This window comes from Solanum dulcamara, chromosome 10, assembly GCF_947179165.1.
Source record: "Solanum dulcamara chromosome 10, daSolDulc1.2, whole genome shotgun sequence".
NCBI classification, from domain to species: Eukaryota; Viridiplantae; Streptophyta; class Magnoliopsida; order Solanales; family Solanaceae; genus Solanum; species Solanum dulcamara.
In genome coordinates, this window is record NC_077246.1 from 5,128,682 (window position 1) to 5,200,770 (window position 72,089).

The 72,089-nt window shown below is 31.3% G+C and overlaps 4 protein-coding genes across 4 annotated transcripts; 2 read left to right on the forward strand and 2 right to left on the reverse strand.

The window, feature by feature from the left end:
- Positions 1-9,758: 9,758 nt before the first annotated feature.
- On the reverse strand, positions 9,759-19,384 carry LOC129870289 (transmembrane E3 ubiquitin-protein ligase FLY2-like). The gene is made up of 15 exons (XM_055945016.1): positions 18,701-19,384; positions 17,605-17,677; positions 17,198-17,325; positions 16,072-16,187; positions 15,498-15,558; positions 14,474-14,540; positions 14,316-14,393; positions 13,358-13,515; positions 13,211-13,270; positions 13,039-13,132; positions 12,370-12,537; positions 11,301-11,629; positions 11,066-11,182; positions 10,780-10,946; positions 9,759-10,128 (listed from the first exon to the last, which is right to left on the reverse strand). The coding sequence occupies exons 1-14, from the start codon at positions 18,857-18,859 to the stop codon at positions 10,845-10,847; spliced, it is 1,710 nt and encodes a 569-aa protein (XP_055800991.1). The 5' UTR covers positions 18,860-19,384; the 3' UTR covers positions 9,759-10,128; positions 10,780-10,844.
- Positions 19,385-21,835: 2,451 nt separating this feature from the next.
- On the forward strand, positions 21,836-23,152 carry LOC129871016 (early nodulin-like protein 1). Its single transcript, XM_055945877.1, has 2 exons — positions 21,836-22,019; positions 22,767-23,152. The coding sequence occupies exons 1-2, from the start codon at positions 21,836-21,838 to the stop codon at positions 23,150-23,152; spliced, it is 570 nt and encodes a 189-aa protein (XP_055801852.1).
- Positions 23,153-31,219: 8,067 nt separating this feature from the next.
- On the forward strand, positions 31,220-38,174 carry LOC129870595 (wax ester synthase/diacylglycerol acyltransferase 4-like). The gene is made up of 5 exons (XM_055945416.1): positions 31,220-31,506; positions 32,157-32,777; positions 35,878-36,234; positions 37,074-37,211; positions 37,874-38,174. The coding sequence occupies exons 1-5, from the start codon at positions 31,294-31,296 to the stop codon at positions 38,036-38,038; spliced, it is 1,494 nt and encodes a 497-aa protein (XP_055801391.1). The 5' UTR covers positions 31,220-31,293; the 3' UTR covers positions 38,039-38,174.
- A 1,346-nt stretch (positions 38,175-39,520) lies between these two features.
- On the reverse strand, positions 39,521-43,486 carry LOC129871373 (transcription factor bHLH162-like). Its single transcript, XM_055946274.1, has 3 exons — positions 43,256-43,486; positions 41,137-41,499; positions 39,521-39,757 (listed from the first exon to the last, which is right to left on the reverse strand). Exons 1-3 carry the CDS (start codon positions 43,385-43,387, stop codon positions 39,593-39,595), a joined length of 660 nt encoding a protein of 219 aa, XP_055802249.1. The 5' UTR covers positions 43,388-43,486; the 3' UTR covers positions 39,521-39,592.
- Positions 43,487-72,089: the final 28,603 nt, after the last annotated feature.

Below are 72,089 nucleotides of genomic sequence, written 5' to 3' on the forward strand. Positions count from 1 at the left end.
AGGTTCTAGAGGGAAACCACCATGTGCTAGATGTGGAAGGCTCTATTTGGGAGAGTGTCGTGTGGGCACCAATGCTTGCTACGGATGTGGAAAGATAGGTCACTTCCAGAATGAGTGTCCTTCAAAAAGGCAGGGAGATGGAAGTAGTAGAGCTCAGTTTTCTTCTGCAGCTCCACAGAATAGAGGTAATCATAGAGGTGCAGCTTCAAGTGCAGGTGGGGGAACCAACCGTCTGTATGCTATGGGTAGTCGCCAAGACCAAGAAAACGCACCCGATGTTGTTACTGGTATGCTTCGAGTCCTTTCTTTTGATGTGTATGCATTACTTGATCCGGGTGCTACATTATCTTTTGTGACTCCTTACTTGGCTAGTAAATTTGAGATCCTTCCTGAGTGTCTTCTTGAGCCTTTCAGTGTGTCTACTCCTGTTGGTGATTCTATTTTAGCTGAGAGGGTCTATAGAAATTGTACTGTGTCAATCTATCATAGGGATATCATGGCTGACTTAGTTGAGTTGGACATGGTTGATTTTGATGTGATTCTTGGTATGGACTGGCTTTATTCTTGTTATGCTTCGGTTGATTGTAGGACCCGAATTGTCAAGTTTCAATTTCCAAACGAGCCTATCTTAGAGTGGAAGGGGAATTTTGTAGTGCCTAGGGGTAAATTTATTTCCTACCTTAAGGCCAGAAAATTAATCTCTAAGGGATGTATATATCATATAGTTCGAGTCAAAAATATTAATGATCAGACTCCATCTCTTGAGTCAGTTCCCATTGTGAATGAGTTTCCTGAAGTCTTTCTTGAGGATCTACCCGGAATTCCTCCTGATAGAGAGATAAACTTTGGTATTGATATCCTTCCTGATACACAACCTATCTCCATTCCTCCTTATAGGATGGCTCCTGCTGAGTTCAAAGAGTTGAAAGAACAACTGAAAGACCTCCTAGATAAGGGGTTTATTAGGCCAAGTGTCTCACCCTGGGGCGCTCCTGTCCTATTCGTGCGAAAGAAAGATGGGTCCCTTAGAATGTGCATTGATTACCGACAACTAAACAAGGTCACCATTAAAAACAAGTACCCTCTCCCCAGAATAGATGATTTATTTGACCAACTTCAGGGTGCCACATGTTTCTCTAAGATAGACCTCAGATCAGGCTATCACCAGTTGAAAGTGAGAGAATGTGACATCCCGAAGACGGCTTTTCGAACCCGCTATGGTCATTTTGAGTTTCTTGTTATGTCCTTTGGATTGACAAATGCTCCAGCAGCTTTTATGGACCTCATGAACCGAGTATTCAAGCCATACCTAGATACGTTTGTAATTGTCTTCATCGATGATATTTTGGTCTACTCTAGAAGTAAGAGTGAGCATGCTAATCACCTTAGGATTGTCCTTCAAACTCTTAAGGAGAAGGAGTTGTATGCTAAGTTTTCAAAGTGTGAGTTTTGGCTTGAGTCTGTAGCATTCCTAGGTCATATTATATCTAGGGATGGAATCCAAGTTGATACTCAAAAGATTGAGGCAGTTAAGAACTGGCCCCGACCCACCTCTCCAACCGACATAAGGAGTTTCTTAGGTTTGGCTGGTTACTACAGGAGGTTTGTTGAGGGATTTTCATCCATATCCTCACCATTGACTAAGCTGACTCAGAAGAAGGCTAAGTTTCAATGGTCTGATGCTTGTGAGAAAAGTTTTCAAGAGTTGAAAGCTAGATTGACTACTACTCCAGTACTATCCCTACCCGAAGGAATGGATGGTTTTGTAATCTATTGTGATGCTTCAAGAGTTGGGTTGGGATGTGTATTGATGCAGAAAGGTAAGGTCATTGCCTATGCCTCCAGGCAGCTTAAGACTCATGAGAGGAACTACCCCACTCATGACCTTGAGTTGGCAGCTGTGGTATTTGCTCTTAAGATTTGGCGTCACTATCTTTATGGTGTACATGTGGATGTGTTCACAGACCATAAGAGCTTGCAGTATGTATTCAGCCAGAAGGAGCTGAATTTGAGGCAAAGGAGATGGCTAGAGTTGCTCAAGGATTATGACATGAGCATTCTCTACCACCCAGGTAAAGCAAATGTAGTTGTTGATGCTCTTAGCAGGTTATCTATGGGAAGTACAACTCATGTGGAAGAGGAAAAGAAGGAGTTGGCAAAGGAAGTGCATAGACTTGCGCGTTTGGGAGTTCAACTTATTGACTCTAGTGAGGGTGGTACAATAGTACGAAATGGAGCCGAATCATCTCTAGTTGCAGAGGTGAAAGAAAAGCAAGATCAGGACCCTATTCTTCTTCAACTGAAAGATGAGGTTCACAAGCAAAAGGTAATGGCTTTTACCAAAGGGGGAGATGGAGTGTTGAGATATCAAGAAAGATTATGTGTTCCAAGTGTTGATGGTATTAGGGAGAGAATCATGAAAGAAGCCCATAATTCTAAGTATTCCATCCATCCAGGTTCAACAAAGATGTATCATGACTTGAGAGAAGTATACTGGTGGAGTGGAATGAAGAGAGATATAGCAGAGTTTGTGTCCAAGTGCCCAAATTGCCAACAAGTTAAAGTTGAGCACCAAAGGCCTTGTGGAGTGGCTCAGAATATAGAGATACCGGAATGGAAGTGGGAAATGATCAATATGGACTTCATTACCGGTTTACCACGAACCCGCAAACAACATGACTCTATTTGGGTGATTGTGGATAGGATGACCAAATCGGCCCATTTCTTGCTGGTTAAGACTACGAACACTACAGAGGATTATGCCAAACTGTATCTTAGAGAGATTGTTAGACTGCATGGAGTTCCTTTGTCTATCATCTCTGATAGGGGAGCTCAATTTACTGCTCAGTTTTGGAAGTCATTTCAGAAGGGCTTGGGTTCAAGAGTGAACCTTAGTACTGCTTTTCATCCGCAAACAGATGGCCAGGCAGAGCGTACGATACAGACTTTGGAGGATATGTTAAGAGCCTGTGTCATTGACTTCAAAGGTAATTGGGATGATCATTTACCTCTTATTGAGTTTGCATACAATAATAGTTTTCATTCGAGTATTCAAATGGCTCCTTATGAAGCTCTGTATGGGAGGAGATGTAGATCACCAATTGGTTGGTTTGAAGTTGGTGAAGCTGAGTTGATTGGACCAGACTTGGTTCACCAAGCTATGGAGAAGGTGAAAACTATACAAGAGAGGTTGAGGACTGCTCAAAGTCGCCAAAAATCCTACACTGATGTTAGAAGAAGAGATTTAGAGTTCGAAGTGTACGATTGGGTATACTTGAAAGTTTCACCCATGAAGGGTGTGATGAGATTTGGAAAGAAAGGGAAGCTTAGTCCCCGCTACATTGGTCCTTATCAGATTATGAGGAGGGTAGGTAACGTAGCCTATGAATTGGAGTTGCCTCCAGAATTAGCTGCTATTCATCCCGTGTTTCACATCTCTATGCTTAAGAAGTGTTTGGGAGATCCTTCACTTGTTGTCCCAGCTGAGAGCATTGGGGTGAAAGAGAGTTTGAGTTATGAAGAGATTCCAGTTCAAATTCTTGATCGTCAGGTTCGCAAATTAAGAACTAAGGAAGTGGCATCTGTCAAAGTCCTATGGCGAAATCAATTTGTTGAAGAGGCTTCATGGGAAGCTGAATAAGATATGAAGGCTAACTATCCTCATCTATTTATGCCTTCTGATGACGATATTCAAGGTAATATTCCTTACTTCTACCTTTGAGTTGATGTTTATTCTTGAGTTTGAGTCATTAACCATTTGAGTATCGGAGTTGATGTATTGATGATATTCATTCTTTATGTCTCCTATTTTCATCTTCATTCGAGGACGAATGATCCCAAGGGGGAGATATTGTAACAACCCCTAAAATGTTGTATGTCGTTATTTCAATTCTCGACAAAAATAATACAACCTCTGTATTTTGGGCATAACTTTTCATAGGTTGGTCCAAATTAGGTGATTCAAATTTCTGGGTAATCACAACATCCTTACCTACAACTTTCATGAAGAACATAACTTCAAATTCGGAGTATAAGTAGGTCAAATAAATTAATCTTTGCAAGATATAGTGCTGTGACGAAATTGAGTGTTGATAGAAGAAAATTCATATCTCACTGTAGGTTGCTCCAAATTGGTTGATTCTTAAACGATATGAAACTAGACTTCCATATCTACGATTCTTATGAACAAAACAAATCATAATAAGGAATTTATCTTATTCAAACGTAGCTTCGAAAATGAGTATTCTGTTAAAAAGAACTCATCTTACCTACCATGGAAACATCTAGATGCATTTGACATCATGCATGACATAAATTGTCCTCCATTTAACATCATCCATGACATCAATATATTCCATTAAATTTTCAGATTTTTCTTTATAATTATTTTATTTATTGTTAGGTCCCTCTTTCCCACCTATAAATACCCACCTTATTTCCTCATTTTATTCATCAAGCTTTCCTAAGCATTTCTTCTCTCTATATACTTCTTCTCAAATATAGTTTTAGTTTTAGTAGTATAAAAATACTACTCCGGTTATTCTTATACTCCGGGTAGTACACAAAACGCTCCGGCGAGAAGAAAAGGCTAGGGATCCAAGAGTATTCCAATTCGGAGTAAACCTTCGGATTTAAGGTATGTAAGGCTTTCATAGCATTGGATTGAGTTCGTCCATGCGCCCAATATTTAAATTTATTATAATTGAGTTATAGTTGAGTTTTATTCAAATCTTGAATTCTAGATGAATTAATTCTTCTTCTATTGAGTTTGATATATTTATGCATTAATATTATTATTATTGTTATCTCTCATATTATTGAAATTATTGTTCATGGCTACTTTCCCATGAATTCTAATTGATTTGATGTTCATGAATATTTTTACATATGTTTTGAGTAAAGATGTTGGCTTTTTATTATTTTTATTGATAAAAAGAGAGTTATATGAATTAATACTATATATGTATTTTATTGAGTTATGAAAGAGTAAAAGAGTTGAATTTGAATGAATTTGAGAAAAATGATATTTTGAGCAAGATGTTTTGATGAGATGTAAATGATGTTTTTGGAAGTATAATGATTGATGAACATGAAATGAGATGAGTTTGATGATTTAAATTAAAGTCCAATGAGACTAGATGATGAGTTTAATATGAGCACATATTTTGGGAGTAGTATTGAGCACCGAGTTGGGTAAGAGTTTAATTGACTCAAACCCCAGAACTACGTAGCCAGCGTAGGATGGAGGCTATGCCTCTTAAGTCCCAAAAAGAGGACTTTGATGAATGGATCCAAGATGGTGATGTCCTTTACCCTGGCAAGGTATTGGATGGATGTGGCAACGACATCGCTTCGTTGTATCATCGCTAGCTCATAAGTGATGGTTGTCGGTTAGAGAAACTCCCAACTGAGTAAGCATTGCTTATTACTATTATTTTTATTATTATATTTTAAACTTGCATTACATATTCATGTTGAGATGATGTTGAGTTCTGAGCTGAGTTTTATTGAGAGGAGTATCTTGATATCTATCCTTACCTTCCTGCCATTTTACATACTCGTACATTCCACGTACTGACGTCATTCGACCTGCATCGTTTTATGATGCAGATACAGGTGTTAGAGATCCTCAACAGGCGCATCGTTGAAGATCATTTCTTTTCAGCTATTTGGTGAGTCCTTCTTGTATTCGAAGGAACTCCTTATCCTTTTATTATTGTTGAGTGTGATGTTTCTTTTGAGGTAGCCATGGACATGTCATTGGCACCATCTAAGAGTATTAGAGGCTTCATAGACAGAGTCTGATGATGTAATCGGAGTAGTTCTCCTTAGAAACTACTTCTTCTAATAATTATCTATTTTTCCTTTGATTATGACAAGCCCACATTAGTATTCTTAAGTCTTCCGCTCATGAATAAATAAGAAATGAGACCAAGTGGTTCTCTCAGAAGTCAGAAATGGTTTCTGAGTGCCGGCCACGCCTAGGGTACCCTCTCGGGGCGTGACATTTATGTCATCTAAAGATTCTTAGTCTTCTGTGTCTTTTATGTTATTACTTTCATCAAGTTCTTTAACATCTTCTATTCTATATGCTAGGTTGTCATTTCTTTTTTAGCATATTCTAAAATGTTCTATAGCTTCAACAATATCCATTTTTCCTCTTTGGCAACCTTTACATTTGAATCTACTATATTTATTTTCTTTGTATAATTCTTTTGCTATTTCTATAGCATTTTCTACTTCGCATCCTTCTTGTATTAACTCTATATTCATAAACTCTTCTTGTTCTGTAGCTATTGTACTTTCTGTGTCTGTGTCATCTGCTAACTTCTGATTTGTATAATTATAATCTATAAACCTTATTGAGGTTTCTCCTTTGGAACTAGTGTACATTAAATGGTTGGTTGGTATAAATTCTTTAGGTTTACTTAATTTATCTAGGTTCCATTCTAATCCTGCGTATTCTTCTGGATTGATTTTAATTGGTTTTATTAATTTTATTCCTTTGTTTCCCATTACTTCTACTACATCGTTAATTTGGAGTTTAAATTTTGTATTACTACTTAACATCATTTTTTCTATAAATCCTAAACACATTAGTAGGTTATTACCTTTATTCATTTCTTCATATCCTTTGGTTTGTATTCCTATTTTAATATGTTCACCAAATTCATTTAGATTCATTAAAAAGTCTGGGCTTACATAGAATATTCCTCCATTATTTGTCATATCTACTTCAGTTAATCCTATTATTGATTTTTTCAGGTCTGACCATCTGTCGTCATATATTACTATTAGTACCTTAGCGCCTAAATTTTTTCTGGTTAATCCTTTAATTCCTATAACAATTAATCCCATATGCATCATCATTAGTCTATGGCATTTATAGTCTTTAAGAAATTAGGAGTTACTAAGTTTAGACTCGAACAATTTTCTCCTAGGGTTGATATTTGTTCTTCTCTATAGTGTCGGTATAGTTGATTATCTTTAGAGAAACATCCTACTTTGTATAGAGTCTTTGGGTTTAATAGTTTCAGTTGATTTTGTTGGAAAATTTGTAAGTCTTTATCTACATCTACTACTTCATTTAATTCTTGGTTCTGTTCATCATTAAAGCTTCTTCTCCTAGATAGTATCCTAGATATGAGATTATTTTGTATTCTATTATCCGAGTAGCTTACGCTTGGTTTGTTTCTTTGGATATTTTCTTCGTCTGTTGATCTAGACTTGTGTGAAAAAAGGTTCATGGTTATGGTTTTTTGACAACTTGTATTTTTTCTTTGTGGGGGGTTATTTCTATTCTTTTTCATTGATTTACTAAAGCATCTATTTCTCTGTTAGGAAGTTGCGGTATTTGTACTTCAGGTTGCTTTTCCTTTAGTATCTTATCTATTTTAATATTTAATTCTATTAGTAATGCTATTATTGTATTATTTTGTTTTACAATAATTTTGTCTGAAGTGCTGTTCGGAATATGTCTTGTAAATCCTATTGGGTCGTCATGGTATTTGGTCGAGATTTCTAGAGCTTTTATATAGTTTATATCTTCTTCGTTCATGAAAGAGAAATTTGTTCTAGTCTTTTTATTACTTCTTTTAAGTTGTTGATTTCAGAAATGATATATTCTATTTGTTCTGTGATTTTTGTTATTATCTGAGTGTTTCGTACTTTTATTTCTTTAGGTGTTTCTAGAATTGTTTTTATTAACCTTTCTATTTCTGGTTTAGTAGGTATTTTTTCAAGGTTAAATTTAGTGTTCAAAAAATGTATTTTTCTATCTACCTCTAGTTGTTGCGTTTTAAGGAAATCGAAATTTTGTTCTAACTTATTTAAAGTCTTTGTTTGTTTACGGTAGATTCTATAGTTTCTAGGAGGCATATTATTACCTTATCTTTTAGCTGAGTATTATCACTAAGATTTATGATTAGGTCGACTAACGTATTATGATGTTTGTCTTCACAGTGTAATATATGTTCTCCTTGCGAGAAATTACACCTAATGGTATTAGTTTTATGTATAATTCTGTATTTCATTTCTGGATGTATTCTAAGATCTAAATATTCTAAGTGTTTTAGAGGATCTATTTTGTCTATCCTAAAGAAGTAAATTGCCAAAATACTTTATACATTTCTATCCTATATTTGCTAAATGTTATATCTTCTTTTATTTCGGTAATTTGTCTTAGTAGTTCTGCTCTTAATTCAGTTTGTTTTTTATATAATTCTTCTGTTGTATATGGTTTTATTTTAAAAGCTGGGTTGTCTAGTTGTTGTTCTAACCAGGCTAGGTTTTTCTTGAGTTCGGTCCTATATTTCCTTTTTTCGTATATCCACTTTTGTTTTTGCCTAACTCTTCTTATGTATTCTAATGTCATTAATATATTTATCCTAGTGGAATAGAGTTTAGTATCTTTTTATATTGTCTTATTCTAATTTCAGAATATACTATTTGTGTTTTTAGATTGTTTAATTGAGTCTGTAGATACGTTGTATGCTGGTCTGGATGATATGAGGAGTATTGATCTATGACTAGTCGTAGTTCTTTTTCTGACTGCTTAACTTCTGAGCGATGTCTTAATTCTTCTTGTAGCCAACCAGATACTCTTTTATATCTTTGAAATAAAGGTTGATTTTGCATAACCAACTTTATCCTAATTGATATGTTTTTTTACTAATTCTTCTATAACACCAAGCAATTCTATTACCACTATATTTTAGATCACTTTCTTGGCTTTGAATTTCCCACTTTAGGGCACTAATAAGGTCTCCTCTAACTAATCGTCTTTCTCTGATCTGATATGTTTTATCTATAGCATCTATGGTTTCTACTATGTGAAGATAGTCCTCTAACGCTTTTTTCAATTTTATAGCTGTCTGTTTTAGCTTATATTCCCTATATAATAACCAATATCTCGATCTGCAGTCTCTATGAGCAGGATGTCTTTTCATTTAGTGTCCACAGAAACTTCTCGCTCTGATACCAAATTAAAACGATTTAAAATTAAAATGATTAATTGTTGATAAAAGTTCAAGGTTTTTAAATGATTGTTGTAAAATCCTACTCAGTACTCCCTTTCTCAACTTGTCTTGTCATGTTTATCTCTTAGTTTTACCATATATATGTTTTAGAATTTAAAATTAAAACCTCCCATTAAAAATGAGGAGTCGAAATATATTTCTGTTTTAGAATTTAAAATTAAAACCTCCCATTAAAAATGAGGAGTCTTCAAATATTTCATCACACTCCTTGATATGATATGGAAAATTAGGAGTGTCGATAGAATTGGTTCATCTTAAAAAATAATCTTCTATAATTTTGCAATTGGGGCTATTTCCTGATTTCGTTTCGTCATAAACAACTTGATCCCTGAAAATATAAAAGCATATCATAAAAAACCTAGTTATCCAAAATACTTTCAGTTTCTGTATCATCACAACATGCAAGCTCAATCATGATCAAAGACTCCATAGGTTTCACTGAAATTAGCTTTTCAATCCACACAACATTCTGTACGACAATATATTATATACTCTATCCATTACAATTTGTTCGTCTTACTTTTCTTTTTAGTTCGTTTCAAGAAGAATTTCTTTCCTTTTCTTACAACTCTTTAATTTCAACTTTTCCATATAAAATGTTTAAGACCACAAGATTAAAGAACATTTTGATACATTCTATGTATCTTTAGTTTAAGACCACAATATTCAAAAAAAATTACTTTCTTAAACTCCGTATCAAGTCAAAACTTGACAAACAAATTCAAACAGAAGGAATGTCTATTATTCAAGCAATTATACAGATGGTATAACATATCACTTGTTTTTTAACACCAAACATATCTGCTATGTACCTGTAATTTACCTCTTGAAGATATCAACTTACAGTCTTGAATTTCCAACTTGGAAATAACTACATTTTTCCAACAAAGTTTGCTCTAAACTGAAAGTAAATGTATTTCTCAAAGAAATCTGATTGTGGTGAAATATTAGAAAAGAATAGACAGTTGATCAACAAGATATTATATTAGAAATGTACATTAAACGGCATCTTCACAGCAAGTCTTGTGAATCTGTGTTCAAACTTTTTGATACAGAAAACTACTTCTTGTGTATTCTCTGAGTCTCCAACCTGAAAGAGATAACGAAGCTTTTTCAAACATTTTTCCTTCTGGATCGTAGGAAAAAAGCGACCTTCAAACATCTATTTACAAGGAAAATAATCATGATGTAGGGTGTGTTCGGTATGAAGGAAAATGTTTTCCTGGAAAATCAGTGGAGTCCTTACTTATTTTCTTGCATTCGGTACGTATAAAAGCATTTGTATATAATCTAGACAAATACTTTGGGAGGTGGGGTGTGGATGTAGGGTGGTGAGGATGGGGTTGAAGATGAGGTGTGCTGGAGGGTGGAGAGGACAGAATCAATCTGGAATGCCACTTGTGTAACTTGTTTTTCCTACTTTCTCTAGGGAAGTCATGTTTCCAAAAATGAGCTTGTGTTTCCTATAGAAAATGTTTTCCAAAATTTTTGACCAACTGAACATGAGAATTAGAAAATGTTTTGCGGAAAATGTTATCCTCCATACCGAACACATCCCTAGTCTTTACTCAGACAATGGCAAGCTACAGGGCAGACATTTTAAACAATAGCATTGTTAAAAGTAAAATCACAATGAACTACTGCTGAATTTGATTAGACTGATAGTACACAACAGAGCTTGCAACAAAAAAGGTCAGTCATTATCTGGTGTTCAAATATATCTTCAAGCAAAGCCATTTACCTTTATAAACAGGCCGGGCAATGTCAGTTGCTCTATATCAAGATGATTAAAGAAATAACATTTATTCAAGCTGGTGGAAGGGGACGCCGGCATGTTGGACACTCCATCTTTATGTCCATCCATCTTTGCAAACAACCAGAGTGAAAGAAATGATCACAAGGTGTCACCTGAACATCACATTATGCCAATTACTAACTGGGCATGCTTTTTCGAGTTAAAATCGCATTCTAATAGGAACACTAAATTAAGCTAGAGATTTTTTCTGTTATGACCATATATATAGTACCATGCAATTACTTGAGCGTTGAGTATGATCAATAGCAGTCATGCAAATAACACAGTCAGTGGCCTGATTTGCACCCTGATCAAACCTTCTATAATAGTTGTACTTCTCGGGTAAAATCTGCAACAACACAATAGATCTTACGTAAGATAAATGGCAGCATTGAACATTTTCAGTTTTTTCTGCTTTCAACAAATAATCCTTAAGAGTTTCAACTGAAAGAGCAGTATCAAATAACCTGACGTGGAATGAACCACCGAGATCCAAGATAGCGCTGCAACAGAAGAATTGATGCCTGCAGCGCAATAAAAACTCCCAAACAGATGCACCAATTCTTGTCAGGCTCTATACGCATGAAATTGTGAGGACAGCCAAAGACATATAATGGAATTGCCAGACGAGTAACAGTCATTCCCAAGATGTAATGAGGGTGCAAAGGTTTTCTTGAGTCACGAATGACATTAGTTACAATTTGAGGTATCCAGAATGAGTGTAAAAGCAGAAGAATAGGGCGCAAAAACTTGTGAAACTCGTACATGAACAATAGACCGCCTAAAAGGATCCCATCTGCAAAAGATTCAGAAAAGGAAAAGGTAAATGCTAGCAAATTGTTTATGACCTATTGCAAATGCAACTGAAGTGGCCCAACTTTCAAAGGAGAAAGACATTGGATTGGCCCGGTGGAAATGCTTTGACGTTTCTTTGGAAAATCTTTCTCTTGTACCGAGTCAAAGAACTTTAGCTCATTATGTTAAGAGATGTTAGAATGGCAACGGCATAATACTCCTGCTGTAATAGTATATTAGATTTTCTTTCTTTTTCTATATGATTTAGTAAGTAGCTAACAATTGCATTTGCTTTAGAGCTCATCTAAAAGCAAAGCTCATTCTATGTTGAACACTGTTATTTTTCCCTTGTTACTTTCTTTTCTGCAGTTCAGACACTGAAGCCTTCTCAGGATCATTCTGTTATATCAAAAGTTCTCAAACTGTGTAGCCCAGTTTGTTTGTTTTTGAATAAATAATTAGAGATACTGAAATTAGAGCCTCTAGGTACCTCACACAAAAAATTAGGGAAAATAGATTAACAAAAAAGTGATTAATTCATTAGCCTGTACACAAGCAAAATTGAACAAACAAAGGCGTGGAAACAGTGAAACTCAGATACATTATTTGATTGTAACATCTAACTACCCTTTCAATAGCAGCCTGCGTATTGATAATATAGGCATGCATATTAAACGAATTTCACTTGCTGATTCTGTTAACTGTTGTGATACAAGTCCACCTCAAGTAAAAGATACTTACAGAAACGGCTGTAAAGGACTGACAATTCGCGCCTCATTGCTTCCCAACCCTCTCCGCTATTCATGGGCCTATTTGCCTTCCATATAGCAAGTAGATATCTCATCTCAAATATCGAGAAGACAACAAATTTGAAGAATGCAGCAGTTGCAAAAGCATTGAAAAGGGATTCTGCAAAAGAATGAAAGAAAGGGAAGGACGAACAGTGCCATAAGAAAGCAGTGACCAGCTTTTACTTCGAACACTTAATTAACCGAGCAAGAAATGAATAGAAGTATGGAGAGACTTCTCTGAACAGAAAAATTACATAAAAGTAATACTTGAGACCCAATGCAGGGCTTCATTGACAATATCTAACAACGTAAGTTCGCTACCAGAAAAGAGTGCACTTGCTAAGAATGTAAAACTCATTTGAAGAACCGTCGACATAAACTTCTAACACTGCTTCTTCCAAAAGTGACAAATGAGGCAGAAGAATATGATATAGTAATGACTTGTTAACATGATCCTAACAATGTCCATGTATAATTGTATAATGCTAGATGCTACCTCAGTGTTCCATATGAAATCAAACTAGAACCTGATCACAAGGTTTGATTAGCTTGCAGAGAACTCTGTAAATGTATCTGTACTAGCTGGGATTACCAAGACAACAGCACTTATCAAACTTACCAACAAGTATCCCTGCAGTCAGATGCAAAAGACAAAGATAAGCATCCATGATAGCCTGTTGTCCAATCATCAGAATTGAAACTTTGGCAGCTCCCTAGAAAAAGAATATCACATGTCATTCTAGGCTTTATGAGAGAGAGAGAGAGAGAGAGAGAGAGAAAGAGAGTCCTACTGATTGGGTGTTGCTATGTTCCATCTGTCGAATCAGAAGGAGCACTTGCAGAAAAGATATCTGGAGGATCAGGAAGTTAAAGAATCCAGACAAGTGATATCTGTTACAAAAATAATATGCATAAAAATGAGAAGTGTTGTAGGATACAAATGTGACCATCAATGTGTAGTTCACTGCTTTGTTGTAGTAAACCTCTATATTGACAGAAGTAGCATTCAAAAGCATTGGTGAGAAACAGTCTCCATCAGCATCCACTGAAGGGCTCTCTATCAATCCTTCTAGGTGATAATGATCACGAGCTCCATCTGAGAAAGGAAAATAAATCACTTACTCCTGATATTTTGCACATGCTTATGGATAAGTTGAATACTGAATTGAGATACGCATTAAAATGGAATAAAGAAAATGTGAAGAAGTCCCATATCGGTGGTGAAGGGGATGGATGGTCTCTTTATATAGCACCCTTGAGCTAGTCTTTGGGGTTGAGTTAGGCCCAAGATCCATTTCTAGCAGGACTTATCCCAATTCTTGTATCCCGATGTTGGGTCCCCATATTAAATTACCCATACTCTAGAAGGGGATGGGTGGTCTCTTTATATGGCTTGGACAATCCTCACCTCTTGAGCTAACTTTCGGGGTTAAGTTAGGGCCAGCATTGATTTCTTAACAGAAAAGAAAAAGAAGCACCCCCCCCTCTCTCTTTCTGTGTTTGGGCAAACTGCATCATGGTACATACATAGATTGGAAAATTTTGATGAACATGCAGAAAAGCATATGAAGATCCTGAATAAATAATACAAAAGAAGTAGCTTAGGTAACATAATGCAGGGTGATCTTGTCAAATTAACTTTAGAACATTGATAGGCGTCAAAAGCTAAAATACCTAAGACATGAATGAGTAATGACAAAAATCTTTTCTTGATGATTAACCTAATCTTATTAAAAAAACCTTTCTTGATGATTATTGGAGTAAAAAAAATATAAAACAGAGTTCATGAAATGAATGAATTGGGAAGCATAAGGTCAAATGATCCAGAGAAGAAATGTATCCTCTTGATGCTTGAGTCGTATCAAAGGTGAAAGGTAAATAAGAAAAGCCAAGGACCATTTGAGGAGGATGAGACACGAGCAATTTGTGCAGCAATTTCAATATTACAATTTTTCTCCATCTCGTAAAACGGTGCTGCAGAAACAAAAAGATACATAAGTTAGACAGGAGCTAAAACAGTAAATTGGATCAATGTTAAAAAAATAAATTATTACAGTGTTTCTTTTTCCAAATCTTATCTCGAGAAGACTCCTGGAATATCTGGGACGAGAAAACTCCAAGCTGTCAACAAAGATAAAGCAAGTCATTTTTCAATGACAGAAATCTTCATAAAGTCTTAAACTCGAATTATTGTCACATGAAAGGGATGTACATCTAAAGTAATCATCATGACCATTATGGAACACAAAAAAATCCTGATAAGTAGCCTCCTTTTTATCTTTTCCAAATAATTTGAATTTGACTACCATGGAATATGAGATATCTGATAGTAATTAGCTGCCATTGTGGAAGAACAAAAGATTAAGAACAGTTCTCATTTTCTGCTATTTGATTACAAAGAAGCAAAACCGGACTGCATAAGCATATGTTTTTTACAATGTAAAACGGAGATAAGAGAAAAAAGAAGGCATATGTAATGTGAATTGACTTTTTGAGACCATTGACCCGAAGCTTATCCAGATATATCGTTCATTTATCTAGAACATGTGAATACCTTACCACGAGAAGAATGGAATATACAAAAACCTTTTTGAAACAACAAATAAGGAAGGGAAAAGGAAAGGATAAAAGAAAAGGAAGCCGGATATGAATAGTATTCGTAATCCTCCCTCATCATCTCCACTTTGAAAACAAATTCTACTTATGCTAATCCACATGTGCTAAAGTTTCAAATGGTAATAAAAAGCTATTCCCTGCAAATTACTTTAAAGAAAGAGAAATACAGTAGACAAAAGGAGCCCTAAGAAAGTGGAAGAGAAAAGTTTTGAAATTGTTATACCCATTACCGAAATATCGTATATAAAAGTCAAAGCATGTAAATTCTTAATGGTATTCAAGCATTATGCTCTTCAAATATAAAGAAAATAAATATGTAACACTGCTGAAGTAATTTAAAGTATGTCAACTGATTCAAGCAGCAGCAGAACTCATTGTAACAGATGATCATCAGGAGTCATGTCAAAGCTACACTCAGTAATTCATGCTTGAGGACAAATGACATATTGTTGTAATTAATACCAAGTGATATGGATTTGATAACAGATAATCATCTTCCTGGCCAAACTCACCATCTTTGCCACTGCAAATTAGAAGCATGACTGTGAGTTGACGAAGCACATTAAAATAGCATGATGTGTGAACCAATACCTAAAATTTACATTCCATGTTCTGAAGAACACAAGATTTAGAAACTTTGATGACGATTTCCATAAAAAAAAAAAAAAATTTAATTGGAATCCTTAAGCATGAGATAAGGACTATAGCAACTAAAGTCTAAATGTTAGTAACAATTGTAAATTTCTGGCATGAATTACTTGAGTGCTTAAAGCTCTGCAAAGACACCCATCCTAACCATCCATTGTTTTATATTGTAAATACATTTTCTTAGTGGATTCATTTAGAAGGATAAAAGGTCTGTGTGGCATCTTCTTAGGACTGAAGCATTTCAAAGATAGGAAACAACTATTATACACTTTCGGCGTGAATTACTTAAATACTTTAGCATATTTTTATATCAATTTCTTCCATGGTGCACAAGATAGATGATGTTAGAAATTTCCTTTCAGCTTAGGTACCAAATAAGAACTAGTACCTGTAAGCTACCATTCGAAGTTGTCTAAATGGCCATATATATACACCTTCTACCCTGATTTGTGCTCCACCAACTCCATGTTCATTGTCAAAAACATCATGGAAAATTATTGCACCCTGTTGTTTGGAAAATGAGATCAATTAAAGATTAAACCATAGAAATGTGCAATTTCTGTGTTAGAAGTATCATCATCTAAGAAAGATGAAATGCCTATAAACATTACTATCAATAGTTAATCTGCATTAGAGTAAGTGTATTGGACTTCAATTTTTAAGAATCGTGTGTTTCACTGCTTTCAGCACTCATCAAAGGATAGCAATACATTACAACAAAGAAGCAAGCTAGAATCAGTATTCAGTAAGCACACCAGACTAAGGTGTTGAGATTACAACATTGATAATTCCATCGTTTGCAATCTTGCAAGTGCCTATCGGTAGTGGCAGAACCAGGATATTCACTAAGAGGGTTCAAAATATGAGAAAGTGGACACATGAAGAAGCCAAAGGGGATTCAACATCTACTGTATATACATAGAAAATAATATCAACCATGTATAAACAATGTAATTTTCCGCCAAAGGGGGGTCGGATGAACTTACTAAAAATGACATAAAAACTAACTAAAACTGGAGCTATGTCATCATTGATTAGCGCCTTCATGAGGAACATGCAATTTCACATTTACCATATGATTGAGGATATATGTTCATTTTGATTTTTGACAAAATATGGTTTTAGAAAAGAAGATCTTTTTAATGAAGAGCAAAACTCGCCCCTATACAAGATGTATACCAAAATTAGAAAACCTTATAAAAATATGGTTTTCTACAAACATACAGTCAATTATAGCAAGTTTTGCTTGGAAACATCATATGCTTTATTAGATGAGCAAGTGAAGTACAGTAAAAAAGCATGGCATGCAGCAAGTCCAGCTATGACTTATGATAGATGTTCTCTCAAGATAGAAAGAGAAGTAAACTACCCAAGTCATCAACTTAAAATTCAGTAAATCTATTGGGACACAATGACATAGACAATTAATAGGTTAGAGACAAGTATTTGTGTGGAGAACAAGGATTTAACATAGCATTTCATAAAGAACACTTATTTAATGATGACAGGACTACCTGAACATAATGTACACCAGTTATTTTTGTTGGATTACTAATCAATTCAAGGACCGAGTTTCCATTGGACTTCCTAAAATCAGGAAATCTGGAAGAGCTATTTGTTGAATCTAGGAACCTCCAAGACCCTGCAGCTCAAATATTGAGGAGAGGATATTATTAGATTCAAAAGACCGAAGCAGCAACTGAGTTTAGTAATTGAAGTGATCATAAATTTTCTGTCATGTTGTATTTGATGAGTTCTACTCAATCACTTAACAAAATAAATAACGTGTTATCACCACATCACATACGAGTGAAGGAAGAACAATGACAGGAAAGCTTTTTTTTAATGGTAGAACAACACGAAAGTGTTCTTCCACGCTCATGTATATGAGCAATGCACTAAAACATCATACTGTACAAACCTCTGTAAGTTCCTGTTATATTCCAAGCAGAAAAAGGCCCCAATTCATTCTCATCTTTTCTTACAAGAAGCCACTGCAACAAACAATAAGGATATAATTAATGGTTAGGCATGAAGAGCAGGGGGGACAAATAAAATGACTTATTCACTTTTGGCAATGATACTATCTTCATGTCCCCTGTTCAAATACAGGAATGTAATGCCCTTTCCAGAATTCCACACTCCTAATGAGCTCCAAGAAGTTATAACTGAGTAAGTATAGTAACCTTGATCTTAATCACCAAGAAACCGAATATAGCTAGCATCAAATTTGATTTGATACAGTTTCCTAGTAAGCTTTTGATATCCAGTCTTGACTAGGTGTTAGAATAATTTCATATCTCATTTATTGAATTTTCAAGCAATAATTTCATATCTCAAACTTATCCAGCCATTTCATCATCCCTGATTTTCTTTTTGGTGTCAAGCATTGATTGGAGTGGCAGAAATCTTGGCTCAAGGCATAAACATGAAACAGTCCTGAGAAAGTCCTACCTTATTCCGGATTTTCTCACGATAATGAAGTATACTCATAAGAGCAAGTTCCTTATTAAAAGGGGGGACAAATAAAAGCAAACTATTCCTTGTTAGTTATTCATTTGCCATATCTCCTCACTGTACAATGTCCATAATATAAGTCCATCCTTGCTATTATGCATGCTAAACTAACTTACATTTAGTAAGATTCAAAAAGTATGAAGCACTAAACCTATCAGATGCAGGTTAAGCAAATAGCTTGGAATTCCTTTCACCAGCTATCTAACAAAAAAATTGCACTTCATCACTTGAGCACTTGAATGTGTAAAATTTCAATTTTTATTACAGTATTCACAACTAAAGTAGCAATCTTCACTCTTCACGGTGTGATACTTTTACAACATTAACAAATTTTCAAAGAACAACAATCAATCAATCAATCTACACCTCAATCCTAAACTAATTAGGGCTGTACTCTTTCCACTATTTGGACCAATTTCATTCCAATACTAAATAATTTATCCTTTAAAAGGCAAATTACACAAGGAAATGAAGATACAAAATGTAACTCCAATACTAACCTCATCTCCCCAGGAACGATATCTTTCTCTGAGAGGCCTGAGACCCATTACTGGGCAAAAACCTCCAAGGATGAACCATAAACTGAAAAGAACTCTAAACAAAACTCCATAATTTCTCCTCTTCAACCTCAAAAAATACATTCTTTTTGCCATACCCATTTCAAGATCAATTCAAATTCTTCACTTTCAAGCAATTCTTGAGCAACCCAGATGAAGAAACAAAGCCCATTACAGTTACAATTTTAAAAAAAAGAAAGAAAAAAGAGACAACTTTAAGTGAAAGAAAGAAAAAGAGGTTGCTTAAATTGAAGTCAAACAACATAAAACAACAACCCCAACAACAAAAATCAACTTCAGAGAAATTGAAAGCTCAACATAAGCAGAATCATTTGGTTTATTGATTTGGGGTTCACCAAGAATGCCTTTCCTAGTCAATTCAAGAACCAAAAATAAGAAAAACCCACTTGTATTTCTTTATTCAAAAACAGTTACAATCAAGAAAAAAAGATAGTGGGATGTTTTCAGTTTTGCATAAAATAAAAATAAGCTAATAAAGAGCAGGTGACATTAATCTTCTCCTAATTTTTGACTGGTGGAGCAATGAAGCATTAAGCTTACTATTTTGATAGAAGATGCTGGATTATTGGGCTGTAGAATCATCATCGGTTTACTAAAAGATTATTTTAACGGCTGGGATTGAATTGTCACCAAAGGGGGAGGAAGGACTGTTACCCTATCTCTTCTTTGTTATATAGTTTTTTTTTTCTATGTCCAGAAAGCCCCAACTAAGAGTCCGTTTGGATGAGCTTAAAAAAAGTAACTTTTATGTATGAAGTGCTTTTAGAACTTTAAAGTGCTGAAAGTTATTTTTATAAATAAGCAGTTGAGTGTTTGGATAAAAGTGCTTAAATGAGGAAAATGATGTGAATTTTAGGGTTAAAAGAATAAAAAGGATAGTTTGAGAATTTAGTTAAAATATAAGGGATATAAAAGTAATTTCTATGGTCAAAGAATATGACTTTAAGCACTTAGAAAAAAAAAAGTTAGGAATCCTAACTTTTCATTTTTGACTGACTTTAAGAACTTTCTGGCTTAAAGTTAGCATTAGGCAAACACATCCAAAAACTGAAAATGGGTTTTAAGTTGATTTTGACCAACTTAAAGTCAATTCAAACGGACTCTAAATCTGAATCGCAACGGCGCTTTCAACGTAATTTTCTCCATCATCATCAGCACTCTAATCCGACACTTGGGTAAAACAGTCCTATCCTTAGACATGCTGACAGGCAGGAATTGCACCAAGAAATTGTTGGGGTGTCTCCTCAGGAATAATTTAGTATTCCTATTTTTGCATATGTTGCTAAGTTGAGTTAGATTTCTAATATCACACTCAATAATAGTTACTCCATTTTTATTTTTACTTGTTTACTATTTTAAAAATAAATTATTATTTTTATTTATTTTTAACATATTAAAACAAACAATTTTTTAAAATAGACAATTCTGTTTTTTACTTTTAGCATTAATTATTTATTCTCAAAAATATTTTTAAAATCAAATTAATCATCAATTAATAAGAATAGTATAGTAAAAAAAATAAGTTTAAATGAGGTATCATTTGTGTAGAAATTAGCATGACATTTCATAATTCTATTATATATATATATTTACATATATATATTGTTTTATAGCTTTGAAAAGGTACCATTAGCAAAATGAAAAAAATATAAAGGATAGATAATTAAAAAAATATAAAATAAGTTTAGATGATATTGAAATCACGATAATTTGGTATGATTTATGAGTTATTTAACAGAATATAGTTAAATTAAATATAACATGAAATCATACCTATATGTCACTATTGTAAATATTATGTGCTTTGTTACAGTAAAAAATCTTTTTAATTCTTTTTAATGATATTAAGTTGTTTAAATGATATTTACACGCAGATTAAATATAATATTTGATATCTTAACAATTAGACATGTTACTTGCTATCTACAACAAATAAAGTGATCTGATGATATAATGATTTTTTATACTATTTACATAATTTAAGCTTATATTGTTATTATGTAGCGGGTTTAACTTGAATACTAACGATGTATAACTTTTTATCCTGTCGATTAAGACAAATAATCAACAATTTCCATTGAAAATTTTCGTTTGATAATTTTGATTCAAAAAAAATATTATACCATTAAATAACATACTCAATGTATTCCTCTAAGGTGGGTCTTAGATATGTAGTGTATATGTAGATCTTATTCCTATCTTGAAAGATAGAAAGTTATTTTCGATAGATCATTGGCTCAAGAAAAAACACACACAAAAAAATACTATATTATTATCATACTAGATTAATTCGGTATATATGATTCGATAATTTGTTATATGATAAATTAACAACCACAATTTATTTGAGTTCAACTTATATATACTCAAATAGAGAATTATAACTTTGACTTTTCAAGAAACATCTTAAATATATCAAACTAAAGCCTTACACATATAGAAATATTAAAAAAAAAATTACAAGCAAATCTCTTTGATAATTAACTGCTCAAACAAAAGAAAGTATTTCAATCAAGATATGATAGTCAAACACAAAAAAAGTTTCAATTAAGATATAATAGTCAAAATTTCAAAATGTTGACTATTATAATTTATAATCTATCTTTTATAGTAATCTTAATCTACAGACAACATCTGAAAACTAAATATCTTACTAAAATCAATTTAAACATAGCTTACTCTCATCAACTTGCATGTTTTTTTTTTGTTTTTTTTTTTTGAATTTCAGATTATCTGTAATTTAAATTAAATCTTCAAAAAACGGCCAGATGTGTAATAATCATTTTTGCCAGATGTAAACATTTTTCTGAAAAAAATAATATGGTTCATTAATCAATAAAAGACAAATTATTATAATTATGATATTTTAACACACCAATTAATTACCAGCTAGCACTTTCCATATACTCCCAATACAATTCAACGGTAATTTCTTACACATGTCTCAATAAATACTACTAATTTTCCACTCATTTTACCACAAAATTCTCCTTCCATCTTATTTTATTTTGTTGTTGCAATTTCCTTCTTTTGGTTTCTAAAATTTTAGTAATGTTCATGGAGTCTTTGTTGTCTCAAAGTTATTTTTTTCTGATTTTTTGGGTTTTTTTTATGTGTTGCTCATTATGTGAAGCTAATTATACATTTTATGCTGGTGGCAAAAGTGGTTGGGTTTTAAATCCTTCTGAATCTTACGTTCATTGGGCCGAACGAAATCGCTTTCAAGTCAATGACACCATCAGTAAATCTTCTCCTCCTTTTTCTTCTCTTGTTTACCAAATAAAAAAAAAGAGAAAAAAATATTTATTTTTGTATTTTTTGAATTTACCTACATTTCTTTCATTTATAAATTATACGATACAAATAAGGAAAAAAATAAATAATTTTTATATATATAAATTTTTGAATACCCTAAACTAGGAGTGGGAGGGGTTCATCGGACTCCTTTTATTAGAAAATCATATTGTATATATAAATTTAAATTTTTTATGTGTATTGTGGAATTTCACTGGGTTGTTGTTGTTGTTATATATTAAATATTGAACCCTTTTGAAAATTTTTTCTTTTGCATCCATTAGCCATTGGATCTTGACATAAAGAAAACATTTAGTGTAAGGGCAAATGTGGTAAAAAAATATTTTAGATTTCTGATTTTATTTCTAATTTGGTATATCTATATATAAATCTTTTTGAATCTCCTTGATAAAAAGTGGAGTCACAGGGTTCATCAAAACTCTTCTCATTGAAAAATCCTACTACGTATATGAAGTTTTTATTTTATTTTTATAATGTTTATTATAAATATTGAACTCCTTTGTGAAAATTTTGCATTTGTCAGTGACACGAGAGACCAATTTTTAATATCTTGAAATTTGAGCTAAAAATCTCCTTGTTAGAATTTCTGACTATGAGGCGATCAATTTGTGTGTGTTTATTTTTAATGATTTAACCTCCTCTTCTTCTTTCCTTTTTTTTTTTTTTTTTGCAGTTTTCAAGTTTAAATTAGGATCAAATTCAGTTCTTTTAGTTGATAAAGATGATTACAACAATTGCAACAAGGACAATCCAATTCTTGAATTAGAACATGGTAATTCAAAATTCAGATTTGATGGATCAGGTCCATTTTATTTCATTAGTGGACATGAAGATAATTGTGAAAAGGGCCAGAAACTCATGATTGTTGTGTTGTCACCCAATCACCACAAAGCCCATAAAGCCCATGAAGCATTGAGCCCAGCACCTGTTGAATCCACTGGCCCAGTTTCACCTGCCCCGGCTTCGGCTACGTCGGGTGCCCCAGGGTTTATTGGTGGGTTTTTTTCTTGGAGCTTTATTAGTTCAATAATTGCAGTTTATTTCTGTATTTTGGTTTAATTATTTAAGTTGCAATGTACTTTTTTTGTTGTTCCTACTTTGATTTAATGGAATTTGATCGAATGAAAATGGTACATTGAATCAGCTTTTTGTTGATTTTTTGTTTAATCGCATTTGTTTACCTTTATTTGTATGAGATAGGCGGCGTTAGTTTGAAAAAGAAATATTAAGAAAAGAAGAAGAAGAAATGCTCAATCTTTTTCAACCAAACATCACTAAAGAAAATTTTCAATTTATCGATTCAATTAAAATATTAATGTTTATTATATTATACAACAAAGATTGCATTTTTTAAAAGTATTTAAATAACAAATCGAGTGAGGCTAACAAAAAGAAGGGGAAAAAAACACTGCAAAATTCTTTTATTTATTCCTCTAGAGTCTTGAAGTAACAAAAGTAGTCTAACAAAATTAAAAAATGCACACACTGATAGTAGAATAGAAATAGTCTTATATCTCAAGATGAAAAAAAAATCTTATGTCAATTTAAATTTCAATTTTTTTATGGTTAGGGAAATTATTAGTTTTTAATTAATCAGTTTATAAACGCTTAATTACCGAAATCGCATTAATGTTGACGGGTTTGTGTGCAAATCAAGTTGATAGAGTTGTAATCATTTAAATGAAATTTTCATGAATGCATGTAACCTGTTTGATTGAGGTACTAACTTCATGAAAATAATAGGAAGTTCTCGTGAAAAACTTTGTATATTTATTTATGTTGTGATATTTTAATTATTGAATTAACGCAAAAAACTTACTCATATCTAGTGTTTTAACTGACCACTATATGTATGACATGCGTTTGCTTTTGAAATAGCTTTGTACTAGTGTGGCTCTTGAGAAGTTATTAGTTGGTCCATTCTTAGATGTAGAGATTGAAATTAGATTTTTGCGATCTTTTGGAAACATAAAAAAGAGAAATAATCATAATGTCCACTAGCAGATAAATTAATGTTAACAAATTTATGAAAAAATATGTGGAAATAGTTCCGTTAATAGCTTCACTAGGAAGGTTCAAAATATGAAGAAGTAAATACATGAAAATGTCGAAAGGAATTTAACATTTACTACATCTATATGACACTGAAATAAACCTCTCGATCATATCTTTACTACATTTATATGACACTGAAATAAACCTCTCGATCATATCGGACTGCGTTCCGGTGTGGACAAAAAAAGAGCTCAGATGCACTCTTTGGTCATCTGTAATCAGATGAATATGACGACCCATCGTTCACAATAGGGGTGTACATGAACCGGGTTGGTTCGAATTTTTTACAAACCAAACCAAACCATTTGTGTCGGGTTATTAAATCTATAAACCAAACCAAACCAATAAAAGTCGGGTTTTTCGATATCAATTTTTCTCGGATTTTTCGGGTTTTTTCGGGTTTTTCGGGTTTCTCGGGTTTTTTGGATTTTTTCGGATTTTTTTGGGTTTCTCATAGTATCTAATAAAAAGCACATAGCAGTGCTTCTTAAAAAGAGTTCTACTACAAAATATCAACATATAAGATTGAGGCACAACACTGTTTGAAGTTTTAACTTTATAATATAACTTTATAAGATAAGTTTTTTTTGTATATTATTTAGATGGGCTACTTAAGTCCAAATCTAAATGTAAGAAAGAAAACAAAAATTATGAAAAAATTTTAAAAAATATTTATAAATTACATTTTAATAAATATTTTTATGTATAATATAATTTAAAAATAGTATATCTGTCTAGTTCACAATATAGTGCAATGGAAAATCATTGCTCTTTCACTGCTCCATCCGGGAATCGAACCCGAGTTTGTACTATGGCAGGGTACTATTCTACCACTAGACCACTGCTGCGGATGCTTTGTAGGACTTCAATGCAAATTTATAGTTCTTTTCTATTTTCGTGAGTCAATTTTTTTTTTATGAAATTAAGAAATTATATGACAAATACTATAAATTATAATTATTCTTATGTAAGTACGATGAAAAAGTCATAGGAACTTGTTTGCAACTTTCAATTTAACACCTTATCTAAGACTGGTTCATATTGAACGCTTTTAATAGTTTAAAAAATACAATTTTCGTTAACATGAAATAATGTGTATACAACTAAAAGATAAGTGTGTAAAAATTGTTTATTTAGCCTATTTTATTTTTTCCAAAAAATAAAAATAAGACAAACTCCTCTTCTTCATTTCTCTCTTTGCGATCTCCATCATACACTATCATTATAATTGTCGTCGCTATCAAAACCATTAATATTTTTGTCGTTATAATAATTATTTTCTTTATCTTTTTCATATCTGAAAATTATTACCACCATTTTTTTCTCCTTTTTCTTTCCCTCTACAAGACAAATTTAAATTAAGATATTAAAGTGATGGTTTAAAACACAAATGCAAGTGCGAAGGATATTGCCACTTTTGATAAATTTGAAAAAGAGTATTGTCACAAAAAATATAAAGGTACGATAAATGGTAATTTCTTATAACAAAAATTATTTTAACACGAATTTCGTAAGAAAAAAATATTTTACGGCTTAAAAATTATGAACAAAAAGAGTATGACTAAATGAGTGAGATTATTGTTTTATTGACTCGATTAAGAAGAAACGATTTAATTTAAACTTTTATCTATGAGTTCTTTTTGATTGAGTCATATTCAATGTATATAAGACTTGAGCTAGATGAATATGAGTTAAATGGATTTAATTAAGAAATAGAGCCTTAATATGATATGACATGCCAATTATCTTCTTTATGTATTTTTTTTAAAAAGTCTTCTTTATTTTAGCACTTATTCCTTATTTCAATTTGTTTGTCTGATTTTGACTTGACACCGAGTTTGAGAAAGTAAATTACTCCCTCTAAGGCATTTTACTTGTCACATTTTTGGTTTATACGCCCCTTAAGAAATTGTGTATTTTGACTTTCATACCCTTATTTATCACCCAAGTCATTTAAATATTAATCTCTCTTTAATAAATAAAAAGGAAGTTAATTTAAGCAATCACAATATTGAAGTATGTGTATTTGTTCTTCACTTAGGTTTTCTATGTTACTCCATCCGTTCCCTTTTACTTATCAAATTTTGACTTGGCACACCTATTAAGAAATCAATGATTGATATAGAAGTTTACCATTTTACCCTTATTAATCACTAAAGCCATAATCCAAATTCCAAAACAGTTTGATACTCTAAGTCTATAGATGGATTGATCATTTAAGATTTCAAGAAATTCTACATATTCCAAAGATATTAACTCTCTCAATAAATTGAGTGTATAATATGTAAAAAAAAATTTGTACTTTCTTGATTTGTCAAATTTGACAAGTAAAAAGGAAAATTAAATTAAGAAATTTTGACAAGTAAAAGGGAGCAGATGGAGTCATTAATTAATGTTTATTATTTTCAAGAATAATTATTACTTCTTTTTTACTTGTCCATTATACTAAAAATAGATCTCCAACAATATTTGTTCAATTTATGAAATCAAGAAATAATGTAAACTTGATTCCTAATTACCCTTATCATTAATTAGTAGTCATTTATCTATTATATTTTCGAAGACATTGTATTTATTATATTTAAAGAGTGATATAGTTTCTTAAGAATTGTGCAAAGTCAATAGTGGACAAGTATTAATGGACGGAGGGAGTACTAAGGGCAAAATAAGAAGAATACACTCAATTATGTCTTCATTTTCTAAAATAACAACTATATTGTATCATCTATTTTAGATAAGACAACATGTAAAGTAGGTTGAAGAGAATAAAAAAAAACTTTTGAATTTTATGATTTCAGACTAAAAATATGTATAATGTACCAAAATATCCTATTCTGATCTTTTTAAAATGGAAAAAATATGCCATGGGAAATTAAAACAATTAAATATGAGAATATTCTGCGAATAACCGGAAAACTATTGCTAGTTTACGACAACGATGAGAAATAAAAAAAGAAAATAAATAACCAACAGGTGTTAAATTCAAATAATTTAAGTCTTGACGAAATTTACATCTCATTCCTATATTGGTAAAACAAAATTAATTAACAAAAGCAAATCCTTTTGAAATATTGGCTACTACGATCGAATACGCAACACGAGGAAAAAAAACGAAAAGAATATCTCATGATCGAATTTGTGTAGATAGTTCTTTACATCGATATAACATACTCTCTCGATCAAATCGTCATAAGCAAATATTGAAAAATCTTTTCAAGGCATCCTAGGACAATAACCCTAACAAAGTGACTCACATCATGGGATTTCAAAATCCTCCTATATATATTCCTTAGAAAAGAATATAATCTAGTTATTTACCCTAATTAACCAAAACTCTAAATAAATCAAACAATGTCTTATTTTCGAGATTATTTATGAATTAATCCTAGCACAATGTGTAATTTGAGTGCAACCACGACGATAAGGATTAACCCGTTGGTTTGCATGACAATTATAATAAGAAGCACCTCGTACATTACAAGGAACATTGTTCCTCGACATTGCTCCATAACTAACATAACCATTTCTTCCTCCTAATACGCGTCGACTAATATCCGACTCCATCATCATCTCTTCCTCCTCATCTATGCAATTTCCCACGAGGCCACCATTGCACTTCCTCGTTGAGATTGCACGGTATTCCTCACCATGCATGATCGATGATAATTGATCGAAGTTTTTGTACTGAGTCTTAAAATTATTGTATAATGACGACAATGATGATGATGGATCGATTATCATGGTGAATATTGAGAAAATTGTTAAAATTATGCATAGGCGGAATTCCATCTTCTTCTTTTTTCGAGTTTTATGTGTGTGTGTGTGTGTAAGGGGTATTGATTTATATTGGAAAGTTTTCTTGGAGTTTAAGGTGGAAAGTGAAGACAAAAATGGAAATAATTTAGGGTTATTATGTTTTTTTAAAAAATTATGGTTCATTTGTTATACGTTATTTGAAGTGATTTACGCTTTAGTAGTGTAATTGTCTGTTTGAAATGCCCGGTTCTTGCTCTTTATTTGCTTACATTTAGGATCATCCGTTATTTCTATTTTTGGCATAGACAATGTAGGGGGGGGGGGGGGCATAATGATATTGTACACATAAAAAAATGACACCACTACAAGAAAACATGAAATTAGCTACGGAAGTTAACAACAATTACTAGCTAATTCATTGTTAAATCGTAGTTAAACGGGGTTAGCATATAGTCAATCGATTTATAGATGATAAAAAAAGAACAGACTACTTACGCTTGTCTCTGTCATCTTGAAATTATTAGCTTTGATATCAATGATATTGTTGACTAGTTATTAGGCTAAACTAACTTAAGAATTCTTAACATGATATACTTAGATTGCCTGCTTTGTGAATTATGACAAACTCATAAATTAAGTTTTTTTTCATGAGGATTCACATCATTACAAATATTATTACACTATATCTAGAGCTTCTTAATATGAATTACCAATGTGAAATTTTGTTGGCGCACACCCAACATGCAAAAACTATACTTAATTACCATCGACTTGAATTATTTATATATAACTAAGAATAATTATAAAAAATAAATACTCATTATCACTAAATATTAGTAATGAATACATCAATATTTCAGGGAGAATTTGTTTTGTTGGCTATTTTTTTTTTTTGTTTATGAGTTTTTTTAATAAGAGATCTTTATTTTTATTCATATGAGATTTTAAAAGGTCATTTTCTTCTATTCAATATATAATTGGTCAAGATATCTCATTTCTTCGGTATTTCATGCAAATCGATAATATTTTCTTCTATTCAATTTTTATTTTATTTTTAAAAAAATTTCACTTGGTATCCGGTATTCACATTGAAGCTATAAATTCGACTTCACATTAAAAAGTCGCACATTGAATAGGGGAGGGGTGGTGGTGGTGGTAAAGTGCTCCGTTTAGGTGACTTCGTATTCAGAGAGATTCAAATTCAAACTTTCGATTAAGAATAAAAAAATACTTAATGATTATTCCACGAAAACCCTTATTGATGAGAGTTTTAGCTTTACTTTAAAAAAATTCACCATGCATTTTCTTCCCTACAATGTGTGAATAAATTCTCATGTCTCCTGCCCCAAATCTTATCCTCATCGCACTAATTATAGAAATAGTATTCAACAAAATATTGGTAGCAAATCAACATGGTACAACTAGCACATCATTTCATAATTGACATCATCAACCCCCCCCCCCCCCCCCCTCCCCACGAAAGTGTATGAATTTAGAATATTAAGTGCATGGATTTTCGAAAATTTATTAATTTTTATGCAAAATTTATATTTATATTGAGAAATTTATTAAATATATAAGAAATATTTGTTGAAAATTCAATAACAAAATAGGTTCTTTTTTCCGTGGCGAAAATGTATCCTATTTACGCTTTACTTTGCTCTTTGACGAGGGTTCGATTCCTCTTCAGACACTTATAATAATTTTTTTTAAAATTTAAAATTGTTGAAAACTTATAAACTTTAAATTTTAAATCCGTGTCATCTCATGAGATCTATGCCAACGGTTGGAGTCAAAAGAAAGGTTGAGGGACCATTCGATTTATTAAAGGGCATGTCAACACCGTTATTGGATGCCATTTTTTGACCTAGCAACAAACAAACAAATCATACTAGAATTCAGATCAGACCAAACTCTTCTTTATTTAAGCGGCTCAAACTAGCAATAATGATCATAATTCATATCTAACAATAACAAGTGGACAAGAGCTGGAAAGTACTCAAGAACTAACATGATGTAATTTAATTGGGAGGATATGATCCGATAGACCATCAACTACCATTTTTTTTGGCACATTTATTATTAGCATGTTACGAATGTTTTACAGCTAGCTGTGCAATATTTTCTACATCTGTCACAAAATACTCGTAATTTAAGACATTTCTTTAGCTTTTCATCTATCCTCCGTTCCAAAATACTTTATCATATTATAAGTTTTGAAAATTAAATTATATATTGATCAATCTTTCAAAATATATATATTTTAAAATGTATCAAATAAAAATAAACATAGAACATAAATAATAAAATCCGAACCTAGTAAGTCAAATAAGTTAGCGAAGAATTAATGCCACCTCTGCAAATTATTAAGGCAAAGTTATTTATGTTAACTACTTTTTGTGGTAGTTTCTAGCTTTAATAAATATTCTCCTCTTTATTTTTATTTATTCACCATATCAAAAATATATTTTTTACTTATTATTTTTAGCATATAGAAAAAGCATATTATTTTCATAATTTACTTTTAATATTAATTATTTATTTTTTATATTATTTATTAAAAATTAAAAATTAAATATTAATTAATTAATATAAATATTATATTAAAATATTTACGCAAATTATTATTATTAAGAAATATGCAAAGTCTAAATTGAATAAATAAAAACAAACGGCAAAAATACTTTAGAATGGACAAATGAATTATTGTTTATGTCTCTTAACTAGAGACAAATAAATTAGTCTAACATGTTTAGGTCGTCTTTAAGGTCATGAGTAATCATTTTCCCAAAAAGGTAAGTTTATTATTTTCATTCAATGTAATATACTTTGGTCATTATATTAGAAATAATTATTTATTTATTTTAGTAAATTAAGAGATGTTTATTTTATTTAATATTTAATACTATTCTTATGAGTAATATTTAATTATTATATTAAAAATATTTATTTATTTTTAATAAATTAAGAAAAGTTTATTATTTTCATTCAATACTACATATTTATAACTATATAACGTAGTACTTAAATTTTCCAAACAAAAGCTAGGTTAATTAAGGTAATATGGATCAAGTAAAATGAAACGTGAAAATAATTCATTTCATTTAAAGACCCCTCGGCTGCTTATAAAGTTTGTTGACAAGGAGTCAATACGATAAAGGGCGTCCATAACTTAATGTATATATTTCCCCAACAAGAAAATTAATCACAAGCATATGAAATCCATTTTTCCATCTCTTCATGCAATAAATTCAAGGAATAAATAATTGCAAATATATTATTATTCACACACACCTAGCTTACTTTACTAAATATATATTTATATAAGTTTAAGCCTCAAGAGCTACAAGACATATAGTACATTGTGAACAAAATTAGAAACAACAAAAATGAAGAATGTTAATGTGACAAGAATGGTAGAAGAAGAAGAAGAAACGTCGTCGTTTCCAGTTAGCCCTACCGGGCAGTATTTTACGAGCTCGGTCATGTCGATTTCCGTTATCTGTGTGTTGGAATCTGAAATTCCGATTGATGATTCTTGCACCATGACATTGCTTAAGGATGTTTTTATCCCTATTAATCCTCGTTTCTCTTCTATTATGGTATGTTTTTCTTTTGTATTTTTTTCTCCATGTGGTAGAATGTCCTGCATTAGTTGAGAGAATTCGAACTGTTATCTCCTTATATGGTCGTAGGTAGGAGGAGAGCTTATAAGTTGAGGGGAGGGGGTTACTTTCAATAGAATGTCTTTCATTAGAAAATTATATTATGCGAGTTAGGATTAAAACTATTTTCTCTTGTTTTATTTAAGTTGTTGGTTTCTCTTGGCATAATGAAAAAATATAGTAAAGTAGCAAAGGGTTCAATCAGATCTACTCGGACTCAAAATTTCAAATTTATGGATTTTAGATTATAGAATGGTGATTTCAAATCTTAATAATTGCGTTTTAAACTTAATATATTTGTACGTATAAAATAATTTTTTTAAATACAAATTTGCTTTTTGAACAAAAATAACCGACTTCATATTCAGACTTCTAACTCTGACCCTAAGTTCAAAAGTTGATTTAGGTTATGATAGAGTCACATTTGATGTGTGATATTTTTTTTTTAATTTTCATAAAATCTTGATTGTGACATAATTTTTGTATTATGAGTTATAGGTTGAGTTAGGAGAGTTAGTATCAAGATCTCTCTTTATTCTTCTTTTCTTGATTGTCTTTATGCTTATTTTCTTGTTAATCTTGATTAGGTGAGAGACAAAAATGGAGTAAAACAATGGAAGAAAGTTGAAGTGAAGCACAAAGATCACATAAATGTGCCAATTTTCCCAGAAGGAAAATCAAAAGAATTTTATGATAATTGCTTCAATGAATACATAACCAAGATTTCTATGGAACAACTCCCACAAAGCAAGCCATTATGGGAAATTCACATATTCAAATATCCAACAACCAAATCAGCTGGAAATTTAGTCTTTAAACTTCACCATTCACTTGGTGATGGATTTTCACTAATGGGTGCACTTCTTTCTTGTTTACAAAGAGCTGATAATCCTTCACTTCCCTTAACATTTCCAGCATTTAATAATAATAATAATAATAATAATAATAATAATTATAATAATAATAATAATCCCAATTTGAAAAGTGATTATAAGAAGAGGTTTTGTACAAATGTGACTCAAAGGGTTAGTGGTGTTGTGAATACTTTGTTGGATTTTGGATGGAGTTTATTGAAAAGCACTAATCTTGAAGATGAGAGGACATCAATTAGGTCTGGTGATGAAGGAGTGGAATTTAGACCAATTGATATTACAACTATGGAGTTCTGTCTTGATCATCTCAAGCAAATTAAGTCCAATCTTAAAGTGGTATGTCATTTAATTTCTTTTTCTTAATTGTTTCCTCCATGATTTTTTTGTTACTGTATTTGTTTTACTTGTTTATCTTTTTGGATATGCTTAAGTTAAGGGTCTATTGCACTACTAAAAAAAACTTTCATAACTAACCTCAAAAGAAGTCAGAAAAATCGACCTTCAAAGGTTTTTTTTACAAATAAAAAATTAAAGAATCGACCTCAGAAGATCGATTTTTTGCAACGTCTTCATGAGGTCGTTTTCAAGTATTTTAGGTCGATTTTCGGTTGCTTTTTAATGAAAATCAACCTCATGAGGTCAGTTTTCCACATGGATTTTTGTAGTTCTTTTACTAGTGTTGGAAACAATCTCTTAACCTTCATTAGGTAATTAAGGAAAAGATTACATATACACCACTTTTTTAAGACTAGACTGAATATGTTATTGTTATTGTTATTTTTAATTTTTAAAAATTTAAGGGCAACCCGGTGCACTTAAGCTCCCGCTACTACTTTGGACACCATTATTGATTATTTAATTTAGAGATTTTTTTTTCCTTTTGTGAAACATGAGTCGATTAAGATTGATAAAGACATTGAAGAATTATGTTGTGAAAGGACATGTTTAGGTGGAATAATCTTAAAAACAAGATAATTATTTGCTTGGACTATTAAAAAGGTGACTTAATGATATTAAAATTGGGACAAAGACATAAATGGTTGTCTGGTTGAAAGAGTGAAACTATTGACACTGGATGACCCAAGAAGCTTAAAAAATATATTTTTAGCCTTTTTAAAATAATTTCATTTCGTAGCCTTTTTTCCAACTAATTCCGCATATATATAGAAATTGTATCATTATTGTATAGAAAATGTATCACTACTGTATATGTATAGTTTTTAATAAAAATTTAAAGTTTACGAAAAAGCTATTGAAGTTCTGTAAATTCATAAATTATGCTCTATATCGATTCGGCACTTACAGTTACGATATAACAAATAAAAAACATTTAAATTAATAATGTGATTTAACTTATGATGTCAAGTTATTAATTAGTACTATATGTGTTAGGTTATAAAATAATGTTTATTAATTGTTAGTCTGGTTGGACTCGAACTTCATGTCATGTTAAGTCTGTTTATTAATGTAATAGCACCTAACTTGCCTAGGAAAATAAATGTTTTAAAGAGAGCATTGATGATATTTCAAGAATCATTGTGTTCTTATGGGAATTAAGTACTCAAATTCCCACCTAGCAAACTGCACTTAATGCAAGTAGGGCAGGAATTCATATATTACCGACATGAGTTGTTGTGTAGTGGTGGAATTGTTTCACAGCCTTAATAAGAGGTCTCGAGTTCGAGTCTTGGGTATGGAGAAATTAAAATTCTGTTGGGAGCGCCACCTCCGAATAAGCTCTGTAGTACACAATTCAAATTTAATCGGAGCTCCAATACGGATTCCGAACATCGAATGAAAAATCAAAAAAAAAAAGAGAATTCATATAGTAATAGAACCAAAATAAAATATCGCAGATAAAGATGAAATTAAGATTTAAAATTTATAGATTATATATAATTCTAAAAAAGTGTAATTTACTCCATTTTTAAGCATAAATATAAAATTTAAGTTAGAACTATTAAATTATATCGAATCCGTAGACACTGACTAGCAAGGAGCAATTACTAGTAAATACATGTGGATATTTACTTTTATATTGATTGTCTTCTTAATTAGTAGTTGAAAAAGATTGCAATTGAAATATAACTTTTAATGCTCCAAGAACTAAATTCATGAAAGGGGATAGGCTGGGTGATGGACACAACACAAGTGATAGTATTTCCCTTGTCAATTCAATTATTGCCCACCAAATGTGTAGATTTATTTTGAGTTATGGATTTTTTTTTCCTGGACAATAATATTGTCAGTAGGGGGTGTTAAATGAATGGATTAAGCTGAATTTGAGAATTTTAAAATAAGTTGAGTTAATAAAGGGAAATTTATATAAATATATTATATTAAGAAAATATTTATTATTTATAATAATAATATTTTTTTCCTGGACACTTATAATATATTTATAATATAGTTTTAATACAATTTTAATACATATTAGTAAGAATAATTTATAAAATTCATATAATACAAGTTTTATTCATGGATAATAGATTTATAACACACTTTAATACACTTATAATACATTGTGTCAATTTCTTATCAAACAAGTATAATATATTTTAAAACACTTATAATACATTTATATTGCTTGCATAATTCACTTTTAATACATGATAGATATATCATAATATTGCTATGTATTTCTAAATGATAATAAATAAAAAATATTACTAAAATCAATAATTATTTATTAAAAAGTGTTCTCCCTGATAATTTTTCCGTTAATAAATGGATAGGTCATTGACCCACTTAAATGTAATAAGCTAAAAAACAGGTCACAAGACCCACTCCAAATTTTAAATTCAAAGTTTGTTTTCTTATAATTTATTTGAGTACTTAATAAAACTTTTTTGTCATAACTATGTGAAACATATCAAACAAAAGAAAATCTTTTAAAAGATATTTAGATAAAGTTTCTCGTGATCAATCTAGATAATATACTTACCTAATTTTAAGAAGGTCACAATAAATTTACCTAAAAATAAGTGGATTATTAACTCGTTCAAGTTGAAATGAATTAGACGGATCATGATTGTATGAGCTGATTGCCAATAGGCTTGAATGACCTTTCCTCGAAAAAGCAATTTTCAATTTATGGCATTCATGAGTTGGACAGGAGTTGGACCAATATTAATATCTCAACTACTTTATAGTTGTTGCCTCATCTTTAATGTCATCACACTGAGAGGCAAATATTTATAACTAATGGTATTAGTAACCTGAAAAAGAAAAACTAATGTTTTATGACATGTTAATTGTTAAATTGTGTAGGAGTTAATTAGTAACCTGAATATAAGTAAAATTAACCATAATACGATGGGTTAAATTCTACTGATGATATAACATTTTATTTACAACGTCAATAGATATATATCATGATCTTGATATTGAGAATTTTACTATTTAAAATTTACGATTTTTCTTTTTTGTGTAACAGACGATAAACGATGTTATATGTGGAGTTTTGTTCTTGGGAGTACGATTATACATGGAAGAAACGAAATACGAACAGAAAAATGCAAATTCAACGGCATTGGTGTTGCTCAACACTAGAAATATTGAGGGTTACAAATCAGTGAAAGAAATGTTGCAGCCCAAAAATGAGTCAAAATGGGGAAATCAATTTGCATTTTTACATGTTTCATTACCAAAAATTGATAAAGAAGAATCATCGACTAACCCTCTAAGCTTTGTGTTTAAAGCACAAGATGTTATTCAGAGAAAAAGAAATTCCGCAGCTGTTATTCTAACTGGAAAATTGCTCGATACTTTGCAAAAGTATAGAGGCCCTGAGGTAAAATCTCTTACTGGCAAATTGCTCAATACTTAATTCCCTCGTTTAGGATTTGAAGATTATTGATTTAGGATTCTATTCTTTTAAATTAATGTGTTCTAAATTAATAATTTATACATATTTAATAATTTTTTAAAACGAATACATAATTTGGACTAAATCGATTAGGTTCAATAGAACAGATAAGATACACTCTAATTATTCCGCCTCTATTTATGAGCTGAAGATATTTTCCATCACAACTATATATATATCCGATTTATAAAAATTATTATTAATCTTAAAAATGTTTTTCCAAAATTTATTTTTGACTCACTAATTAATCATCGAAAAATATTTATTCGAATGACTTTTGTACTCTTATTTAATTTATTCCACTTCCCTCTCGATTTCATCAAGTGGTCATGTTAGAGACATAAACAGTTATATGGATAATTAAATTATGAGATCCTTCTGAATGAGCTAAGAGAATCTTATTTATTCTCTTTCATTTTTTTAATTGAAGAAACAATTGAAAAATAAAAACAAGTACAAAAATGAGTAATAACTCCCACTAGAGACTGGTACAATTCAATTCAACTTGCCTAGCCATCTTTTTCATCTAGTAAAGGGATATTTCTGTCATTTATCATCAGTTCAAGGACATAGAACTTTGATTCCCCTTCTTTTCTAATGGACTACGAGGACCCTAGGACTCTTAGAAAGAAGGACTATCTTTAAGAGTTGCTTGATTATTCGCCCTCATCTTTAATAGAATTGGATTAAGTTTGGATAAATCTCCGTCCCATTTCACAAATACATCGCATGGAAAATTGACATATTGATTGGTGGTGTTATAGGTAACGGCTAAATATATCCATAGTACGTTGAAGAACTCAAGCATGACAATATCAAACATGATTGGGCCAGTGGAAAGAATGGCTTTGGCAAATCATCCAGTTAAAAGCTTGTACTTCATGGTGGTTGGTGTTCCTGAGGTAAATTTCATAACTTTTGACGCATTGACGAAATAAAAAATATTTTTATTATTAGGTATCTTTATAGATAATTATATAACAGTACCAGAAAAATCATAATTTCATATGATAAATTTGTTGAAAACAATTGCGCTGAGTACAAATTTGATGGATTTTCGACCAAAAGTCCATCAGAAATTTTGATTTTTCTAGTAAGCACTAATTGTTGATTAAAAAAAAGAAATGAAGAGAGGAGAAATCCAGAAGTGAAATAAATAACTATTTTGATATCATTTGTAATACAAAAACTAGTTGATTTTGTTAAACTGGCTATTTGCTGTGTATTATATATCAACGATTTCTACATAAGGTGATGAGATAATATCTTGAACGGTTACATATTTAGGATTCTTAACACGAATACACACATTAGAAGTTTCATATACATTACTTCTCAATACAATTTCTTTCAAATTCATTAAAAATTTCATATCCGCCCATTATAAAAAAAATATTTATGTAACACTTTGTCAGCTTTTTATACGTGTAGTAAATCTTTCTTTTATTTCTCCTAGTTGTAAAGCTTTTTGCATCGCAATACCTATTATGTTGCCTGAAATAACTTATAGTTAAATTACAGTGATAATATAAAAAGTTTATATGCCTTTTTTTTTTGCATGCAGAGTTTAACAATAACAATGATGAGCTATATGGGAAAATTAAGAGTGGCAGTAGGAACAGAGAAAGGACTAATTGATCCACAAAAGTTCAAATGTAGCATTGAGAATGCCTTTGATAGGATTTTCAAAGCTTCTGTCCCTTCTGCTTCTTTTAAATCTCCAAATTAATCCATAAAATTTGGATTTTTATTACTATTAAAAAAAAGAATTATTGCAGGTGCATCATTGTATTCATTTGATAACTCTTTTTTAAAAAATTCTATTTTTTTTATATAGCAAAGCAATACAGATTTGTTTCACTTCACATCTTTATTTCTTTTGATTATTTGATGTTTGATATTTATTTTGAGGCTTAATTAATTTAAATTTGGACATAAGGTTAAAAATAATTCTCTATCGGATTTCTTTTTCTATTTTAAAGATTCAAACTCAAGACATTTAAATGTGAAGAAATTCTATCCAACCCGCTAAAGCTCTTGGTGGTCAACTATATTAATTTTATTTGACAAGTAAAAGCTCACTGAAGTTCAGACCTTGGGAAATTTGATATGGTTCTTTTTTTCTAGTTCATTTTTCAAAAGATATTCATTTTCCTTTAAATGAAACTACCCCAGAATGTCAATAATTGTTTTCAAAATGAGTTAGTCTTTAATTATTATTTTTTCCCCTTAAAATAAATTGTCTTTAAAATTATTTTTTTAGCAACCGAAATGAGGCATAAGTAATCTTTAGAAACACAAGTCATGCGGGTTATAATTTGGGGGATATTTATATCCTCCGTAAAAAAAGTTTTTATAATAAACAACATAAATTAAACACCAGCACAAAATAAGGGCATAAGTGTCAATCACCCCAAAATATTTCATGCAGTTGTCCACATTCCTCAATAAGACATTTTAATGGATTTCATTAGCAAAGTCGAAAATTTTACAAAAGAATATTTAAAAAAATTAATATATTGTATGAAAAGTAATTTGTGATTTATATATATAGTATTATTTTTTATACATATAATATACTTTTTCAATGATTTTTTTTTGTATATATAATATAACTTTTAGACGAAGAATATTCAACTGATCATGAGGACATAGGTCATGGGCCTGTATGCATTGAGAGGCCATTTCCAGGTATTGGGCTATGAAATAGATATTGTTGTCTAATTTGTTTGGGTGGTTGCTATACATAGTTTGACGATGTACCCTAATGTATTGTATTGTGTTATCTTAATGAAATTATATTTGAATAAATTATATCATATTACATAATATTGCACAACATAAGACTGAAGAATAAGCTTACAATTATAAAGTAAAGTAAAGATATGGGGTAAAGTTATTTATTAAAAAAAGATAAGGTAGAATAAAATATGATTATTAAATAATAAACAAATTCAAAATGGTGAAACTAACTAAGATAACGACGCAACCACACAAAATAAGAAGTTATATTTAAATAAAAATTCTAACTGATCATCACAGGATAGGACAAACTCATAACATGTTTTAGAGTCGAATTTAAGATATATGCACTGCCAATCTATAGATTTTTTATAGTATCAACTTAAATTCACTTATAACGCTAGGTTAATTAAATCTTCGTAGCAAGCCTTATATGATAACTTAGAAAATAGAAGAGTAACTTGCTGCTAATGATTAATATAATTTATTGTAAAGTTTAACTTTTACGCTAGTGAGTTATGTTGGTAATAAATCTATTACATCAAATTAACCCTAGCATTTCAGATTGAATCTCATGGTCCCATGAACTCAGTAGGGTTTCAATAATATCATCACTTGAAGGAGAAGAAGAAGATCCATTAAGCAATTCCTTCACTCTTCTATACACCCTTGTAGCTCTACATTCTTTTGTTGAGTTCCCAATAACCTACAAAAAAATTTAAAAGGTGTCAAAATGAGCTTTTGCTTTACTAAATAGGTTTGGAATTCTAGTCCATTTTTTTTTAAAAAAAAGGGCTAGAATTTCGAGTTTTGCCACTAATTATCAAAAAATGTGGTGGAGTAGTGGTACATTTTTAATTAGAAGTTTCAGATATGAGCTTTGGATATGGAGTCGCATTTGGTAGGAAATGCTTTATCCTCCAAAATGGGACTTTCTAATACAAATCTGAATTAGTCGGAGTGGAAAACAAAAAAAAAATGTACTATCTCTGTTCCAATATAATTGTCAGGATAATGTTTGCACAATTCTTAAGAAAAAAATAACTAGGACTATAATTTGATTAATATACTTTTTATTAATTTTTTAATCTTTGTTATTTATGTGTCTCTTAATTCAAAAATAATTAATGCTACGGGCAAAAAGTTGAAAGAAAATAATTATTTCTCTCTTGATTTTTTAAATTGACAATTAATCCCTCTACACATTTTTACTTGTTCATGTTTAATTTGACACATTCCTTAAAAACAATTAATAATATAATAAATTTATTATATCGTACTTTGAATTTGTAAGGCATAAATAAGCAAATCGTTCAAAAAGACGCAAACATTATTTTCTCATCCACTTTTAAAGGGTCGTTTGGTAAAGTGTATTAGCAAAAATAATACATGTATTAACTCGATGTATCAGTAGTATCTTGTTTAGTATATTTTTTCATGCTATGTATATACACTATATTACTAATATCATGAATTTCTAGGTATTAGCAATGCAAGAGAATTTAATACATGCATTAGCATGGTTAAAGACCTAATTGTCCCTCAAAACCTTTTTACATCTTTTCCACCATATTTGTGAAAGGTATCTTTGTAAATAAATATTTTTGTAAAAAAAATTATGCAATGCTATTTTTAATACACCAAACCAAACAATGCATAAGAAACATTTCTTCATAATTAATGCAAGTATAACTAATACAATCATTATTAATGCAAGCATTACTAATACACTCTATTTAACATTATTCTTATACACCCTACCAAACGACCCTAAATATGATGCACCATTGTGTATGTTGAGAATATAATTAATTAAATAAAAATGTGTTCTCTTCCACAATTTAACTTTTTAGATGAACAAACACTCCAACCTTATAATAAGAATTGAACTTTAAAATTCTCTATTTAACCTTAATAAAATGATATGTAGCTACATAAATATCTAAGGTTTTGCTTAGACCATAAATTTTAAAAGTCTATTATTTTTTTTAACTTTGTGCAAAGTCAAACAGTATCACACAAATTAGAACCGCGGAAATATTATATAATTACTTAAATCTTATATAGAAGCATATATATACTGACCTTAGTTTGATGGAAAATCTGCAACATAGAGTTCCCATGGAGTGAAAAGCTTGAATTAATTACTTCAAAACCTTCCTCATGGAGTAACCTAATTATGTTATAAAACATAGCTAAATTATCAAGGTCAGTCGTCAAAATTAAGTCCATTGTTGGGCTCATTTCTTGGATTTCAATCTGAGATGATAATTTGCTATTACTTGAATTTGGATCATGATTTGCAATGCATAATAAATTGGGCCTCTTTTGACTCTTCCTCAATAATTTTTCCAATTGCATTTTGCTCTTCTCCAATTTCATTTCCAAACTTTTTATGTAAGTTATTGCTGCATCTATTTGATTTGGCAATGCCATTTCTTCCTGTAACTTTTGATCCAAACATATAATATAAGATAAAATCGACATAAAGCCACCCACCAAAAATAATAGCCAGAAAATGTATATTTTTTTATATATTATATACATAAAATTCATAATTTTGATATGAAATAAATTATATTTTTACATATTTAGCTAGCGAATATAATTATTCTTAGCCGGCTGGCCAAATATGTAACTTGTCCCCCATGTAAGTAGTATGTCACAAGACTCGTCAATTAGTAGTTCTAATAGTAGCTTGCATGCATAAGCTTTATCAAACAAAGAAAAAAAATTCTTGCATGAGTATTATTATTAATTCTCTAGGGATAGTACATATTAGTTCACTCTAACATATCTAATTTATGTGACATAATTTTTGAATTGACTCAAAGGAAAAAAATATATATTTTTTAAAAATTTGTGGTTTAAAATATGACGTATCATTTGTTATATGATAATAAAACTTTTGAAACTTGTAATCTTAAATAATATGAGAAAACATTTGTGTACATGGTTATAAAAGTTTCTCATTAAGTGTACATAAAATAATTAATGAAAAGTGTGAGTTCATTAATTTCAAATTTAATCGTTTATTTTCTTCTTTTGGGTGTTTGTTCTTTGACCTCTAGCCTTTGTTTGGATGGTGATTTTTCATGACTTCATAATATACGGTACTGTATGGTATACTATGTTTGGATAGACTGTATAGTTTGATATTATTTAATGATAATTTTATTGTTTGATTTGACTGTATGATACTATATCGTAACTAATAAATGTATGAAAATGTCCTTAATTATTATAAATATTAATAAAAGTTGAAGAGAAAATTTCAATTTGAAATTTCTAGAAGCTTCAATTGAAGAGATAACGAGCACAATTGAAAAGAAAATTTTAATTTGAAATTTCTAGAAACTTCAAAAATTGTTGCGGAGGAGAATGAGTTATACAAAGGTGGAAGCAGTAGATTTTTTAGGGTAACGTTCAATAAAGATAAAGAATAAATTAGAATTATTTAAAATTAAATAAGGGTATAATTGGAAAAAAAGAAGTAAACAATGAGATACCACTAAATTGATGGTTTCAAAAAGTGAAGGTTTTCATGGTTACAAAACCATGAAACCATACCATACCATGTAATTAAAGAAACAATCAAAACAAACGTGGTTCTCTTACTAACCATACTATATCATACCATGAAAAACCACCATCCACACAAGATGTATCTATATGTTGCAAGTTCTAGAATAACAAGTGAGTTTTCCTAAAGAAAAAAAAAAGAGTTATAGAATTACCATTAATTAGAAGTCCTATTATAAGAGTTAAGAAGAAGATTTCAAACTCCTTAATCCCCTAGATCGGACGTTCTGATTCAGAATTTATTAGACGTAATGAATCTAATCTTTTATAGTCTCATCATCCATAGTACTTTTATAGTTATGGGCTCAAAACTTGTTAGAACACATATAGTTACATTCTTGAGATAATTCACATATATGTATCTACGTAAAAAAAAAATACTAGATTAAGTTGAATCCATTAAAGTTGATTTATTTGATCGACGTGAATTTAGATTAATCAAACAGTGAATTTTGAATAGAAGAAATATATGCATGATTTGTTGGGATTAAAATCAACGGAGCATTATATAGAAGCTAATAATCACAAATCTTTGCAGTAATTATGATAGACGACGTCAAATAAGATAGAAAATTCAGGACAAACCCTAATTAGATGAGAATGTAGAAATTAAAGAAGAGACCTTTGAGGGGTGAGGTGGGAGGAGGGAAAGAAGTTGGTTAAAGAGGGTCTTCATCTTGTTCCTTCTATTCTTCTCCACATACTTTTTTTCCAATCTTGGTGCTGAATTACAAACCTGTAGGCCACTATACATTTTCTTGATGATCAACTATATTGTTAATGGAAACCCTAATTAGCTCTAAATATTTTATTATTATTATAAGTTTTTCTTCTATTTCAAGATATTCTAAAATAATCTTTTGTGCTAGAGAATAGAGATTGGAGAGCAATGGATATATTTATTTATAAGGTCACAAGGTAAAGGTAAAGGGCTTCACACTAGAAGTGTATAAAATTGGGGTCAATAAGAAAAAGACACCATACGTAATAATGAAAACGTCATGAGTTAGAATGTTTTTTTACCCATTCGGTGTACCGTCCATTCCCTTGACCCGTACAGAATTTGACTCCACGAGAAATTGAACAAAAGGCTGCTAAATTAGTCTATTTCTTGCGTGTACCAATTGAAGAACTTTGAGAAATTGAGAATTAGAACGTTCATTCAATTTATACGTATTAAAGTCCGATTAATTTGAATTTACACTACGTAGAGCCCCATTCGGGGGAAGTGCTCTCTACCAAAGATTTTTTCATACTCAAGACTCGCACTTGAGATCTCTGGTAAAAGAAGGAGCAGCATCATCCACTACAACACTTCTTCCCAATTTTTTCTTTCCTTTTTTAATTCCTATTATAATCCTCGTACGATCATTTGGGTACGTAAGATAAGAATTATAATAATTTTATAAAATTTCAGATTAATTTTATTTTATATTTAATTTAAATTATTAGCTAATTCTAGGATGATTTTATTCCGTTATTTGTATTAAAATGATGGGATTACTGTCCCATATTGAAGGTGAAATAAAAAAAATCTCATGAGATATCTCAAATCATTAGAATATCCTTGATTATTCCATCCCCTACCAAATAATTCCACGTAGAGTTATTTTAGCTTAGAAAAATTATCCTATAAAATAATTGGGGAAAAATTAACTTTGTAGTCCATTTATATTTTCTTTTTAGTTTTTTCTTTACAATTACGGATATCGTGGGAATAACCTCTCTATCTCCACAAGATAGAAGTAAGATTTGCTTACATTCTTTTCAAACTTTATTTATGAAATTACACTAGATATAATATTGTATTTTTTAAAAAAAATTATCTTAAAATGAATATTATTTTTATATAACTAAAAATAATTTAACTTTAATATTTTTCTTTAATTTTTAATTAAATAATTTATAATGACATAAATGTTGAACATTTACTTTAGATTCCAATTTTTTTTTTGATTTATATTTAATTAAATAATATCACATAAATTAAAATAAAAAAAATACTTAGGATGGTGACTCTAAATAAGTATCATATAAATTAAGACAAAAAAAATATTTCAAGATGGCGACCCTAAATTGCAGTTACCGTCTATTTTAGTAAAGCGTAGCACCAAATAAAAGCATGTGTTGTGCTAAGTTGTGCACATTAATTATTCTATTAAACCTGATTAGTTGGAGGTTAATATTCGATTCTGCTCAATTACATAACACGTTAATAATGTGAAGATCATATAAGGAGATAACTTATTTCATTAATTATTGATGTGAGACTTTTCTTTTTTATTATTTTCAGTATAATTTTTTTATTACTATATTTGTTTTACATCATTTTTAATTTGTTTTAGTTGAATTGAGAGTCTTGTGTATCCACTATCTTTCCAAGTCCCATTTGTAGAATTATTGATATGTTGTTGCCGTACTCATTAACCATCGATATGGGATGAGTTCTGTTTTGACATCATGTAAAAGACATGGATCTTGAGTTTAGCTCAATCCCAAAGTTAGTTTAGGAGAAAAGAATTGTCTAAGACTATAAGAAAACCACCTTACAATTTATATAGTAGATGATTTAATGTATAGAGTTTAAGCTTATACATGGACTAAATATATGTTTGTTATTCGCATTAGAGAGCGATTTGCACCGCACTCATAGGACCCCATTCGGGGGAAGCACTCCCTACCAAGAATTTTTTCATACCCACGAGTCCACGACTCGAATTCAAGACCTCTGATCGAGGGGAAGAGCAACCTCATCCACTGCACCATATTTTTTTATGATAGATGAAAATAATGGTAATTTAATCATCTTGATTACGAGATTGGTATGTTTCTAACTTCTCGTGCTATTGTAGTTTCTATGTATTGAACATGACTGAATAGAACAGATATTTTAGACTGACCAACAAAAATATACTCTTGAAATTTTTAAATACATATACTTATATTCTCAATCTTGATGCAACTATATATTATGAATTGTATCTACTAATTGTCATTTTGATTTATTAAAGTATGAGTTCATAAGATGATTCAATATATCTGATAAATTGATTGATATTTTTCCAATACATTAATTTTATAAATCATTGAAATTTATCTACGCCTACACATAATCGACTCGTTTCCATAATTGAATGATATTTTTTCCATATATTAATTTCATTAATCATTAATGTAAAAATTCTAAATACGGATAGCCGCCCCGTTTCCATATTGGCATCTCCTTAGCTATTATTTTATTTAGCTTTAAAGAGTTAAAACACTGTACGAATTTCGGCTGAGAGAAACATATGACTTTCAGTCAACGGTATTCGTGTCCGATTCAATTCATCTATTTGTGATTGGACTTAAAGTGATCATAATTCATAACTACGTTGGAGATCAAAAGACATAATTATGCTTAATTATTTTTGTAAAACGATAAAGAATCTATTAAAATTTGCTGTGAATTCTGATGTTTTGCACTTTTTACTATTTCCGTCTCAATTTACATGATATTATTTAATTAAATTTATGAAAAAGGCTAAAAAAATATTTTAAAACTATGTAAAGTGAATAAAAATGTAATCAGTTGATAGTTTAATCCAAAATTATCATGAACAAATTAAAAAGAAAGGAATATCGCATAATTAAAATAGAGGGAATAGTACTTTTGTGTTAGTAACCGATCAAGCAATTTGAGATGACAAAATCAGCTCATAAAACTATGATCCGTTCAATTCTTTTAAACTTGGGTGAATTAATCATCAACTTACTTTATTGGCGAAGTGCACGAATACATATTTTTGGGATCGTCATTTAACTAGCTAGTGTCCGCTTTATAATATTTGTTTTTTTTTGCAAGTTCACCCATTTGGGGCAAAAAGACAGACAAACACATTAAACTTGATACCTTTAGACATTTGCGTCTGAAAGCGTGGCCTTGTGAAGATCAAACATCATCTTGATGTTTCGTATGACTTGTCAAAGTAAAAGTTCGGACATTTTTTATTGAGGTACAAGTAAAAATTAGTTAAAATTTGAGTATGTATATTTGATTTTTTCTTTTTGTCAAAAATAATTTTATGTGTGTTTGCACCTCAGTCATACATGACTGAAATACATATAAAAATAAATTGAAATTACAGATATATATGTCCGAACAAAAAATAATAATTTATTTTTAAATTTCAACAAGTCACTCAATTTAGTCATGCATACATGACTGACCTACATGTAAAAATGAGCAGAAATTTAGGCATTGCATTTCAATTTTTTTTGCCAAAACATAATAATTTTATTTTTTATTTTCAACTCTCAAATCTACTACAAATAAACTCAAATTTGAAACATAAGTTTCATGCATCATTAAAATAACACAATCATTATTTTGTCAATATAACAACAAATCTAACAAACCCATTTAACACCCTTTTAATTATATATATGTGTGTGTGCGCGCGCGCGCGCTTGTTATACATGACTGAAACACATGTTAAAATTGGCTAAGGTTTCTATCATATATCTGAATGTAAAAGCAAAAGAAGCAAAAAAAGTATATTCTTTCATTTGAAAGCTCTCTAATACTGCGTAGTTCTGCAAATAAATAAATAAATAAATTAAAAGTAAATATTACTTAAATTGGACGACTAAATTAGGACACCACATGAAACTTTTACTTATTTTATTAGCTCAATTCATTTTGATTTACTTAATTAATTCATTCCATTTTAAAACTAGGCTAATAATAATGATGATGATGATGATGATGATGATGATGATGATGATGATGATGATGATGATGATGATGATAATAATGATAATAACAATGATGATGATAAGGATAATAATAATAATAACAATAATAATAATAACGATAATAATAATAACGATAATAATAATGACGATGATGATGATGACGATGATGATGATGACGATGATGACGATGATGATGATGACGATGATGACGATGACGATGATGACGATGATGATGATGACGATGATGACGATGATGACGATGATGATGACGATGATGACGATGACGATGATGACGATGATGACGATGATGACGATGACGATGATGACGATGACGATGATGAAAATGACGATGATGACGATGACGACGATAATGATGATGACGATGATGACAATGATGATGATGACGATGATGATGATGACAATGATGATGACGATGATGATGATGATGACGATGATGATGACGATAATGATGATGATGATGATGATGATAATGATGATGATTAATGTTTCCGAGAGATCCTCGGCTCAATAGAAGTATAAAAGAGGTCAGATGAGTTCAAGAAGTTTAAAGTGTTATGAGAAAGCAAGTATCGAAAATGACACAGATAAAATAGAATAATGAAAGTACAGAGAGTAATAAATAATAACGGACATTATAGCATAAGAAATTATATTGCGCTAATGCGTCTACTATTAAGGGAGAATAACAAGACTTTGTACTAGCCTTCTACCCTATTATGGATCCTCCACACCCTCATATCTAAGGTCATGTCCTCGGTAAGTTGTAACTGCGCCATGTCCTGTCTAATCACCTCTCCCCAATATTTTTTTGGCCTACCCCTACCTCTTCTGAAACCATCCATGGACAACGTCTCACACCTACGCACTGGGGCATCTCTGTCTCTCCTCTTCACATGCTCAAACCACCTTAGTCGCACTTCCAGCATCTTATCTTCCACCAAGGCCACTCCCACCTTGTGTCGAATAGCTTCATTTCTAATCTTGTTGCTCCTGATATGCAACAACAACATTAACAATAACAACAGTAATAATAATAATAACAACAATAATAATAACAACAAGAAGAAGAAGAACAACAATAATAATATTATCAATAACAACAACAATAATAATAATATTGTTATAATAATAATAATAAGAACAACAAGAACAACAACAACAACGACGACGAAGACGAAGACGAAGAAGAAGAAGAAGAAGAAGAAGAAGAAGAAGAACTGGACGGGTTGAGTTATGATCCGATTTTCAGCTTATTTCATTTCAATTCATTTTGACCCAAGTAATTTTTGAATGGGTTAATCTATCCATTTTTTAGTCAGTCTATTTTGACATATCCAACTTCAGCTTGATATGTTCATTAACACTTCTAAAACTACCTTTTGCATGTACTATCAATTGATATACCCTTATATATATATTAGATATAAAAATTCGTGCTAGCACGTGTCCAATATATGTTATTTTATTTATCTCATTTTATTTTGACACGAATAGAATTAGGAGAGTTAATCAAATTTTTGTATAATTTTTATATATATTTTTGGTAATTAAACTGATTGTATTAACCACCAAATTGAAATCTTTACAGAGCAACATGCTTAATCTCAGCCTGTTAGACCTTAGGACTCATCTAATCATACAAAGCATACAGGATCAATAAAAGGAAAGCTATGTACTTTATTTCTTATCCTAGTAGGAGCTCTTACGCAAACCGTGTAAGCAATCTCTTTTGTAATGGCCTCCCAGTTTCTGCTTTTTCCTCCAAATATTCTCTCATTTCATTCAATTCAAATTGTGTATGTGAGCTCAGAATATATCATTTTAAATATTTGTGCACTCTTTGACTTTCCTCTGGCCTTTTATATCACCCATTCACAGTGTTGTTCCCATGATGTGGATCTAGGATATTGAATATGCATCCACCAAGCTATTTTTCCCCAAATCCTCTTAGCATAGTCACAAATCACATATAGGTGCTCTCTAGTCTCTTCATATCCATGGCACAAAGAGCAGTTTGGATTCACTTTCATTCCCCAATTTAATAACCAGTCCTTGTAAGCATTTTCCCATGCATTAATAGCCAAGTTGCGCATTTAGCTTTGGGCCTGACAGCGTTCCTAAACATGATACATTTCCATTCAACCTTTGGTTTCTCAAGTAGATTGTGGTAATAAATTTGTCTAATCAAACTATTCTCCGTTTTTGGTTATAGTAATCTATTTAAATTGGTTCGTGTTTGAAAGATCTTTCTTATCAACGAACTAACTTGCAGAGGGATTAGCATTGTTTCTAGCGATTTCCCTTTGATGTAATATGTGTGAATCCACTTTATCCACAACCTATCTTATTTGTGAGTTATGTCCCAGAAAGACTTTGCCAAGGCTGATTTGTTCCACAAAGCTATGTTTGTAAGATCCAATCCACCGACACATTTAGGAGAGCATACTGATTCTCATGCCACCAATGCTTTCTTAGTAATATTCCCACTAATTGACCATAGATAGCTTCTACAATGAGCATCAATTAGATTAAAAATCTTGCTTGGTATACTGAAAAGTTGTGCCCAGTATGCTTGCGTACCAAATAAGACAGATTGAATTAGTTGAGCCCTTTCTGCATAGGATAAATTCTTAACTATTTAAGAAGAAATTTTGGCTATGATCTTTTCCACTAAAGGTTTTCATTGTAGAAGGGATATCTTTTTAGTGGCTAATGGTATGCCAAGATACTTGAAAGGAAATTCCCCATAGATATAACCTAGGTGCGGCAGAATCAAGAATTGGTGATGAGGTGGAACATCTCCAAAATAAACAGAGCTATTTGCGAGGTTAGCTTGGAGCCTGAAATCTTGAGTGAATTAAGTAAAACTATTGTGAAGTGTCTTGACAGATGACAGATCTCCCTTGGCGAATAGTAAAAGGTCATTCGTAAAACATAAGTGGCTTAGATTGATCTTTGCACACCTTGGGTGATATTTAAACTACTTGCATTCCTTAAGGCCATCTAATTGTCTATTGAGATATTCCATGCCAATTGCAAATAGGTAGGGGGATATGGGGTCCCCCTATCTAAGTCCTCTAGTAGCTGTAAAAGACTTGGTAGGCTCATCATTGATCAAAATATTATAGCTAACTATTTGAATGCATTGCATAATCCAATTAGTGAAGGTTTCAGGAAACCCAATTTCTGTCACCACTTTCTTCAAGTAGCTCCACTCAATGGAATCATACGCTTTTTGAAGGTCTATTTTGATTATGCATTTGAGGGATATGTTTTTCCTAGCGTAGCCTTTCACCATTTTATGCGCTAGTATAATATTATCACCGATCTTTCTTCCAAATATGAATCCTGCTTGTGTCTCATATATGATGTAGGACATAACTTGATGAAGTCTGTTAGCTAGTATCTTGGCGATAAGCTTATAGAGTACAATGTAGTAAGCTATAGGGCGATATTTCTTGATACTCGAGGGGTGTGCTGTCTTAGGCACAAGGGTAATGAATGTGCAGTTGATAGGCCGATATAACTTGCCAGTTATAAAGAAATATCTCACTGCACCAATTATTTGTGGCTTTATCCTTATCCAGGCACGCTTGAAAAACACAGTGTTGAAACCATCAATGCCCGGAACTTTATCATCCCCAATTGCTTTCATTCAGGTTGTCCTCAATTTTATTATCAATCACCATCACACATAAAGTTTTACTTTGTTGTCGAGTTAATGTTGGTTCTCTTCTCATGACGAGTTTATGTATGGATAATAAAGAGGTAGTAGTAGATCCCATTAAGTTTTTATAGAAAGATAAAATTTTCTCTTGTATACTCTTTTCACGACCCAAAAATCGAGGTCATGATGGCACACATCTCAAAATTCAATTTGATGTGTAACCCTAAAAATAAAACTCATACAAGACTCCCAAAGGGGAAAGTGATGCCACAATTTAAATAAAAAGAAAAACAATAAAAAAAATTATCCCAAAACCTGATGTCATAAGTATAAAGAGTATCTAATACAAGGTTCGAATATGAAGATACGACATAAGTCTCTGAATGATACAAAAGACTGAAAACTAAAGATAGATTAGTGACGATCCAAATTCTGGAACCTCACCACTAATCTGAGAATACACAATTCACTAGAATATTAACTGCCACGTGAGGTACCCCGACTAGTATTTGCATCAAAAAGGGATACAGAAGTAGGAGTGAGTATAATTCACATACTCAGTAGGTTTCAGCTGGCTGAGTATAAGAAATTAATCAAACCTATGAAATAAACTAAGGAACGCTTCCACCTGCATACAGAAAAGTCCCACTTCGACATCGGTGCCGCCAGTTTATATATATATAGTGGCGCGAGTAAAGTAAACCCGTAATAACAGTTCATAATCACAATTAATTAGATAATTCAAGCAACACAAATATCAATGCAATACAATGCAATATGATGATGCAATGATGTGGTGGTACGGTGGAATCAAGACTATCGCACAGCTTGTCGTATACACCTGCCGAGTTGTGCTACCAAGCAGGACCCATGGGGGTCTCACAGACCATATACCTGAATCACAATATCTCATCATCCTTGCCACCTCCTAGTGGTCAAGGGATCACAATGCATCCACTACCCTGCCGTAAAACTGTCTCGGTCAGGGACTCAAGATACAAAGGTTTAAAGGTGTTTCATTTTATTTATCAAAAAGAATTTTCATATTTCTCAACTTCCCATATTTCATGATATGATGAATGAGGATGAATGCATTAAAATACATATGACATGAAAGTAATAGTCAACTCAAATGTGGTACAAGGTTTAAAGTTCTCAAAACTTAACCTACACATAATATTCACCCTCAATAGATAGTAATGGGAAGGAAATACTTCCATTTAAATATTCACCTCTTTTTGAACAATATTTCAATACTCAAGTATGCTCAATACCCCCAACTCAACATCTCAAGCGAGCATCACAAGTTAAATAATATACTTAAGCCTCTCTCTTAGGAAAATCACGAATTACATGCTCTCAAAGCAAATAAAATAACAAATAAGGCCTCCACACGGGCTATGTAATACAAATAAAATCCCACATGGCAATACATTAATAAATAAGCCCCCACACGGGCATCACAATATATATAACATTCTCAACTCATACTACGACCTCATCCCAAAGTCTATAACATATGAATGACTAATTACCCCATCTCAATCTCAAAGAAGGATAGCCAAACCTACCTCAATTGCCGAAACTGCACTCGAACACCTCCATCGAACAAGCAACTCTCGAATTCAATGCCCAGACTGACAACCCACTATCAACAATAAAACATACACATCACAAGAAGTCCAATGACACCCATATTAATAGGTTTCGAATCGGAGGTAAAATGGTCCAAAAATTAATTATTTCAAAAAAATGTCAAATCTAGAAATTTATTGGACAATCACATTCTACTTGTAATAAGGAACTCATGATTGAAAAATCCATAAACATAGAGCTCAAAACGAGTTAGAAATCACCATTTTCCTTAAATTTAAATTAAGGAAAAAACAAAGATTTTTGGGGTTTGAAATTAAACTTTAGGGGTTAAAATCATCAAAAACTTAATGAAAAGGAAAGGTTTTAGGTCAAAAATTACTTACTCAATACTTTGCCTTAAAAATCGCTTCTCAGATCACCTCAAGGAGTTCAAGAACTCAAACAAATGATGAAAAATATTGAAATGAGAAGAAAGGGGCATTTTCTGCCCAAAAAGTTACTGTTCACGTGTGTTACTTTTCATGCGTGTTACTGTTCACGCGTGTTTTGTACAAATTTTTAAAAATCACCCTCAAAGTCATTACAATATCCACCATTAAAAAGGATGTTTGTCCTCGAACAAAAGATAAAATAAAGTACCTGGGGTCTCAAAAAGCTGAGGGTATCGAGCCTGCATATCAGACTCTAACTATCAAGTCGCCTCCTCAGTAGGACGATGCCGCTATACCTTAACCGAAGCAACCTCCTTAGTCCTGAGTCTACGAAGCCGCCTATCTAGAATAACTGTTGGCTCCTCCTCATAAGTCAAATCCAGACTCAACTCTACCGCATCATAAGAAATCACATGAGACTCATCCGGTATATACTTGTGAAGCATGGAAACATGAAACACTGGATGGACAGCTGACAATTTAGGGGGTAAGGCCAACTCATATACCACTCCACCTACTCTCTTCATGATTTCAAACGGTCCAACAAACATTGGGCTAAGCTTGTCCTTCTTTCCAAACCTCATCACACCCTTCATGGGCGATATTTTAAGCCACACATAATCACCCACCATGAACTCTAAGGGACGAACCCTCTTGTCAGCATAACTCTTCTGACGACTCTGAGCTGTCAATAATCGACCCTGAATCAAACATACCCGTTCCATAACATCCCTAAGTAAGTCAGTATCCAATGCATCAACCGCAACGAGATCAAACCATCCAATGGGTGATCGACATCTATAACCATACAATGCCTCAAATGGTGCCATGTGAATGCTGGAGTGATAACTGTTATTATAGGCAAACTCTGCTAAGGAAAAATGTTGGTCCCATTGGGTACCAAAATCAATCACACAGGCTCTAAGCATATCCTCCAACACCTGAATAGTCCGCTCGGACTGACCATCAGTTTGAGGATGAAATATTGAACTCATATCTAGCCACGTACCCAAACCACATTGTAATGCCTCCCAAAAGTGAAAGGTGAACACTGAACCTCGATCCGACATAATAGAGATAGGAACCCCATACAACCTAACAATCTCACAAAGATAGATCCTAGCTAACTGATCCGCATTGTAGCTAGTCTTCACCGGAAGGAAATGGGTTGATTCGGTCAATTGATCCACAATCACCCAAACAGAGTCATACTTACCCAATGCCATAGGTAATCCAGACACAAAGTCTATAGTGATACGCTCCCATTTCCACTCGAGAATGGGCATCCTTTGCATAGAACCACATGGTTTCTGATGCTCATACTTCACTTGTTGGCAATTTAGACACTTAGCCACAAAATCAATAATGTCTCTCTTCATGCCACACCACCAATAGTGTTGTTTCAAGTCATGAAACATCTTTGCCACTCCAGGTGAATCAAATATTTGGAACAATGAGCCTCCTCTAATATCATACATACCCATTCACTCACATTGGGCACACAAATACGACTATTAATCCTCAAAACTCCTTCCGTATCAAGAGAGGTTGATTTTGCTTCACCACTCAACACTTTATCTCGAATGACCCTCTACTTTTCATCTTCAAACTGGTGTATACGAATCTGTTCCATCAAAGTAGACCTAGCCTCCACAAAAGCCAAAATACCATGATGTGTAGAAATATCAAGTCGGATCAACTGTCTAGCCAATGAATGAACCTCCAACGCCAAAGGCCTCTCAACAGCCTTAAGGAAGGATAAACTACCCATGCTAGATGCTTTGAGACTCAGGACATGTGCTACCACATTAGCTTTTTCTGGATGATAAAGTATGGTGATATCATAGTCTTTTAATAACTCTAACCACCTACACTGCCGTATGTTCAGATTCGGCTGAGAAAAGATATACTTAAGCCTACGGTGGTCAGTATAGACCTCACAATGCACTCCATAGAGATGATGCCTCCACAACTTCAGAACAAACACCACTGCTGCTAATTCTAAGTCATGGGTAGGATAGTTCTTCTCATGTACCTTCAACTGTCGAGAAGCATAAGCTATAACTCTACCTTTTTGCATCAATACACCTCCCAAGCCGACTCCCGAAGAATTATAAAACACAATAAAGGCCACGCCCTCCTCGGGTAAGGCTAGAATAGGTGCTGAAGTCAATAGTTCCTTGAGATTTTAAAAGCTCACCTCACACTCATCAATCCACTGAATGCCACAGTCTTTTGAGTTAGCCTAGTCAATGGGGCTGCAATAGAAGAGAATCTTTGCACAAACCGATGATAATAGCCTGCCAACCCAATAAAACTCCGAATCTCGGTAACTGAAGTAGGCCTAACCCAATCACGAACCGCTGCAACTTTGGCTGGATCAACCATAATACCATCCTTGGTCACTATATGACCCAAGAATGTCATAGACTCAAGCCAAAACTCACATTTGGAGAATTTTGCATACAACTTCTCATCTCTCAATCTCTGAAGGACTGTCCTCAGGTGCCTCACATGATCCTCCTCATTCTTGGAATAAACCAAGATGTCATCAATAAACATGATCACAAATGAGTCCAAATGAGGTTGAAATACCTGGTTCATCAACTACATAAAAGCAGCTGGGGCATTAGTCAACCCAAATGACATAACCACAAACTCATAATGCCTATAACGAGTCCTGAATGCAGTCTTCGGGATATCAAATTTTTGAACTCTCAACTGATGGTAACCCGATATCAAATCAATCTTTGAGAACACCGATGCACCGTGAAGCTGGTCAAATAAATCATCAATGTGAGGAAGAGGAGACTTGTTCTTGATAGTGACTTTGTTCAACTGTCGATAGTCAATACACACCCTCATAGTACCATATTTCTTCTTCACAAATAAAACCGGTGCACCCCACGGTAATATACTAGGTCTAATAAACTCCTTATTCAATAAATCTTCCAATTATTCTTTCAACTCTTTTATTTTTGTCGAAGCCATCCGATAAGGAGAAATAGAGATGGATTTAGTATTAGGCTCCAAATCAATCACAAAATCGATATCACAGTTAGGAGGAACTCCCGGCAAGTCTATAGGAAATACATCCATAAACTCTCTCACCACCCTTGTAGTGTCTATAGGCAATGACTCTGCAATGAGATCACGTACATGAGTCAAATAAGACAAACAACCCTTATCTATCAAGCGATGAGCACGAATATAAGATATCACTCCCTTAGGATATGAACTCGGATTACCCTTCCATACCAAGCTAGGTAACTCGGGATAAACTAAGGTCACGGTCTTTGTATAACAATCTAATATAGCATGATAAGAGATAACCAGTTCATACCCAGTATCACATCAAAATCAAACATTTCTAATAAAATCAAGTCTGCACAGGTCTCTCTACCCAAAAATATCACCAAACATCCCTTGTATACCTAATCCACCACTAAAGATTCACCTACTGGGGTAGAAATAGTAATAGACACATCAAGAAACTCACTCACATAATTAATACCCACATCAAAATAAGTTGATGCATAAGAATAGGTAGACCCTGGGTCAAATAATACTGAAGTAGAATGATGGCAAACTAGAACAATACCTGTAATAACTGCATCAGAGGCTTCTACCTCATATCTACCCAGTATAACATAGCATAACTGACGGTCACCTTTAACCTGCGAACCATCACGAGTACCACCAGAGAAGTACTTATTGTTAGAATCTCTAGTTGGATCCATTTGGTTCTAGACTTCTGTCTAAGTATATTTTCTTCAATTGCAAACCATTTTTCCAAATCTTGTAAAGCATGTTTCTCTTGTTCTTGGAGGCTATATGTATAGTGTTGTTGCAATTGGTACTGAATTCTTTCCAAGTCATACCTGGCTTTATCCACTTTCTGTCTAATATTCATGAAAACTTCATTGTTGAAGTTCTTGAGTTGGATTTTCAGAAGTTTTAGTTTAGTCCATACACACCCCATTTTTAGTGTATTGCTCCCAGTTGACCACACTTTATCTACTACTTGTTGGAATTGTCCATGATCTACCCATATGTTGAAAAATCTGAAAGGGACTTTTATGAACCTATGCATGTTCTTCATATTCATTAGCATGGGAGCATGGTCAGAAATGCTTGGCAATTCGTACTCCACCACCACATGGCCCCATTTCATCATCCATTCATGATTCCCAAAAGTTCTATCTAGTCGACTACATACTCTATATGCTCCGTGTTGTTTATTTTTTCATGTATAATACCTATCTTTCCATGTAAGTTCTTTTAGTAAGAGGTCCTCCATACATCTGGAAATTTTTTTAACCTCTCCATATTGAACTAGTATGCCAGATAGCCTATCTTGGGTGTTTAACAGTGCATTGAAATCTTCACTGATTATCCATGTAATATTATTGCCCTGGCCTAGTGTTTTTAGTTTCATCTATAATGTCTTCATTTTCTCTCTTGTATTGTATCCATATTAGTTATCATGCACTTAAAGTCCGTAAGGAGTCCTTTGACATGGCAGTGTATTAACTGTTCATCTTCTGTGATCTTCTTTACTTCATAGCTATTGGTATCCTAGAGAATCCATATTCTACCATTGCCAGCTGAATGGTAATTGTTCATGTGTTCCCATCTTAGAGAAATTTTATTCATGACCCCGCTTGCTCGATGTTGTTTGACTCTAGTTTCAATCAGACCAACTAACTTTATTCTTCTCATTTGAAGCATTTTCCTGAACTCTTTTTGTTTATCCTTTTTATTTACCCCTCTAATGATCCACATCAGCTAATTCATGGATTTGATTTACCCCTGTCTGGGGTCGTGCTTGCTTCGGGTCCTTTTCCTTTGTTCACTTCAGGTCTTCCTCCTTTGCTCATTATAGTACCAACGTTGTTCCTACCCCTAGTTGTGGTTGGGATCAAGATAGGAAAATTTTCCAGGTTAAATTCAGTGTTGGAGCTTATGTCATTACCCCTGATAGGTGTATCTATCCTTCCCGCATCCACTTCAAGGGCTGCTAGGCGAATCCTGGTTGCCTCTCGATCAATTCTCGCTTGCTCTTTCACTAGAGGATTTGCTTGGTGTGCATCTTGGGTGTAGCTACTGGATGTGGAAGGACCTCAGCTTGAGCTACTACCTTTGAATGCCACTTCATAGTCAACTTCTTTGCAGGTGCTCCTTCTTTCCTTGGTTGTCCGTTAAACTCAATTTTCCTTGGTTCAAGTGGACAAACATATCCAATTACTTGATATTTTTCACATAATAATGGTTTTGGTCATAGTCATCATGAAAAGACTTAGTCACATTAATCTCAATCAGCATCCTTATAAATAAAATTCTAGTCAACTTTGTAGTACACTCATCTGCATACATAGGAGTTCCTACTTGGCTAGTAATCCTACTGAAGGAGTTAGCACTCCAGCAGTTCAAAGGGGGTTTAGGGAACTTCACCCATAATGGAATCTCAATTGGGAATTCTTTCTCAAAATTGAAAGAAGAAGTCGAGGCCTTCAAAACTATAGGCTTATAGTTGAGGGTGTATGGGCCTGCATATAGAATCTCCTGCATATCTGTCACTGACTGAAATCGAATGATGAAGTAGCCATCTTAATGGATACATACATCAAGATCAACTATTAAGTTCCAATTTGGGGTCACAAATCCCCTCATGGTGTTATAGCTCGGGTATTCACCGATAATAATTTTTAAATATTACAGTATTTTTAACGTAATTTTTAAATAATATATGTTACTCACTTTGTCGCAATTTATGTGGCACATGTGAAACTTTGAGACACAAACAATTTTTCATATACTTTTTAAATATTTTCAGTTGTTAATTATTGTCATTTATAATACTCTTTATTAACGTAATTTTCAAATAATATGTGTTTCCCTTTCTCTCGCGCACGTGGCACATGTGGAAATTTGAAAGTTAATCAAATTTAATATGTTTTAAAAAAAATTTAAGTTGTTAATTAATTATTGTGATATATAATAATACTCTTAACATAATTTTTAAATAATATATGTTATTCCACTGTCTCAATTTATTAGGCACAATTGAAATTTTGAAAGTTAATCAAAACATAATTTTCAAATAATATATGTTATTCCCTCTGTCGTCAATTTATGTTGCACATGTGAAATTTGAGAGTTAATCAAATTTTTAATATATTTTTCAAATATTTTAAGTTGTTAGTTATTGTGATATAAAGAGTCAATCAATTTTTATTTGATTTTTGAATATTTAAAATTGTTAATTATTATAATTTATAGCATTTTTTACGTAATTTACAAATAATATATGTTACCCCTCATGTCTCAAATCTCAATTAATCTGGCACAAACAAAATTTTGAGAGTCAATCAAATTTTTAATAATTTTTAAAAATATTTGAAGTCGATAATTATTGTGATTTATAGACTAGAGTACCACTTTTTTGTAATTTTTAAATACTTTAAATATTAAAAAGGAAAGTAATACAACTAAACTGAAATGTAGAAACACTACATATAAATAGAGAAAAATGAAGTAGAAGGACAAATTGGTTAATTCACCGATTTATCCTAAGCTGCTCACATTCTCTCTTATTACGTTATTTTTAAATAATATATATTACTCCCCCTATCTCAATTTTTGTGACACAAATAAAAATTTAAAAATTAACCAAAATTATAATACGTTTTAAAAATATTCCAGAAAGTACTATTTTTCATATTTTTTAAATACATGATATAATAAAAAAAATTAAGAAAAATAAATTAAAACAAAAAGAATACTTAATCTAAATAGAGGATTTGATGTACACAAATTCTACACCAAAATAGATAAATATCCATCTAAGAAATTTAGTGATAATTGAAAGCAAATTAGTTAGCACCTTTTTCAACCCACGTGGCCATTAATGAAATGTAGTTTAAAGAGCCATGAAAAATTCAATTGGCCCACAAAGTATTAAATTTCCAAAATAGCCTCTTGGCTCTAAGCTCTTCTCATTTCCTCTCTACCCTCTCTCTGTTTCATATTAAATAAATATTTTATTTAAAATAATTATTTCATATTAATTAATCATTTATTAAATTAAAATAAAATTATTAATTTTTTTTCATTTTACTCCTATAATTAATAGACTTTGAAAGTTTAAACAAACTTTTAAAATCTAAAAAATCTTTTTTCAAAAGACTAATTAATATGAACAACAACAAAAAAAAATTAATCAATCTTTTAATAGTTTTTTAATCATCGTGTAAAATGTGGGTATATATATATGTTTCCCATTTATTTGCGCCAATTAGTTTTTCCTTCTACATGCATGCATGTTTCCACCCTTTGCAAAAGTTTTGCGGCGTGACTTTGCTGGGCACTTTAATAGTTGACTTCTAGACTTTAGAACTAATTTCTTTAACTTTTTGATGAAATGGAATGACCACTTTGCATATATTCTATTTTGATTTAAATTTCTTTTTCTTGATGAGGAGTAATAGTATTTTTATTTCTTAAAGATAAGAGTAATTATATGATTTTAGTACATCCAAATCTCTTTGCTTATTAAATATATATTTTTTTGTTCGTATTTACTTGTCAAATATTTACTAATTTTTTTTTTACTTATCAATTTTGACAAATCAAGAAAGGAAAATTATTTTTTTTCTATTATACCCTCAATTTATTAATATTGAGTTAATGTCTTTGAAAAATGTAGTGAGTAAATATGTTTAAAATTCTATTAATTAATAAGAGTGAAATGGTAAACTCACTATATCAATCATTATTTTTTTAATAGATGTGTAAAGTCAAAATTTGATAAGTAAATAAAAACGAAGGGAGTAATATCTATTGCTGTTGAAATAAAATAATGATATCACAACAAAATACATTGATTATTCAAGGGGCAATGTAATATTCAACTAATTAATTAAAACCAATTTAGTGGAACAATTTTTTATTTTTTTTAAGAATTGTTTGATTCACATGGGATTTTGGAAATTAATGAAATTTCGACCAAATCAAAAAAACAAGGAATTTTAAGAAAAACTGTTCTAGTCCACTAGCATATAAACAACAACCACTGCAGCACAAAATTTCAATTTCAACACTTATTAGAAAAACAGTCAAAATCAACCTCCAAAAGCGGACCTAAAAAATCGTAGGCCGAAAAAGTATTGATTGTCTGATAAAAAAAAGAAGGGAAAATTAAATTAATTGAACTCGTTAGTAAAACTATTTCTCCCAAATAAAATTTAATCTAAGCTCTTTATTTTTAATGGGCTCAAGATCTAAATTATTTATGTGTCTACCCACTTTCTTTTTTCTTATTCAACTCATGACGTCAGCATCACAACTATGAATTAATCCTTTGTGATATTCCGTCGATATATTAATACCATATCGATATCATACAAGACAGAACTTAATCTTCTGTCATGCTACATCAGTATATTGTTATTCTATCGGTATCATATAGGATTATCCTCTTTTTTTTAAGAAATAAATAAGAAACAATTAAGAGAAAATTATGAAAGTCACAATATTATTTATTAAACTCTGAATTAGTAGAAATATATTTTTATATTTTTTGCAAATTTTAAAAAATTGTCTTTAAATTATTACTCTTTTTAAAATTATTTTTAAATTAAAATATTGAAGAATTGAAACATACATCAATGATACCATGACAATATATAGATATACCGTAGTGATGAGTAATCTCATTGAAGGATTGAAGTAAATCTCAATGAAAACACTGTTTAGTTATTCTTTGATACCTCCGGAGTATATTATATTTTGATGATATTAAGGAGGAAGAAACAGTCTTTCAATAAAGACACTGCTCATTTAATCTTTGATACCATTAGAGTATATTTATTTACTGTAATATATTGTGATGATATTAAAGAGGAAAATCAGGATAGGCGCTGACGTCAACATGATCTCAGCACGCTAGTTTAAAATAAAAATGAGGTATTTAAGGACAAATATTATACTTTTGGGGGCATAAATGCTCTTTTCCCAAAAAAATAATCCTACCTTCCTAAGGTCGGGTTTTTTTTAAATAAAAAATTAGTTAGTTTCGACCTCATGAGGTCGGTTTTTAAAATTAAAAAAAATAATAAAATGCACCATCTAACATTCGAACCCTCGTTTTCTTTGTGGTACCACTAGACCATTGATGTTTATTAGTTAAACACTATGTTGTTTTTTATTTATACTCTTTTAATTTAGATTTTCGTGAAAAAAAACAATCTTAAAAAAATAATAATTTAAATTTAGGGTGAAATGAACATTTTAAAATTAAATTACTAAATATAAAAAGAGATAATCACATTCTATATCACTTGGGGCAATAAAGCTATCAAAACTGAGGCAGATTTTACCTTCTTACCTAATTTAGCACAGATTATACATAAAGTAAAACTTTACTTTTCATCTAAAGCCCACCAACTCAAAAATACCATCTCTTCCTCTTTGGGTCTTACTAGGGACGTCGAACAAAATTAAAAATTAGATCTTCATAAATAACTTTCATTTTGTGTGGTATTTCTATAAAAAAATTGGGTAAGTATTGAGGAAATTAAATCTGAACTTAAGAATAATTTAGTGTAATTTTTAGGTATTTTGAATGGATCTGATGTTTGGATTTAAGAAAGAAGATGAAGTTGATTTTTGTATCATTGTGTATAATATTGTATATAAGTGTATAAACACCTTTTATAATCTTGTATAATGTTGCATATTGTATATTATTGTATATCAAATTTTTAAATTTTGTTGTGAAAATAAATAAATGAAAGTTTTGTATTTTATTGTATACCAGATGTATAATGTTGTATACCGAATTATATTTTGGGCTAAAGATTTGCAATGTAAGTTTTGAGCTATAATTTTGCAATGTAAGTTAGGTACTACTTGTATATTTTTGAAATTTTCCCAAATAAAAATATGTCATTCTTTTTTAAAATTTGACTTAAATCCCATAGTAAAAAAATTCAATTACAACTTGTCCCTACTATTTCTTAAATTACTCGAATTTCCTGATTTTGGCCAGTTTTCGAACATATAAGTATTGTGTCTGATACATCGCGATTTGATACATAGTAATTAATGTTGTAGAGTTTTTTATGGAAAGGTAACGTAAATCAAATTAAGTTTCCTTCTTTCAATCAATCACGTAGTTAAAGAAGGGAATTAACCCAAACAAACTGTAACAGTTTTGAGGAATTCAAAAAATTCAAAAATTCAGATGAGCAGAGCATAGAATCCTATTAAACTTAAATCCAAATTTCAAAATTCATCAAACTATTCGAAATGAATATCTCAATTTTACTCAGACATTCTGTAGTTTGGCAATCCGAGGTGTGTTATGAACGATACAAAAGTGATAGAATCGTAATGGACGAAAATGTATCTTTCGTGAATCTAAAATCAGCAATTGCTGCTGAATTCAGCATAGATGAATCATTGAAAAATATTGAAATCCGATACATCATTCAAGGTAACTCATCGCCAATGATTATTCGTAATGATATAGGTATTAAGCTTTACATAGAGTAGAAGAAGAACGAGCCTGAATTCGAAATATATCCCCTATGCATAACAACATCAGATAGAAAGAGCCGTGAGCTATAACCATTCAATGTTATATCTGGTGCAATTGTTTCTGTCGAAGCAAACACGAATGATACCTAATTTCTTAGTTTAGATGAATTTGAGAATGTTGCAACCTGTTATATATCAGAATTGGATGTGACGAACTATATAACTGATACAATTGGTGTGGAAGTGAAGGAGAAACAATTGTATAAGGACAAAGCAGTACTAGTTGGTATAATGGCCAAATACAAAATTGACAATGGATTCATTTTCAAAATTAAAAGATCTGACAGTAAAGGGTATGTGCATTTGAAGTTATTTTGCTATGTGTAAGGTATTAAATGAGTTCTGAAATGTTATTGAGTTCTGACAGATACAAATACATAGTATTTATAGATATATATATTGAGTTTGATACATTGAGTATAATTGTTTAATAACTATCTGATACATATAGTTATAAATTTGTTTTATAGAAAGTGAGTGGAAATCTAAACCTTGATACATTAATAAACACTGTATCTCAATGGTTAAGCAAGACTCTGTACATTTCAGATTGTATCAGGTTCATTCAGTTTTTATGAGTTTTTTTATTCTTGATACATCATAATATTATGTATCTAATAAAGTTCAATTAGGTTCCCTAATATTCTATTGATTTTTGAAATTTAGTTTTTATTTTATAGTCATGATACATACTAATTATTATGTATCTGATACAATTAAAAAATAATTTGTTGTCAATATGTACTTTTATTTGGTCATGATACATATGAATCTATATGTATATGGTACATGTTAGTAATTTTTTCTAAAAATATGTAGTTATGTGTTAATATGCTATTTAGATAACTGTTGTTGGAGAATAAGAGCATCGTGTAGGAAAAACTCTAATATATTCAAAGTGAGATATTTCAATAGTGAACATTCTTGTCCCTTAAGAGATAGAATTTTCAACAAAGTTCATGCTACAAAGGCTTTTGTTTGTGCATTCACTGCACCTAAATTGGTTTATCATAAGAGAATTCATACCCCTAATGATATAAGAGAGAATATTAAAATAGCCTATGGGGTTGATATTACCTATTAACAAGCATGGCGTGCAAAAAAATATGCTTTGGAGATGTTAAGGGGAAAACCTGCTGATGAATATAGGAAGATGCCTGTATACATCCATATACTAAATATCGTATATCTAAATTCGTACATAAGTATGCACAATTTACCAAGTGATGAGTTCATGTATCTATTCATAGCGTTAAGGCCATTGATAAGGAGTTTTCAGTTTTGTAGACCTGTAGTTGTTGTTGATGATGCTCTTATAAAGGGACATTTGTATCGGCTAGCACACTTGATGGGGCAGATATTACTTTTTGTTATTGTTGTGTATTCAATAACAATGTATCATCTCATTTGATATATTTGTTGTGAATATGATATATTCTAATAACTATTTTATGGTTGATAATCAATTTTTAGGTTGCATATTGTCGTTGGCGTATGGTGTTGCTGATACAGAAAATGATTCATCATGGTCATGATTTTTTTAGCAGTTCATAGATGCATTTGGTAAGAGGGACAATATGTGTTGTATCAGATAGGAATGAAAGCATAATGAAGAGTGTAAGTAATGTGTTTCCCAATGTCCCTCACTTCACATGAATATGACATATATGAAAAAAATGTGTGTACTAACTATAGGAGGAGCAAAACTATACTAAGTGACCTCTTCTACTCGATGGACAAGGCATACCGAAAAGATTAATTCAAAAAAATAATGACAAAAGTTGGAAAAATTGATCACAGGGTGAAATAGTATTTGAAAAATATGGGGCACGAAAAGTGGTCAAGGGTTCATGTAACTGTCAACATGGGGAGAATGATGACTTCTAACATCACAAAATATATCAAAAAATGTCTTGTTGAAGCATGGGAGCTGCCTATAATTGACTTTTTGAAAGAGACGAGAATATTATTTGGTGCTTGGAACTACAAAAATAGGGAAATAACAGCTTATACAAAACATACTTTGGATAGGAAATTTGAAGATATCCTAGTAGTAAACACGATGAAGTGTTCGAGAATGAAGGTACGCATCAGTTATTTAATATAATGTATCTGCTTGATACATAGTTTTTATTTTTTTTCCAATTCTGTATTTATATTTATGGTAGTTATTCCTGCAGGTTATTGCTTCATCAAAATATCTATATTCTATTTATAAATCAGGTAGAAGATACATTGTGTGTCTTGAAAGAAAAATATGTAATTGTGGCAGGTTTCAACTAGACGAGATGTCATGTACACACGCAATTGTAGTGTTGAAGAGCAAGAACATTACATACATGCACCCATACTGCTCTAATTACTATATGCAGAGGGCTTGGGAAATACTTATGAATTGCCAATGGTTCCAATGCAGATAAAAAGGATTGGTCTGTTCCGAAAGAAATATTGAAAAAGGTCGACTTGCCACCAAAATACAAAAGGATGATAGGAAGACCAAAGAAAGGAATAAAAAAGAACTCTAGTGAGAAGTTAAGTACGAGCACAAATTGTTGTGCAACGGAAGGAATTGTAATTTCATTCATAAAGAGAAATGATATTTTAATTTTTCAAGATATATTTAATTTGGATCAAGTACTTATGTATCTGTTATTTTTTATAATACTGAAGTAGTTCCTTTTAAAATACAATTCAGAAGACAGAGATTTTTAACATTTTAGTGGTTATATTTTATACATAGTTCTACTTGGTAGATACCCATGAACAATTGAAAACTCTATGTATCAAAAAAATAATTGAATATTAATAATTGATAGATGCATGGTTGATAATTATTTTCATTGTAAGTTACTTGATATTGAAGTAGTAAAAGTTATTAAATATCAAATAAATAGATTAAGCAAGATATTTAAGCTGACATATGTCATTGATAAATCATTATTGTGAATCTGATACATCAGACAAAGTTATATAATCATTCAACAGATATATAAAAATGAAAATTCAAAAGATGTATATGATACGAAGATAATGTGTCACATATAAATCTGATATTGATTTAGGCTTATTTGGTACAAAAGCACTACAGGTGTATTATTGAAAATGTATCAGATACATTAAAATACTGATACATAAACTTTCAACTTATATTTGAGTTTGATACATTGATTACTGATACATGACCATTCGACTTATATTTATAGTTGATACATTGAAGATTGTCGTATAAGTTTTCAATTGTTACCTGCAAATCATATATTAGAATGATGTATTTTCTACAAAAGATGATACATAAGTATTGTTATGTAACTGATCTATTGAAAGGTTAGATATTATGAACAAAAACTGATATTAATTTAGACTTATTAGATATAATGCACCACAGATTCAATGTGTTTATGATCTATATTTTTAGATTGATATATTGATGACCTGTACATAGAATTGATACATAAGAGATATGTAACTGATACAAAGGCTTATGTTATGAACAACAAAAAGTTATATTCAACAACATCTGCTAAATAGTTGAACAACAAATGATTAACATTAATGATTTTAAAAATAAACCTTACAAATACTACATAACCAAAAAGAATGTTTCTTGTTGGTGCCAAAATAAAAGTCTGCATTCTACTACTATCAATTTCAAAAAAACTACTCAACATCCATCGATTCTCCTTGACTAGGAGGATGAATTTTTTCATAGTTTTTGGATCGTCATTTTCAATAACATAACCATTCTTGGTCTTTCGACAACCATAATTTCATAATAGCGAGTAGGGGTGTGCATCGATCGATTTGGTTCGATTTTATATATTATTGATTTGATTTATCGATTTTTGATTTTCAAATATGCTAAACCAATAAGAACCCAATAAGATATTTTTTATCGATTTTCATTTTATCGATTTTTGATCGTTAACGGTTTGATTTTTCGGTTTACCCAATAAAAATGACATGACTTCTCACTTCTCTAACAATTTGGCACAATGTTACATATCTGATGTTAATCAAATTATAAATATTTACAAACTTGCGAAAGCTACAATTAGAAACTAAAATAAAAACCAAAGTAGTCCAACAAGACAACTTGAACAGTTGCCAGATCCACCAAATATTTCACAAAATTCTGACCAAGTTCCTAATCAAGATAATCAAAAAGCTTGAAAGAAAAATACAACCACCAGTTCAATTGACTATTAATGTAGCATTTATATTTAATAACAGAATGCTTTTGAAAGTTAGATAGAACTCACTTTCTTACGTTTTAATATCTATTTATTTGTTCTCAAATTCAATGGACAGATAAGGAATTGTAAAAAATAATGAACATATCAATTTGGAAAGATATGAATACAGACACCCACCCAAATGAATACTATAAGATGACGACTAAATCAACACGAAGTGAACAAAATATAATAAGTCTCCTCTGTCATTAATCATCTTATTTCTATTAAACTATTACCGTATCTGCTCAATACTACTACATGCCACAAACTCACCTAGGAAACATAGACCATCAATCTGAGGTAAGACAAGAGTGGTTTATTCAACACCTTAAAGAACAATAGAGAGATACATTTATTCCTCCCCAAAATACATGACAACAACAAGTTGTGAATAAGTAGTAAAGTCTAAGGCGGTAAACTATAAAGTACTAAAATAGTGATATCTGTTATTTTAATTATTTATTATTAATATTTAATATTTATGAAGGGTTGTTATTGAGTTATCGGTTTACCCAATTAGAAAAATCGAAATCGAACCGTTAACCAGATAACTTTCTTTTATAAACCCACTAAAAATCTTTTAACCCAATACCTCATTAGCAATAACCCAATAATATTTTTTTGATTCGACTTATCAGTCAGTTCGATTTTTGCACACCCTAATTGCGAGACGTATCTTAAACGAAAGTATTCGACATGTAGTTCAGTGGTTGAAATAAAAATTTCATCACTAAGATATTCAACAAAAACAGTCAGGAACACACCATAATCCCTGCAAATAAAGTATTAACCAACTTTAAAAAAATAAAAATGATATTTTAATGAATTAAATATGCATAATTATTAATACTCACAAGCTACCGCTTCCTTGTTGTACAATGCCTTCAACATATTCAACTGCAAAAGGGTGATGTGCTTCAAGCATGTTACCAGTTGATTTGTCCTTGTATGAATCAAGCGATGACCAATCAGTACGTTCATTCTTCTCAAATAAATCACTACCGTGAAGGTATGTAAATAGCATTACTTCTATCTTTTGAATCTTTGGGGAAGTATTTCCACTTTTTGTTCTAGAGGATGAATCATCGATGCGTATCAACCTCTGTTTCAATACAATTACTGTCAGAACCCAATGAAAATCTCTATCACAGTTTACCGGAATATATACCTCATCTACCAAATGCCATGACAAATCGACTGGAAGTGAGAAACCTCTTGTTATGTTCTTCACAGACCTCTAATGATGAGCTACAATAGAGGCTCATGCCATGTCTTCTTGAATAGAAATATCAGGTGAAATGTGATAGTATCATGTATGTGCAGATTCGATGAAAACTTTGAAGTTACAGTTTGTTGTTGTGTATCGATACTGATTGACCAATTGTATCTTGGAATTCTTTTGAAGGAAGTAAAATATTACATCAATGTGCTGCACATTTTAAAAAAAATTTAATTATACAAACTGATACATAGTTAGTAAACAGAATAGAAACTTCTGTGCTAGATGTATTTGATCTATAGTACTTATGGGTCAGACAGTGTGTTTGAAATGTATCAGACAATATCTTGTACTATATCAAGAAATAATTACCTCATCACTCAACATCTGTTCGGCTATGACTTGAGGTAGAACCAGTTCTTTTCTTGAGGAAATGTCACTATAAAGTCCATTTTTTCAAACCCAAATGAAGAACACTTTGCTCTGTAGTGTTCCTCCTTTGATTTCCTAATGAAAACTTATATTAAAATGAGAGTACATATATAATAAATAGCTTGTATTGATATAAGTTGTAAATATCATACTTACTTGTTGGTAGGGGTGTTCACGGTTCAGTTTGAGTCGGTTATTGATTAAAACCATAACCAAATTAATTTAATCGGTTTTTAAATGTCTAAAACCATAACCAAACCAAGTAAAATAATTACCACCAATTTGGTTATTGTCGATTTGGTTCAGTTTTTCGGTTTATCACTAGCCAGAACAATTCAAATATTCTCTCTCTACTTTGTTGCATATTGAGGAAAAGACATGTTGATGTCAAATCAGGTAGACCAAACTTGCAACACAATTTAGATTTAAAAGAACAAGTCAAGCAGATGTTTCAAAATACAAACAACTTTGTCCATTAAAATGAAAAAAATACATATTTAAACTAAACTAACCAGATAATCCATAATATAATCAAACGTATTTCGACCATCTTAAATTAATAATTAAAATGTATAAAATATCTTTAATTATTTATGAAAATCTAATATTATACATATAAATAATTATAAATTTTATTTATATAATTATCGGTTTGGTTCGATTATTTATTCGGTTATTTTTTACTATAACCATAACCAAACCAAATATTATTGGTTTTTCAAATTTAAAACCAAACAAAACCAAATATCAATTTTTTTATTCGATTTGGTTAAATTTTCGATTTGATTTTGGTTTTAATCAAAACTGTGAACCGCCCAACTTGTTGGCATGTGATTTTAATAGTCCCTTATCGGAGTAGTCGGTGATAAGCTCGGTTGGGGGAATATAGCATATGCCAAAATCTTCAAAGGGGTTTGTTTGATACCTACTAGTCGATATTTTTTTCTTACCCTTTTCACTCGATCCAAAATGTGTTAGGTACGGTGATTGTAAGATCTTAGAAGGCATCCTACTTCGTTGAAAAAGTGTCTTCGCATCATCTGAAAATATATTGGGTTTGGATGGAAGAGTGATAAATAACTAACTATCACGTAGTAGACATTCACTCTGAACTACTTGTTCATGACTAATAGCAGTCAATGGAATGACCGGTAATAGAAGTCTGTATATTAGAGCATCTACCATATTTCGAGTTTCGAACGATATCGAAGTTGAAGTTGTGGAATCCTGTTTTTTAAGAATGATAAAAAATATTATGACTTTAGTATAAGAACCTGTACTAAATTTAATGAATCAAATACAAATGTGGAATATTACCAATACTTCAGAGTTGTTCTTGTCTTTATCAATCTGCTTAACATGTTCTTCAACTTGATCAGTATTATCAATAGTCTCTCTTGCATCTTTAATGGCATAATTTGATTCTTCTGATGCATTATCCTAAATTAAATGTATCATGTCAATACTAAACTTATTAATGTTGAATGTATTACAAGAATTGATTTGATACATTACCTTTAATGTATCAGATACAATAGGTACTTCAAAAAATTTTGCAGTAGTTGATTCCATGTGATGCGCTAATACATCCTCCAATTATTGTAGAATATTGGATGGTTTTGCTTCCTACAAATATAATAATAACAATTACTTATGAAAATGATATTGAAATAAAAAATGAAGGATCTAATACATGACCATGAAATGTATCAAGAGTTATATATCCTCAGAAATGTATCAGATACAAGAGCTATGTAGCATCAGATTGGTCATACATTGATTTTGATACATTACCTTTAATGTATCAATAACAACCTACTCTCTCTGGATTCTGCATCATTTGATTTCATGTGATGTTCTGATACACCATCAATTTCTTGTATCGTCTTAAATGGTTCTACTTCTTGCAAATATAATAACAATTACTTATAAAAATGATGATTAAAATGAAAATTAATGATTTGATATATGAACATGAAATGTATTAATATCTATAGATCATCACATATGTAGCAGATACAAGAGCTATGTAGCATCAAATTAATCAGAAACTTGATTCAGATACATTATCTTTAATGTATCATTAACAATATGTTGTTCAAGAGATTCTGCAGCATCTGATATCATGTGATGTTCTGATACATTATCCATTTCTTTTATCGTCTTAGATGGTTCTGCTTCCTACAGTTATAATAACAATTACTTTTGAGAATGACAAATAAAATAAAAATTAATTATTTGATATATAAATATGAAATGTATCAAATAGTTTAAAAGTATATCAAATTGAATTATCAAGAACTACATGATGTATCTACCTGAATATCTTTCTGTCCATGAGATTGGTCATGTGCTATGAGGGAATCAGATTTATTTGAATCATTGTGCTCCTCCAATACAATAGGTGCTTGTTGTTCTTCCACCACATGGAATGGTTGAACAAAATCATCTTTTTGAATTGGAGATAATGTGCCAGTCATGTGGTGCACTATATTGTCAATGGCTTTCAAGAGATC

Bases quoted from the DNA above. Each gene is read 5' to 3' on its own strand.
- LOC129870289 (XM_055945016.1), bottom strand. From the start codon at position 18,859: ATGGGTATGGCAAAAAGAATGTATTTTTTGAGGTTGAAGAGGAGAAAT. The intron at 17,678-18,700 runs GTTAGTATTGGA...TGTTTGTTGCAG, and splicing joins ATCGTTCCTGGGGAGATGAG to TGGCTTCTTGTAAGAAAAGA. The intron at 11,630-12,369 runs GTAAGTATCTTT...AATCTTTTGCAG, and splicing joins AGTCCTTTACAGCCGTTTCT to ATGGGATCCTTTTAGGCGGT.
- LOC129870595 (XM_055945416.1), top strand. From the start codon at position 31,294: ATGAAGAATGTTAATGTGACAAGAATGGTAGAAGAAGAAGAAGAAACG. The intron at 31,507-32,156 runs GTATGTTTTTCT...AATCTTGATTAG, and splicing joins CTCGTTTCTCTTCTATTATG to GTGAGAGACAAAAATGGAGT. The intron at 37,212-37,873 runs GTAAATTTCATA...TTTTGCATGCAG, and splicing joins TGGTGGTTGGTGTTCCTGAG to AGTTTAACAATAACAATGAT.
- LOC129871373 (XM_055946274.1), bottom strand. From the start codon at position 43,387: ATGTATAGTGGCCTACAGGTTTGTAATTCAGCACCAAGATTGGAAAAA. The intron at 41,500-43,255 runs GTCTCTTCTTTA...TTGGATCAAAAG, and splicing joins TCCCACCTCACCCCTCAAAG to TTACAGGAAGAAATGGCATT. The intron at 39,758-41,136 runs GTCAGTATATAT...ATTTTTTTGTAG, and splicing joins AGATTTTCCATCAAACTAAG to GTTATTGGGAACTCAACAAA.
- LOC129871016 (XM_055945877.1), top strand. From the start codon at position 21,836: ATGGAGTCTTTGTTGTCTCAAAGTTATTTTTTTCTGATTTTTTGGGTT. The intron at 22,020-22,766 runs GTAAATCTTCTC...TTTTTTTTGCAG, and splicing joins TCAAGTCAATGACACCATCA to TTTTCAAGTTTAAATTAGGA.